Source organism: Megalops cyprinoides, chromosome 20 (genome assembly GCF_013368585.1).
Source record: "Megalops cyprinoides isolate fMegCyp1 chromosome 20, fMegCyp1.pri, whole genome shotgun sequence".
Taxonomy (NCBI): Eukaryota; Metazoa; Chordata; class Actinopteri; order Elopiformes; family Megalopidae; genus Megalops; species Megalops cyprinoides.
Genome location: NC_050602.1, coordinates 15,099,201 through 15,171,289, shown reverse-complemented (window position 1 = coordinate 15,171,289; position 72,089 = coordinate 15,099,201). Strand labels below are relative to the sequence as shown.

The window sequence follows — 72,089 nt, the reverse complement described above, 5'->3', positions numbered from 1 at the left end:
GCAATGTTGAACATTGCTAGATTTTGTCGTGGAGTTCATGGATTCTGTGAAGTCAAGAGACGCCTGTGAAATTTTGAATGCACAAAATGGGAACAGGAGATGTTAAAAATAGGCTTGCTTCTCTCACTGACAAGGCTACCGCTGCCCCCAATTTTACTGACCTTGTCGGCTGAACCAGTGAGACTATTTCTGCTTGTCTAAATTTACTATTAGGGAAATGTATTAGTTCCACTGCTCCCAAAGTAAGTCTACTATCACCACTTCCAGGCAGAGAAATTTTAGCTAAATACTTTATGTTTGATGCTTTATTGATGTTTTGAATCTATGTCTCTGTATATTACAAGTGAAAGTTAAGTTGTAACATACCTGATACATTTTGGAAGTGCACCTTAACATCCTGGACATGCTTTACATAAATGAGCTTGACGCCCAGGTGGGTGTGAAATGATCCAGTGGCTCTGATGACAACCTGTTTGAAAATCCATCCTGAAAATGGCAATAAATTTTCATTCTATATAAATGATTGTGAAAGATTAATCAACCATTTGGAATGTATTTTTAAAGCTTTTTGAGTTTTTCTTCACAACCAGGCTAAACATTGTGACCTTGCATCACTAAATGTCTGATGTTTGAAAGTTGTTGTGGTTCTGAGGAGTTTGGAGTCAGGCTGAGAGATTTTTTATTCTTAAAATCAATGTTTTGATAACATATGTTGCCAGGTTTCTCAGACTATCAGGGAGCTACAGCTATAAGACAAACACTCTACAAAATAGCACTAGCCAAATTTGGGTAAGGTTTATAGTCCGTTTCATATAAAACCATTTTTATTGATGCAATAAGAATTGTGTTAGGTTGTATAATCCATGACTTATTGCATTAAGTGTTGTTTATTTCCGTGATTTATTGCCCATATTGAGCCTGTGACATTTGCTCAACTAATTTCCCTGCTAAATTCCCCTATAATCCTAGCTCTAATTATGACATATGACCTTATTTGTTTAGGAAACAGCTCACTCAAGCAAGGGCACTGTTTGCGCAGTTTGCACAAACATTAAAAAAGCAGGTCTTTCAGGTTGTTTATATGCCAAGCAACAAAAGATTGTGTGATCGCTTGTAAAATAACATCCTCCACACTAGCATGGTGTCTTTACCTTGGTAAGATTTAAATAGCATTAACTGAGAGATGCACAAATTTCACAGATAACTAGCCTCTGTAAAAAGATACTGCTTTCAGAGGAGGAAGCTGGCACAGTGATTGTGCCAAACATCTATATAAAGAATGGAACCCTGCAGAGAGAGAGAGAGAAAAAGACAGAGAGAGAGAAAGAGATTCAACCCATCTCATGTTATTTGTGCATTAATGCTGCTGCATTGGGTAATGCTGAGAGAAGAAGACAAATAACACTTGTGTTAGAAAGTGAGAGAGATTTTTCCCTGGGACAGGTTATAAAATGGGTCCTTTGTGCTCAGTGGGCTTTGATAATGAAGGCTGACAGAGTGGGGAGGTCATCCGATGCCATGCCTCTGCTCCGGCTGGAATCCCTGCGTTTCACGCCAGTAATCCAGCCAAACCTCTCCTCAGGAGTAGCGACATAAAGGGGACGGGAGATTTTGATACACACCTTTTCCATTGTGAGGGGCATGGACAGATGAGGGAATATTAATAATTAACATGCGACCTTCCAAAAATTTTAAATAAAAGGGAAAATCAAGGGCGGTTAATGACAGCTGGAATGGCGAAAACAAGATGGCGAAATCGCCCTGAAAAACGCCATAGCTTATCCAGCACGCGATATGGTGAGTCAGCTAAAAAACGCTGACAGGGGGAGTGAATGGGCCTTTTGTCCGTCTTTTGTCCGTCACTCTGCATTTACCATGGGCTGGGTGGTTTGAAAGAACGGTCATCCGCAACCAAAGCGATTGTTTTATGAGGCTTATCATCTATACTGAGATCCGAGATGGAGTGCTCATGCCCCCGCGGCCTCATTCTCCCCAGGGTTCAGGTGCGCTGTGTTCCTGCGCTTATTTTAAAACAGACTCCTGCAGACGACTGCTCTCTTGCGCACGAAAGGGTGCTATAGGTGACCCGCACAGGGCCGTGCAGGCTAACGGCGATCGATAGACCCAACCCAGAGTGGTCTGCTCATCCTGACGCGAGGTGATTTCAAGGTTAACTCACAGTTTGCATCAGCGTCTTTCCCCACAATCACCTGGAGACACAACTGTATTATTGCTGTAAGTTGCAATGCTCCTCCAAAGCACAGAGATTATTCCCAACAGAGCAGCTTTCCACCAGTCTTATTAAAATGAAGCTGAAAACAGCACATAATCTTTTTTAAACCCTAAAAAATAAAATTGCTTACTCTACTGGCATCGACATACCAACACACACACAAACCTACGCACATGCATACTTATTTAGGTTTCTTTATAGAGATACTTCACACTGTGTCAATACAAAAAGACCGAACATTTCGGAATTAACAATATTATGAGCACTGTCTTAGTATTTCTGTATGATGGGAGCAATTGATCTGGCAGATCAAACCTATGAGAGAATTACTGAAAGTTTAGTTTTTCTCATTCTAGGTGGGAATGAAAATGTGTTTTCAGTTCCTTTCTTTCCTCATTTCTCTGGAGCAGCAGTTCCCTATAAGTCATTCCAATCCCTTTTATTTAAAACATCTGTCAGATTGAAATCTCTGGAGGGGCTGAGCCAATGAAAAATAAAGACTGTTTTCACTTCCCAATTAAAGAGAAATATTTTAGTTTCTGCTAGAGATATGATTATGTAAACTAGAGGTGTGTATCTGCCACCCAAATGTAGGGAAATACGTCTTGCAATAAAATGTGCATCATGAATAAATGTAAATTCTGATTTGTGAGGTTTGGTACAAAAATGTACTATTTTCTTTTTGTGCTGTGGCAAATGAACCAAACTTATTTGTAATTTCCCGTTATTCACCTCATTGGTGAAACTGGTGGTTATTTGATCTTATCATGCCTGCACATAACTGAGATATTTCCATACTGAGTAAGATTAAAGGAAATTTAAAAGCTTCTGTGTGATTTTAAATGTTTATTTTGTTAGACATGGATCTGCTTGAATGCGGATCTTGCTAGTATTGAAATACTACATGCATATTATAGTAGCATAATATGCACCAGATAAACAGATGGATGAGTAACACGTCCAAGTGAATGATTTTCTGACAGAACAAATGTTTTAGCTGCATCTAAAGGACATACATTAAGAATTGTATAATACCAGTTCTTGATTATTGAGACTTAGCCTGTCCCATGTTTCAAGACATCTTTGTCAGGGTCATCCATTTGCACTCCTCCATCAGTACTCCTTGCTTATATTTAGCTGTCTGATAGGCTATTGTCCTGTCAGTCACACACATCTCTCGGCAAGGGCAGGGAAAGGTCGAAACACAAAGACATTTTGTTGTTTATCGTACCACGGCTCAGGGAGATAATCTTATTACAGGTAAGTAATGCCTAGAGGTTGAACAAATATTTCATTTATGGCATTGCATGCCAAAATGCAATAGAGTGACTGTATTAAGAATGTTACACTATGTATCTGTCTGCTGGGAAGGTTAATTGAAACCAAATTTGCTAAAGTAGCTCCACTTGTGATACAGCTGTACTATTCCTGTAATACAAATTTTGTAGATAACATTCTGATAGATTTAATCTCTTTAAATCTTCATAAATATTACCTTTTCTTTATGCTGATCCAAATCTACACTGTTGACAATAGCTCGTGCTGACAAATGACCTAGTTACCATTTGTTTATCTCACGAGCACCTCCAGACAGTTTTTAAATATTAATTTTTTAAGATCACTGCACTTTTAAAGTGCTCTGGTACACAGAGCGTGAAGTATGTTTTAAGTTGTGCTGTTTAAGATAATCCACTCATTATGCGATAAACGTTTGGGCAATTCTTGTTTTTTGCATGCAAGTTAAGACACTGTTAGTCAGTCTGTGCCTCTTTTAGAAACGGTGCCTATTTGGAAAAAAAAAAAAAAAAACTCTAGGGAAAAAACAAAGAACACTGATAGGAACATGCACACTCTTTGGAGCAGTATGCTTAAAAAGAATCAGTGGAACATGCCATATTCCAGGGCAAAAAAAAAAAACTGCATAGAACCTCCTTTGTTTCTTATCCTTGTTTACACAGTTAGATAGAGCGCTAAACAATATCAATGCCAGCTGGCAGACTATCCTTGAATTTCTGTAACTAATTCTTCTGTCTGCCAAGGAAAACGTCTGGAAGACCTTTGGGCATGATTCCCGAAGGACGAGCGGATGTCCTCTCACATCCACGTGGGAGAGCTACTCGGTGGGTGGGTGGGTCGGCGTTGACTTAGGAGAAGGTTCTCCTTTAAGAGGAATTCAAGTGCTCCATGTCATCTGCAATCTGTTACAGAGGCAGCTCTGGGAATCCCATTAGCTACACAGTCTTCCAATCCGTCTGGAGCCAGCAACGATACACTGTATTAAAAATGAATGTGTTTTTATATTATACATATGTAGAGAAAATAAAAGTGTCTGAACGTATTGGATTTAGCAATATGCATACATTTAGTGTGATGCATATTATTACTCATGAACACACAATGAGAATGGAACATGACTCTATACCCTGATAATGCAGTGTAATGACTTCAAAGGTCTTGATTGACTACGGGAGTAGAGCTCTCATGAACAAACAATATGTTTGATGAATTATGCTTCAGTCTCTTTGCTGTCTCAACAAGCGCCCACATTCCAATTTTGTGTCACAACAAGCTGATTATCCTTGCAAATATATGGGTTTCTGTTGCCAGGGTTTTCTGCTTGTTTGGTTCAAGGGCAATCGTGTAGACACACTGAATGTCACTGAATTCCCCAAACTCACACTGCTCTGATGGCATCTTACAATGATCCTGTTCTTTATTCAAAGTACCATTTTAGCATTAGATTCTCCAACTCCAAAGTTTGTCTGGGAGACTGAATATTTTCCTTTCTGTCTCATACATTGAGAAGGTCTGCTTAACCCATTTCACCAAACACAACAGCTTTGATGTACGAATATGACACTGGGCCTCACGAATATGAGGCTATGATACATCATGAAAAATAAATGCAATAAAATTGCTAAAATTTCCTTCAACAGTTAAGATAGGAAAAACAATATGAAACCAATGTAATTGTCCGAGTGACTGCGGAGGAAATGGATATTGGATGACTCACGGCGATCCAGGTATGCTGAGGTCTGCAGTCGGCTGAAACCGCACATCCAAATTCTAAAAAGTCAGCAAGGAGGACAGCAATGAAACTGCAGATGGAATATGGAATTCACACCAGCATCTCATAGGAATGGAGGAATATTTGACAGATCTTATGTTCTTGTGTTGTATCATAACTGGAGAAACAGAGGCTAACACCATAGGTTCTTAACAGTGAAATATTATATTTTGGGGAGAACAGTTATATTATTATATGACTGCAATAGTTTGCCAACAATGCATTACATTACATTACAGTCATTTAGCAGACGTTCTAATCCAGAGTGACTTCCAGCACAATAGAACACAAGTGTATGCATTCAAGTTAAAGCAATGCAAGACTCTCTTTAGTATTGCTTGTAACATACTGTACATCCTGATAAATCACACTATGGCTCTTTTGGGTGCTGAACTTTCTCTGAGAAACAGCTTCATCAGTACAGGGATGTATTCTAGTACAGCCAGTGATATTTAAGTAGAAAGGCAAACAGCATAGCCAGTTCTGCAGGTCTTAGGCTGTCCCTTAGAGCTAGTAGATGGGCAGACAGCTGAAAAGGCAAACAGTGACCTGCCCCCTTGTCATGTTAAGCAAATTACTGCACCCAGAGGACATGAGCGGATGACCTAGTGCCGCTGGTCTTAGTGTTTAGAGCCTACAGGTGTCTTCCACCCCGTGTCACTGGCCCCATACTGCTCCTCCTAATTAAGGTTATCTTGAACACAAATCAGAAAAAAAAACAGTGTGCTGTACTGGCAGCATGGATGTTTCTCTTCTTTATAAAATCTGCATGTATTATATGAACTGTTACATCATGAATTCCAGGTAATATAGGTAATGTTCAAAATTTAATTTGACATGATATTATGTACTGCAAACAGCTATAAGGAAAAATATACTGTATTATTTATACATTACATTGTTTGGACATTTCAAATAACCTATCACAATCTAACAGTCTTCATAACACAGCTCATTAAAAGCTCATTAAAGCTGCTTTTCAAATACTGCACACTTCCTGTAGGGTCCAAGCACATTTATGTATTAAATTATCAATTCAACTCCATCCTAAAAAAGGATGAGTTCAGCATTCAGAGTCACTCCAGTACATGGCCACGGTACAGTGGATCAGTGATTAGTTTGTGCCCTTTGATATTGTCCTTCAGAAGCTTGCAAGAGCATCAGTTTTGCTGAGGGAACATGAAAGAGGGCCAGTGTGCAGCTATCTCTTGGCACAGCATCTGCAGCTTGAAATGAAACCCTGTGAGGAAATTCCTGACCTAGATGCAGGGAATCAAAGCGGAGTTTTCTTAAACCACTGGTTTAGGATTTGTGCTGTTTGTTGTATATTGGCACTGATTTCTAAGGCTGTATCAAGCTAAAGCATGAGATGGGAGAATATCCGACGTGATTCTGCCTGATGTCATTTACTCGTCCACCAGCAAGGAAAATCCACATTCAAAAATGTGAGGCTTTTAGATTGAAATGGATGAAAAAATCAAAATACATGAAAGAAAACAAATACGTGCAACAGTACCTTAAATAGAATTTGTAGCAACAAAGTAGGCCTACTATATGACTCATGTGTATGACACTGATTTAATTCATCAGCCACGGCATACTTTGTCCTTTGAGTAATGAAATTAAACAAGTTTTATTTTTTCCTATCTACAACCTCAGCATGGTCTTGCAGCTCACCAAAGTCATTTGGAAGAAAAATAAGCGCCAAAGAAACATAACAATAACACTAAATTCCTCTCTGGAAGTTAATGTCAAAGTACATTGTGTTAAGCCAATCCAAAACACTCAAAAGGCCAAATTTTGGGCTGCAGTAAGCATACTCTTCCATTTCCCTGCCATTTAAGTCATATCCTTCATCCGTATCCTGTCTTTTCTTCAACGCAGTTTGACCGCATTTCGATGCCAAGCGCTTGTCTGGATGTCGGCGTCCGTGTACTTTTGCTCTTCGTATCGTGGAGAAAGCCGCGCGACCTTGGCTCTGAGGTCATTGCATTTCCAGGCAGCTTTGGCAGCAGGAAGCTGAGAATCAATTTAAAACGTATTAGAGATCCATGATTTCAGGGGAATGCTGGGAAATTGTGAGGAGCTGAGGATTAAGAGAGAGAGAGAGAGAGAGAGAGAGAAAGAGAGAAAAAAATGTTTTCAAACAGATGGATTACAGTATGTTCCACTTCAGGGAACATGCTGTCATAATAGTATTCATGCAGGTATTGATTACTGAGATATGGAGTCCCGAGCCTACAAATAAATATATGTAACATTGCCTGCAGACACCGCAGCAGATCAGCATGCTGTGGTTGTGCTGAGGGCAGAGATGTGTTTACATGTAGAAAACCTCCTGCACTATGACCTCATTGGAACCTGTTATCAGCTAATTACTTCAGCAGCCTTTTGAAGCACTGTGATGCAACATGAATACTCCATTCAAGGAGGTACTGGGCCTTAAGGACATATTCAGGAAAAGCATCATAATGGCACAATGGATTTTTTCATTTATTCATGGACTCATGAATTCATGAATTAATTCATTTGTTCATTTATTTCACACCTTTTAACCAGTTTGTTTATCCAGGTGGAATCACAAAACATGAGACAAAAGGAATACAAGAATGGGCAAAATTTTTAAAAAGTATTTTTATTTAATTATAGCATTGCATTTCATTTGCACAATTAACATTGTAGGATACAACATCCAGATGCATGCATTAGTGTTTCTAGTCCAGGCTAGTTTCCAACAGTAAATAAAACTCCTGTCGATACATTGCAGACATAAGACACGTGTTTGCACAAAAGCACAGTTCATTACCGTTGCGTGGGAAAGGAACCCTGATGACCTCATGTGGAATTCCATTGTTGGTGAAACACGGACGGAACGGTTCTGGCGTTCAGGCTCGCCCCTGGTCAGAATGCTACAGCGGGAGGCACATTCGCGCCTTCGAGGGCGAGGAGATGGAGAGCGCGCGGGACGAAGGCGGACGCCGGTGTCGTGTCACTGTCACCCGGCTCCAGAATCCCATTCTCTTTGCATTAACATCACAGCCCTTTCTGTTTCCAACAGACTGAGCGAGGTTAGGCAGGCCACAGAGGGGGATGGCCGCCGCTGAAAATGCACTCCGCATTCTTAACACAATTTAAGGTCTAGCCGTTCTGGTGAAATATGGAAACCCAGGCTTTCCGTGGGAGGTCGCAGATATTCCAGCAAATTCAGGGTAGAGATGCATGATGAAGTAAAAAATGCAATAATACAGACTAATACAGGCTATACCAGAATAGTCAGGCAGTTGCATTAATTTCAGTTCACTGCCAATAAATGAGACTTTAATCGTGTTTTAAATAAACAAACTTTTCAGAGCACATTTAGGTCATTTATTAACTCTTTTGTTTGCTGGGACAAATATTTTTGCTAAACTGGGAAACAGAATATAAACCTGAGCCAGCATCACTGAAATGAAATAGTGAATGATTACTTCTCGGCATATTTAGCTCTGCCATTCAATCCAATTTTGGTATCAGGACGGCTTAGAAAATAGGTCTCCAAGCATGTGCTATTAGTAAGCACATGCACTTTTTACAGACCACTTAATGTCTGTATCATATATCATATCATTTCACTTGCATCTGTAGCCCTTCTGTTAGATTATACTTTTTTCACAGGCCACATAGCAGAATGATGGAGTAATACAATCTTGCTGGCTCACATGATGTCTTTTGTACTTATATAGGAAAGGATTGCTTTCAACAAGCTGCGGTGTTTTATCACTGGATAATTCTTTTGGATATGGTGAGTTATTTCAGGTTTCTGTTTTTCTCAGTCAGCTGCTTTGACATTCACAATTTTGTCCATTCAAATGAATCCCCTGACATGCATTTTATTACATTACATAGTCAAACATGCATATATAGCTTTTATTTCCCTTTGTACTGAAGTATAAATCAGTCATAGCTTTGTGGTATTCAGCAAAAGAAATATATCTGTTTAAATCCACATTCTGCAGATCTGTAGTACAAAAATATCGAACCCCTAAAGTCCACACGGAAGCCCCAGGTCAGCTGTGCAAGATTTATGCTATCTCATCATTATTTGCTGTATTCATAACAAGGCACCTGGAGCAGAGCTTAACACATTCAGTACAAAGTGGGTAATATTTGGAGGTAGTACACTTACATCATCAATGTCTATTGTCTTTACTCACATTTCATGTGCACCTTAACAAAAGAGAGTGTTCCTTTCTATAAAATTATAAAGGCATCAAGATTCATCTGTATTAATTGTCCTTTCATACGTCTGGCCAGCTCTTGAAACTTGGTCATGCAGGGCTTCTAATACACCTTTTATGACTTTTTGCTTGTGAAGTACCCTGCCTCACTTGTAAGTGGCTTTGGATAAAAGCATCTGCCAAATGAATAAATGCAATGTAATGTAAATGTAATTAGAAATATCAAAATTCATGGCAGTCCTCTAAATATAATACATGTACCCATGTCTGATGATTTGGCTCTGTTCATATACATATTTCATTCTTCTCCCAACATATTTTCTCAGGTTATTGAATCTCCTCACTCCCTGTCAGGTCTGTGTTTAAATTCTTTATGAGTTCAGATACATAAGCACAGCAACCTCCCCCCTGCTCCCTCCAACAAACATGCCGACCTCAACAGAATATCTGTTTATTCATTGCAGGCAACGCCTCCTTCATTTTCAACCATACGTGATAAACGAGTACTCTCGCTCAGAGTGTAATGCAATCATGAAAGCACAAAACATCTCTATCTCATCAATTCCTCAAAGGCACAAGACATCAGCACAACTGTATGTTATAGAACAAAATCATGTCAGTCTCTTAAGACAAAAAATACCTAAATATCTACTGCAGTTTATACTACATGAAAACTATGTGCAATGAGCAGCGGATTTTTAATTTGTGATTAATATGTAGCTCAAGACTTTGATTTAACTTGTCTAATCTAATTAATCTAAGCAAGATAATGTCTCTCCATAACTTTATGCTTGCTGTTGTTTGAAGAGTTTTGAAACAATAAAATCCAAGATTCAAGATTAATTCCATACCATGAGTATGACGATACACAAAAGCAAATATACAGTAAGAAACAAGACTTAGATAAGAAATGTTCATTGCCTTCAGTTCTTCACAACTTCTTTGAAACAGCTATCAGTATCATTTTGTATATATTATTTTATATCAGATATGTCTATTGTGGTGACGAATATCTGTTGGGGTCCCTTCTGAGAAAACCACACAAATATATTAATGAGGCTGAATACTGCAGGTCTCAATATTTGCAAAAGCATGATGGATGTCCGTCACTTGGAGATCTGACTGGTAAAATGTATAGATGGTTATAGACCATTTCAGGGAGAACACAGTGGCAGCACTCTAATGTCAAATGCTTTCAGCTTGCCCACATGGGACCAAATGAAGGAGAACGCGTGTCTCTCAGCACAGACACATTCTTGAGCCGATGCCAATTACACATAATTGAACGAGGTATCAAATGAACAAAGAATCTATTTTCCTTTCAAAGTCATTACCCTGTAACTAAGTACACCTGCAGAGAGCATACTGGGCTCTTTTCCATGCTGTGAGGCAATACTCCACGGTGTTATCCAACCATAAAGTACTGCTAATTTCAAAAGTAGTTTTATTACTTAAGTTTTTGAAGAGGCACGGCAGTATTTCATGATACGTGTATGTATTATATATATTATGTATGTACATTATATGATATATTTTATTATGCATGTACATATATTACACATTGTGGATTGTTTATAGGGCCGCTGAACAGCTCTATAGCTATTCAGGTTGTTGTTCCTAAGCTTCTGATTTATTTGGAATGCAAATGAAGGGCGCTAAATCATCTCAGGAGCATAGAACTATCCTGCTGGTTTCCGAGCTTCTCCTCACAAAGGATCAGCAAGCCTCCTTCCCCCCCTACCCAGGAGGCAAAAAGGGAACGATTTCAGACTTCCGTAACAAGTCTGCATTTTTAACTATCTCAGTATGAGCCCTAAAAGAATGCTGTCTGCCTTAAATCAATTCATGAATTTATTTTTAAGGGGATCTTGCTGTTTTCATTTTAACATTTCATCTGAAATAGCCAGTGATGCCTTCAGCATTACTAGTCTCCCTACAGTTCCCACCAGGTACACAAGGAGTGTAGGACAGTTCTGCCCCTTCCCTCTTTTTGAATGCAGGATGCATTCTGGGATTTGTACTGTACCAGACTTGAATTGCCAGTTAGTCACAAATGAATTTCAAATTAAAATGACCTTGTTTTATTGCTCGGTGCAAAATTCGGGCTATTAGATTTGGATTCCTACCTTATAACAAAGGTGAGGAACAGCACATGCATTTATAAAATTACAGCTGAATAACACTTTAAGTCAATATCCAGCTGTATAAATGAATATATTTTAAGTGTAAACTGAATTAGGCTGAATATGGCTGCGTGCAACGCAGACAAATCTGTAAGCTATGATGTACTGCACAATCCCCCAGTTCCTCCACAGCAGGCTCTCCGGAGAAAGGCTTCAATCACAACAGAATGATGTATTGACATGTTGCTTTTTTGCTTCCTGCACAATGCAGTGCCCCATGTGGCAAGATCTGGCTCATTGCAGATGAGTGTGAAACAGAGGAAAGAGAACAGCAGCACGCTCCCCTGTATGGATAAGAGTAATAAAGGTATGCCACTTCTGTACTCCGCACTTAAAGAAAAATGGCACAGGACTGACAAATAAAAGACCACATCACATGGCATGTTTAATATCACATCACACATCAAAAATGATCTGGCATCCCATGCTATGTGTACTGTAATATGGAAGACTCAGTGTGTCAACAGATCCAGGTAATTTAGTGAGCAAACGCACGCCCATAAAAGGTCATAAATGTATCTATGTTTATCTATTTTATGTCTATATATCTACATACATATCTATTTCTTAATGTATACCTATATTGAGATGTAAATACCCTGAGGCATTAAATATCCTTCTCCCTTGCATATACTGAGCTGACTCATGTCTTTTTATTAAGTTACCAGGTGAATCTCCTTCACGGTTTATTGCTCTTTAGATGTGTTTGATTTGATAGAAGTACCTGGGCCCAGCACTGCGATCAGCCTTTAATTTAATCCCCAGTCAGAAAAGACAAGTGATTCTAATTGCAATTAAGCCTTACAGGAAAAAAAACATGCCTGTTTGTGTTGACGCCGGGGTTTGATCTAATTTTCATTCAGATTTTTCTGTACTTAATTACTGCCGCCTCCTTCTGAAGATGATCAGCAGCTACGGCGAGCCTGGCCCTCTCCTGTTTCTCCTCACATCGATCGGCAGGGAGTCCACCCATTAACCAGAGGACTTTCACACCTGGGCCACCAAGCAACTCATCATGCATCGAATCTACTCTCCCTTGTCACGGAGCCATCGTGCACGCAGATGAAATAGCCGGTCTAATGGCGCTGCTAGCAGGGAGATTTCAGGCGCATCTCCCGGGTGACTGAGTGGATAATCGGGTGAACGGGCACCGCTTTTCAAAATGTTTATCGCATGAAGAGAGGCCTGATCGCCCGCCATCGCCATCGAACACAGCAACTCGCTGACCTGCTCTTTGCCCTTGGTTTAGGAGCACTCCATGGAGGTGCTAAGTCACGGCTGAATGACTGTAACCGGCTAAAAGAGTGTGGTTTGATTGAGTGGGCCGTGTTGTTCCATTTTGCTCTAGAGTAAGGAGCTTCAGCCCTATGAAGACTGGCAAGCAATGTCCTGACAGATGGACTGACATCACAGGGCCGCTATGGATCTAACTGAATGTTTTCAACATTACTTATACTGAAGATGAAGTCAAGAAAATCATACAAAATTGTATTAATTTAATCTTTTCTTTAATATCATGATTTTAATTAATGTCTTAGGTAAGCAACATTAAATGAATACTACAGAAATGACAACACAAATACAAAATAAGCAATGCAGTGCATGAATCAAGATGAAAACAAACCATAATGGAAGCACACAGCAGTCGGTTCATTCTTAAATAAATGAATTTCTCTGATTGGCAGCATCAAAACAACATCACAGGGCCACTGTGGATTTAAATGAATGTTTTCAACGTTACTTGAACTGAAAGTCATGAAAACCATTAAAAACTGTATTTAATTTAATCTTTTTTTTTAAATAAAGGTGGAACTGTAGCTGTGCTGTACTATACAAGCTTAAAGCAGGAGTCTTTCCTCTTGAGCCTGGGGGGCCTCTAGAGTCAGAGCTTACCCTGACTGGAATGGCGTGTAGCACATTTATGGACGAGTGGGTCCGTCACATGGGCATTATCCCTCGGAGAGCATTTTTAAACTTCTGGGTAGGATCTGAGAGAGGGATGAACCTACACCCTTTCAGCGCTAGAACAGACACCCTGACCACAAGATCACTCACAATATCACTTGTAATCAATTACCGCTGTTCATAATTTAGAAAACAAATTAATGACAATAAAATGTAATCTACCTTCCCATACATTTTTCTTTGCTTTCTTTTTTTTTTTTTTTTACTTCCCGATATTCCCACTGACATTCTCACTACCCACTCTTGTCATAAAACATTTTTCGGTAATAATGAATATTAACATCAATCTGAAAAAAACAGAAGGTGGCCCAAAATTCACGATGGTCCTTCTGTGTAAAATTTCATCATCACTGTGAGTCAGTCGGAGGTATCCTCTAAAGAGGAAGATGTGTGGGGGAGAGAGGTGATGGATTACACGCTCTCGTAAATGTCAACACTGACCCTTTGCTCGCTCGCAATCCTCTCCTTTGATTTAATCTGAAGACTGGCTCCCGGTCCGCCCGTGCTATTTTTAAACTCGCCGTGTCACAACAGAGACGTGACCCAAGCCTCAAGTTCCCTTCACCTGACTGAAGCCGGGGGGTGGGGGACAGGGGGAGGGGGGGACGTCACCCGGTGGGGTTACTGGATGTTAGGGCCGTGGCCCATGTGACGCACGGGTTATTTCTGTCATGGGGGGGGGGACATTTTGTCCGCAGACTTTGAAAACAAAAAAATCGAATATGAATAATTTTTGCTGCATAAGAGCACAGGCTGACCCAGATACATGCATTTTCTCAAGTGCTTAGTTCCTGTTATTCGCCTCTGATGGAAGAGTAAAGCGAAGAGCAACATAATCTCTAAGGGAAATTGAAGAACCAGATTTTTAGAGCTTGCCCACAGCATGTGCATGCATTAGATTTTTCATTTCTGATTGTATGATGTCCCCCATCCACATGCTGCACTGCATATCTGTATATAAACAGCATTTTCAAATTTCTTTTGAGATATATATGATATCGATATCTTTCATTTGACTGTGATTTGCATAACCAATTTCAGATTTATGTTAGACTAGAGTGAGCTGGCAATGTGTTACTGGTGGTGTGCCATGGGAGAATAAGTGGAGCAAATGAATATTGTTTCCTGAGTTATTTCTATTTGCAGCCTGTCACAGGAACCCTCTAAAGGAAGCAGCAACCAGAATTATCACAGCCAGGGATTAAGTCTGCAGTTCCAGAGACGTCACCATGAACAGGGGGACAGCCTTGCTTCTGCTGGAAACATTCTACAGCTGAAACACACAAATGCACCTCCCTCATAACCGAGACAGTGATTTCTTTGCGGAGCTGGAAGATTAAAGAGGACATGGTCAGATCTGGTCTCGTCCTGGTGAGCACTCAAATCAAATGAAGAGTCCAGGATCAATACAGCTCACTGCAGGAGCAATTATTCACCGGCACAGTTACTGACGCCCCATTCTTTTACTGCTACTCCAATTATAGAACATGCTTGTGAAATGAATTATGGAATTAATTGTACATGGATGATCGTTCTACTAACGTTAACAGCACATCATTGAGCATTCACACCTTGATGTTACAATGCTTCATTTTTTGACTTGTTGATCTAATCATTGTCTCTTAATAGAAAATCATTTGCTTTCATTTACTTTGCAATCAATCTTAAGCACACACCTATTTCTGTAAGGAGTGTAGGGGCAATGTAATCACAACTTAAGTTTTATTATGCATATGTTTAAGTTGGAGCATAATAAGGGGCTGTTTTCTGAGGATACTTCAGAGTCTAACAGTAAATGTGTATTCAGAGACCAGCAATTTTAAAACCACCAACCAAGTGCTATTCACAGACATTTATAAAGTATAAAGGGGTCAGTAGCGTGGTGTAGTGGTAATAAGTAGGGCTTGTAACCGAAAGGTTGCTGGTTTGATTCTCTGCTGGGGCACTGCCAGTGTACCCTTGGGCAAGGTACCTAACCCAAAATCGCCTCAATAAATTTACAGCTGTATAAGTAGATAACACGTAAAACTGTAACTTGCAGAAGTTGCTCTGGAACAGAGCGTCTGCTAAATGACAATAATGTAATGCAATGTAATGTGATAAACCACACTATTCACAAACAGAACATTCCTAAAATGGAACACAAGTGAGCGCAATGATGCAGGGGCTGGGGCTGACTTATGCAGCATCTGAAGCTCCTGTTTGTTTGTGTGAATGGGAGCAAGAGGCGTCAGCACACCTTGCCCATTGCCCGCAGCCAGCAGGAGAGCCGAAGTGCACAATCAGCAGAGGACTATATATAGGCTGTGGAAAGAGACGAGCCGTGCCTAGGAACGTTGCAGAGATAACAGCGAAAATGCACGGCCACTAATCTCTCATTACAATGTGACTGATGGCCCTGAAAATGGAGATCTCCCTCTCACATTCTCACCCTTTTTCCCGCTCTCTCTTCCTCTCACTGGACTTTCCCTCTGCCTGTCCCTGTCCTTGTCACTTACATTTCTCCTTGTGTTTGATGCTATGTCCTTTAGTTATGCTGATACAGTCAATGCTGTGATTCAGTTGCATTTACACATGTAATACACACACAACGTAGCAAAATATTCGTATCTCAAAATATTTGCGACATTTGCTAGGAGAGCAGTTTCAATATCACTGCGTACAAAAATCTGAATGCTAATGCACACAATATTTCAGGAGACAGAGATCAAGAAGCCTTATTAGGAGAACAAATAATACCCCCCCCCTCCACAAACAACATAATTAAATAAATCAGACATGATTTTTATTGCATATTTTATTGGATTTATTTCCCCCCCTACAAGATGCATTGCACTGTGAGCAATGCAAACCAAAGTCATTATTTATTTGGAGGAGTTATTGCAAAACTAAAATCTGGATTCTGTTCTACTGCATTGTGATATGTCCTTAAAAATTACGTTAAGCAAAAGTTACATTTTTTATTAATTTTTCTTACATGTCATTGAGATCTTGGTAGTTTTAATGATATGTGAGAAAACTAAGATACGTTAGTCATCAAAGTAAAATAGGCCCAAACTTGTTACTCAAAGCGTAAGGAAGAAGCTGCACTGTTGTAGGATTGGATCCATCTCAAAGCCAAGCGCAATTCGGTCATGTCGTTACCTGTGCTTTGGCGAGACGTTCCTGCGTTTACTCCAAGTCATTTTTTAAATCTGGACACCCCCGTGCATTTCATCAGGCGATTTCCGCAAACCACACGGCGAAATTAATCTCTCCCCCCTCGCGGGACAAAAACGTGCTTCTGTTGAGAAAGCAGGTTATCTGGCGACGCTCATAGGATCACGAGTTCATCTACGGAATTGCCAGTTTGACATTAATGCCATTCACACGCGTCACCCCTGCACAGAATCATTTCCATTTATATTGGCAAGTCAGAGTGGGTGCTTCGCAAACAGACATCACAACCTGATGGTACAACAGCATAGCAATGCAAAAAAAAAAAACAGCTTAAAACTGAGCTGTAAATATTTTACAACCTGTGTAGTAAAATTGGTGAGGGAAACCCAAATCTGACCAGGGTCCAACAGTGTGGCCCACTAAAACTCAGGCAGGTTGCCACTTTAGAGCTGAACTGTTGTGGGCAAACTGATGTTGTCTGGGCACAATATATTAACATTATATTAACATTTATAAGTTATTGAACACATTACATAATATCCCGTTATATGATTTAAGTTAATGTCCTCGGTAAGAGACAATAAATGAATGCTACAGAAATGACAACACAAACACAAAATAAGCAATGCAGTGCATGAATCAAGATGAACACAAACAATAATGGAAGCACACAGCAGTGGATTCATTCTTAAATAAATGAATTGCTCAGACTGGCTGTATCAAAACAAAGCAGACTGTCATTCTGGACCACTGAAGTGCACTATTGATTTTACAGTCCACTGCTCCCATGACTCACCAACAAAACTAAAACTAGAGGCCAGACCTAAGTTCAATATCCACCTAAACCCTGTGCCTGTAAAATTATGAGGACATTACAATAACGTAGCATACATTTTCCATTAGCTTAAAATAGAACATTTCTCCAAAAAAAAGTCAGTAGGTCTTTCAAAAACAACCCCAGGGTATGTGTTCAGTTGGATGCACCAAGGGCACGGACAGTTCGAGGCCGATTTATAAATTGCTGCTACATCTAACCAAAAATCTTCCTTGGGTTTCATTGTTGCAGTGAGCCCTCCAAGAGCAGATGTACACCCAAACAGTTAATTCCACAAAAAGTTGCTTTTTGAGGCTTTTGTGTGCATATACACTTTTATATTCATGAACTGAGTTGCCTCTCGGGTCGTTTTCCGTTGCTGTGTTAGCCTGCGTGGTGTAATTAGAATGCAGATGCGTGGTTGCATAATTGCTGTGTATAAGAAGCGCCTCCTACACTGAGGTCATTAAAGGACAGTCAGAAACAGCAGGTGTTTGCAGGGGATTTGCGAGAGGCAGATTTCCTGATTTCATCATGCCCTGATTAATAGAACACAGCCCCAGCCCGACAGAATCTGCATTAGGCCAGGCCCAGTTATGAGTTCAGCTGATGAAATTATCATGCATCATAACTGAACCGAGAAAGAGGAGCGTGATACTAGCCCTTATGGACAGCTATATTTAGCAACAACCGAGAGGGTTATGCAACCGTCGGCTCCAGGCAGTCACATGTTATTTTCTCCACAACGCTAGCCTCCTTCTTGAGTTGCTCTGCAGAGGGCAAGTATGTTAACTGACACAGGCTTTCACTTGTTTGTCTAAGAGCTTTCTTTTAAATTTGTTTAATGGACTGAAGCAAGTGCTACCTTTCTCCTCTTTCATACATGCATACATACACACACACACACACACACACACAAATGTATGTATATGTATATGTATACATGGACTAAAATAAGAAAATGCAAAATGGTGAAGATGGTGAATGCATAATGTGATCCATTTGCATGTGTCCTGGTTGATACTGTCAAAATCAGTATACCCCGGAGCTGCTTACCTTTTTCTGGTTCAAAAATGTGGATGCACTAAAGATACTTCCCACTACATGATGGAGAGCTGTTCAGGAAAACGAAATTGTATTTGTTCCAAATGCCTGCCACTACAGCATCATCACTCTTCATTTGCATTGCTGTTACTTGCTATGCAAAAATAATTTCTCATAAAGATACTCAAGTAAAAGTAAAGAAAAGTAAAAAAGATACAAATTTGTTGTATACATTTTCATATGGTAAGAAAATGCTTTCATACATACATACATACATACACATAATCCCATGTTTGCCTGACACTTGATTTGTCTTCATTTTAAGGCAGCCTTAAAATGAGACACATTTTGAGGGCTGATATTGTTCTCATTTTAAAAAAAAGAAAATAGCGAAAAAGAATTGGATCCAGATGCAAAACTACCTTCCTTTCCTTCCCATTATCATCTCTCCTGCTGACAATTCCTGCCAGGGTTTATCACTGACAAAGCTAGCTGAGTGCGCTGACATTTACTCTGTATGTTTCTGTTCTCTCCTCACTCTGCCAAACACTCGGCGCTGCAAGACAGAACTTCATTGTTATGCTATCTCGTGTTCAATAGTATGCTGCATCATTCCCCATCTTCATAGCGTTTTGTGTCGTGTGGTTACAAGCCTCTGGGAAGAAACGGAAGAAACCACGAGGTGAAAAGGACAAACCCAAGGTGTGCAGTGTGTTTTCCAACCTCACATTTCTGCCCGTGTGCGCTCTTCCCGGCACCTCACTCGGAAACAAAATGGATAATAATAGATTTAAAAATATATCAATAGAACGTCTAGAGCGCGCTTATGTCCCAGCAGCACACAGAAACAGATATCTTTCTTAAGAAGAAAAGACAGGCTGTTAGCAACCTGGGATTTGCAGTGACAGAATGTTTATAGTAACTGTGTCATTCTGGGTTATTATTGTCATGTTCAAATTACAAGTACTAGTATTGGTGGTAGTTGTAACCTTAATTAGTTTTAATAAATTGACTGATTTCTTACTATCATTTTTACCTGCTTTGTTGGCTAAACCTTCATTTCCTATATGACTGACATAAACTAATTGTAGTGCATAGGAATTATGTGGGCTTGTCACAGGTGAACACAATCACATTAGTCAGGATAAAACTGTAAGCTACACCTTTTTCCACTGTAGCATCATCCCACTTACTCCACTGCTGGGGAGGATCTTGTCATAGTGTTGCTGTCAAGGAGCGCTGAGTTAGAACCCCATCCATACCAGCCCGAGTGTGCTTATTGCCCCGGGGCCAAAGTGTCTGACAGAGGCTGCTCGGAATTATTTATATCAATTCAGCAACATCTATAACAACCACCAATCCCCAAGCCCTGCATCCTCACCTGTCTGTCTGGATGAAGACAATGGGCTCGGACGATGACAAAGGTCAAAGTTCAGATGTTTTCCCTGGCAGAGATAATAAGATCCCGGGAGAAATGCTCTCTGCGAGCGAAACTTCCCGCTCTGAACGAGAGGGGCTGAAATGGTGATGGACAGGGCTGTTACTGGACTGCATCTTCAGCTGCGACCGATGCTCTCCCCCTGTGCTTTACTTTGGCTTTGCAGGCCATGTCACTTTCTGAACCTTCCCCATTCTCATTTTTTTCCCCACAGCCCACTCATTTTCCCACCATACATTGTTTGCTGTCACCACTGAATATCCGAGATTTTAAAAAGCTGCACAGTAAAAAAGGAGAAGACACTGTATCATAGTATATTCCACATGAATGATTACAACAGCACCAAAGTGAGTGCTTTAGGCACTGATATTCAGATACGCATAGCTCATAGCATAGCTTAGTATTAAAAGAAGCTATGAACAATATTACTGCACTCTAATACTAAAAGCAATCTCAAGTAATAATAGTAGTTGAATACTGTTGAATACAAACAGTGGTTTGTTTATGATGGTTGTTGGTTTACAGTATGTTAAGGACACCTACCATACAGCAGTATTTCATAATTTAAAATTAATATTTCATAGCTCTCTTTCCCAATTGACGTAACCAGTAATACAGTTCTGATGTAATGCTGCCATAGTAATACACACATTATATATTACATATACACGTTAATATATGGTTTTATCAGCATTCTGATAGAAAACGCTATAAAATGCAGAAATGTAAAAATAGCATGAGGACAAAAATTCTGTGTAGGTTTTGTTATGGCTATAGCACCACAGTTTTCAGTAGGCATGTAAACTTTTATGACTTTGTCCTGCACTTAACTTGACCTGAACCTGTTGCTATTTTTCTTAGATATTGTACATCACAGGTTCAGCAGCCAATGAAATGGACAATGTTGAGCAAGAAAAGTAAAATGTGCAATGCTTCCTTAAATGTGTTACTCAAAGATGGGAACATTGCACCATGGCACTTAGATTGAACACTTCCTCTGAGCCTGATATAACAGAATGTTCTACATTGCCCTAACTGGACTACTTCCAGACAAATAAATCATTGGCCTGGCCAATGTGGAATCTCATGTTAGTCTTTTATTGCAAAAATAATATAAAGTTTATTCCACCTCCAAGACTTGAGTTCAAAGCCCTGATTCTCCTTTAAAAAGAATTCTGCATACCAGTTTCTTTTCATCTGACGTTAATCTTTGTTTTAATTTATTGACTGTATAAAATGGGCAAAGTAATAAAATCCTATATTTCAGCTCTGATTTCCATTTAATTATCCTGTATCACTACATTTTTATTACCATACCTTGTTAAAGTTTTCTCATTTCTCAACACAAACCTCCACGCTGTAAAATGTAAATTATTGAAACTTACACTGTAAATGCTTTTCTTTGCCCCTCATAGTATCCCCCTAAGCTCTTCCCCATCATCCAAGATTAAAGGAAAAAAATCAAAATGGCAGATTCACTTTACAATTGAGTCTGTATGTGTATCTTGTTCTTTTTACTTCAATAACAGCAAAGGAATTTGGTAATGTATGCATACCATGATTCAGCCATTGTCATCATTTATTTATACATGTTTTTAGTAGTATACCGAATGTGAAAAAAATTAATAATGAGCACAGGTATCAATTTAATACCATGAATACCATCATTAATTGTAATTTAGGACATTCGTATTCCATTCTTCGCTGGGGTATCATCAATGGATAAATGTTACTCTTACATACTTAATGAAGTATTACACTGCTAAAATTACGTGTAGAGCAGTGTTAGACCCCAAAAGAATATGGTAGCAAATGTGTTTATTCATGAGAACAGACAGAAAAGCAACACCAACCTGGGACATGTGCACTTGCGCTGTGACTCAGCGTTCTTATTACAGTAGCTGTATCAAAATGCGTACACACTACATGTGCAGCCAGATGCTGTAATAACAATGTCGCATATCATTTACATTAAAAAATGTGAGATAGCAGTGCAATGAAACTAAGTGGGGAATTTTCAGCAATAAATCAGTCTCATTATATCACACAAACATGACCTTGGATAGATCTACACAGCAATAAAAAATGAGAGGTTGGTCAATAAAAATATAACACCAAATAAAATTGAACAGATGCCAAAAACATGTGTTTTAATAATAACTGGACATGCATTGTCATAGGTTGCATAAGAGAGCAAATAAAACGGGCTTATCATGTTGAATGTGGCTTGAACCCCAGGGTAGCCTTCAGACTGCTTTGATTAACAGGTAAGGCCAGTCCATTGATTCCCAGAGATGGCTTTCCAGTTTACGGGATCCCAAAGGTACTGACAGCAGTAAATGAGAATTGAAAATCAATGAGGACAAAGAAGTGCTAAAATGGAAGGAAGCAAATGGCTTTTTTTAAAGCTGTGATAAGCAGGAGCATTAAAACCTAGCTCCAAGGTGAGGACAAGAATATTGGAATATTAAATCAGTAAAATATGATATTCTGGGAAGACTGCCAACTTCTGCAATGAAGACAAATGTAAACTGCTCTTAGTGCTAGAGCATTATGGAACAGAGACCTACTCACCCAAGCCAAACTGAAAAAAAATTCTAACTAGGTCTTATTTGACCTCCTCCTCCCCAACCTCCAACCCCACTGATGTTTTATTGAGGATGTCCTTGGTAAACTCAAAAATTCATCACTAAAGGCTAATCATATACATTACATTTTATATCAGTCTTAGAAGCAAAAAACAATTTACTGACACATTGCAGTTTTCACACTGTTTGGTAATTTTTTTAAATAATATATATATTTTTTATAATAAGTTTATAGTTCTGAGAAGAAAATGGAGAATAATTTAGTAAGGATGGAGTTAACTGTACTTGCCAAACAAAATGGAAAAAGAAGCTGTTCTGAATAGTTTATTGATGAGAGGATAGTTCAAATGATTTGCAAGCTGGGATAACATTCCATAGATGTAGTTACTGCAGCAACCAATACTGCATGATGCCAGCATACCAATCATGTTTTGATAGATTGTCGTTTTTTTCAAAAAATCTCTCAGTGACCTTTGGATCCCTGCCTATTTCTGGTTACAGCCATGAACGAGAACCTGTTCTGATTCTCCTCCAGGCAGGTTTGGAGGTAATGGCTGCCAAACAGATCGGCAAAAGTGAGTCTGTGCCTTACTTTTGACTAATGCGGAAAGGAGGTCATCGAACTTTTTCACTGCACTTTTTTTTTTTAGCTTTAACTGCACCTTTCAACAGGAGGCTCAGTTACATTAAAAAGGCTGGCACATTAAAACCCTATACACTGATGTGGCCAGGTATCAGATTGGCTTTTTGGTGCTTTCCTTCAGCTCTATAAATATATCCTCTCCACAGAATCACGTGGACTTTGCCATTACTCCCAAAGTAATATGATGCAAAGAGGCATATGTTATGACCTGTTCCAGCACTAACTCATGTATTTACTTAAATGAGAAACTCACTTCCATTCATTCAACACATTATAGTCAGATGTAAGGAAAGTACAAAAGGATTGTTTTAAGTGGTGACAGAATAACTTACACAAAACATAAAAGAACATGAAAAGGAGGTGAAAGAGAAAGGGGTTTCAAGTTATTTGATTATTTTGATACTCACAGCTGGTGCGGTGAAATGAACATTGGTGCCTACAGTAGATGAAATGCAAAATTACCTTGACCTAATGACAGCACCTCATCTTGTTTCAGCACATCAGTACCTGAAAATTTATGCTGGTCATCCTCAAATTTTAGATGCTTTCATTACTTCAAAGAAGAGTGATGTGAAAGCATTTTCAGCACACAGCCATGCGAGAGTTGCCATTGAATAAGTAGAGGTTATGATATTGAGATCTTTGGCTGCCGTCCTCCACAAGCTCAGCGGTGCCATGGCTGTGCGCCCTGTATGGGAACATACTGCTCCATCTGTCATTGCCACCTTCCTGGCTCAATGTCCACTGTCCGGTCATCTGACTGCTCATTTGTTTATGCCATTTCAACCACCAACAATAAAGCAACCTCCTCAGCTACACCCCATCCATCCAAAATATTATGGGTTATATGCATACAGTTGCACAGGATGTAGATGGTAAATAATTATTCTCTGCCAGTTTAAAAATGAGCAATGCATCAAAGCAATCCCCCACCCTCAGGGCGAAAGGTAGGAAGAGTGCCACCGCTGACACAAAAAAAGATCTTGGTGTTCCAGCTGATTATATTGAGTATGTAATTGACAAAATCTTGCAATGACCTAACCCGCACAATTAATGCCCAACTAACATTCAGTGTGGCAGCGATGGTCTGCAGTTTATGCAGTGGTACTGTAGCACACTTTGCCATTATTTTGAGAGTCCACAGCAATATGAGCATTGTTTATTTGTGATTTCATTTTCTGTGTTATTTTAAATGAGAAATAATCTAAAAAAAATCTACAAACAAACAGCATGCGAGTCATATTTACATATGGTAGAGCAATTGTTTGTCACATTGTACCTACTGAACACCACACATGTGTAGGTGCTAGATTTTAACAGTTATACCTTATATAACTGTCATATCCTTTCTCGTATGACTTTGATGACCTGTAATTCAGACAGAGGGGTGTTTTTATTGTTGAGTTTCCATTCTTAACGCCCCCCCCCCTTTTCTCCCCAATTTTGGAATCAGATATTGCATTTTAGACTCAGCACAACATCCTCTTCATGCACACATGAAGGAGCTCTGGGAAAAGAAAATGCACTCCTTTTCTTTCTATTTTTCTGTTTTTAAAACTACGAGTCCCACAGTGCAACACATGGCAGCAAAAAATGATTGGAGGACATGTCTGTTTCCTCAGACATCACCCGAGCAGCTCATAGGTACCTGACAAGTCACCAGACAGGTGACAGGAGGAATCCTTGTTGACAAACCCACCCCTACTCCAGTTGTATTCAGCTGCCGTGGACCCCCATTCATTGTTGTCTAATGACATGGCCAAAACTAGCGACTGAAAAATCTCCCATTGTGAACTTTTATACATTGCTTAAAATAAATAAATACATAATAATTAAATAAACGAATAAATAAAACTTTTTTGACCCTAAAAGCCTGACTTTTAAAGACCTTTCTTAAGCCTTTGTAATGGCTTTTAAACATAGTAGGAAAAGTCAGGCCCCATTCACTCGCTATTAAAATAACCCTGCCTTTCCATTCCTTCAGCAAGGGGAACGTTTGAGAGAGATTAAGCCTTAATTAGTCTGGCAGACATTACAGGATGTGAGGTAAGGAGCTGTGTCTGCCGATAAGAAACCCGGCCGTACGTTTTTATCTCCAGAGAGCAGCGTGTGCTCGTGGATCCGCTGACGGCACGGGCGAGTGTGCCAATGAAACCGCAAGTCACGTGCAGGTTTGCGTCCCTCGCCACCGGCCTGTTTTCCCTTTCCAAAGTCTCCCAGCTTACTGGCTGGTTCCACCTCATCTGCCCCTTATGAGTGTTTCCTTATTGAACGGGCGCACTCAGCATATCAGAGGGGATATATCAGCTTACTAGGGAACTCGCTCCGTTTGTCTGAAGCACTCAGTTGTGTACTGAGGTTTTATTCAGCATGGGAGACGTTAATCCTGCAAATAAGTTACGCTGACATTTTATTTTTGTTGAACGCCATTGTTCTGGATATTAGAGCCTGATGCAATCAAAGTACAAAGCTGGAGGTGTGTGAAAGTCAATTTCATTTTTTAATTATGACATGATAGTGGGAAATAAGAAAGAAAATTAAAAACTCGCAAATCATGGGAGCAGGTAATACTGCTTCTTAATTTTTGACCATGGTTTTTCAAGGTTCATATTGCACATTTATCATCTACCCACATCATCAGTTGAATCAGTTGAAAGAAGTTGAAAACTAGTAAGCATCCTCCATTTACCAGTTTAGTACTACACACATTTAGCAATCTGAACCCTCAATTTATCAATCAATGTACCCACAGTTTAGTAATTCCTACTCTCAATTTTTCAGGTCACCGTGAATTTTTCAATTTATACCGATGATTTAGTAAGGTTAAAATAGCTTGCACTGAATCTACCTTACTCAAAGTTTCTGTTAATTTGAGTGTTTCAAAATATTAAATCATAGGTAGCGGTTAATAAATGGAAGATTTTCTGTTAATTTGCTTTATTTATTTTAATTTAATCAATTGAATTTTTTAAAGACAAAATATGATTCTCACTGAATGTTTACACAACACAGACAATCAGAGTTAAAACATTTCAATTTGATTAGGACCTGTTGAAAGATGTGGCATAGCTCAATTTCTACTTAACCGGACATAGAATTGTAACAGGCACTGTTCAATAATGGTCTACTCTTCTGGCCATTTTGCCCTCTAGACGTAAAACATTGTTACTGTTCTTCACTGTAAAGAGAGTCACTCATCCACTAAAAAACATGTGAGGGTCACTAGGGCTGCATCCTCTAGTCACGGCCAAAATTGTCACCACCATTTCTGCCCATTTCAATGTCACCCCTCACTACAAACCAAGCTGTTCAAACCAGCCCATTTGATGCTGAATGTGGCTGTGCATGAACTACAATAGAGCTACTGTTACAAAGTGATTACGCAGAGGCCTGCCTGGTGAAGCCATGACAATAGAACAATGCGAGAGGGTGGCTTGTGTATGCCTACATGCGTGTGTGGAGTGAACGTCGGCTTGATGGTTTGTGACAGATCCAGGCCATTCTCGAGCTTTCATAACTGACCATGTGTTATTGATCCTAGTATTCCTGCAGCTTTTTTCTTCCTTTTATTTCTTCCTTTAGGCAATCAGTAAGCATCACAGAAAAAAAGACAGCAAAGCGTGAGACTGCACATCAGGATAGAGAGTTTACACTATTGTATGGAATGATTATAACTGAAGGCTAGAGATGGCCTCTTCTCTCAGATGGTTCTCACTGTCAATTGCGCTTTGTTGGTCCCATCTTCATAATGTCCATTGCAAAGCCCCTACAGGTGCTATGAGAAGATAAAACCAAAGGAAAGCCGGGTCATGTACATCCCCTAAACCCTTACAATGGGATTCCTTTGGCAAATCCTCTCTGTACTTTTCTAGAATAACCATTTTATGCTTCTGTTAGATAAATGTGTTAAATGATAAACTTCTGATTCTTTAACATTTAACATCTGATACTGTAACTTTTTACATTTTTACTGTCACCCTCATATTACTGACTTTGCTACCTACAATAAGACCACCAGTGTAGATAGCTAGTAAGTTACTTTTGGTCTGTGTCATGTCATAAGCACATATACAAAGCATATATATATATATATATATATATATATATATATATATAAAGTTTGCCAAAGAGAGCTTCAAATGACAATGGTGATAAGGAGCGAGTTTCATTGTTCGAGGTAGTATTAATATTTCAGTGGTATTGTAATGTTAAATATACCCCTTTTTGGTGGATGCATAAAACATTTAGTGTTGACAGGGTTCTGATTGCAAAGTTGAAAAGAAGCAGCCTCCTTAAAAAGGAGTTTTTACTATTCTCTTTGAGCCACTGGCTGATAAACATCGTAACACTTCTTGTTAGATTTTTAAGAAATTTCCACGGCAAGGACTATCAAAAATAAAACAAAACAAAAAAGTTTTAGGAGTATATAAAGTGCAGAACAGTAGTTAAAAAGTGATTTTTCACAGACATGCCTGTTCCAGCTCTGTCAATAAACAGAATCATTACCTTTCTAGGAACGCTGTTTTATAATTCCACGAACACAATTGAATACACTGTACGTGAAGAAAATGAACAAACTAGAAGTCCTGGTTTGGCACACACAATTTAAGCAAATCACAAAACCTTGAGAGCGTTAAATAGTGAAAGTGTTAATTACTGTAAAGTACTGATAGCTTTGATTAGGGTTCTCATTTAAAAATATAGCACTCTTCTTTTCCCAACACTGAAGAGATTTTTTTTGATGTTTACAGTTGTAGATTGGGAGCAATGCTGTCAGTAGGGTGAGCCAAATCTTTAAAACTGTTTTTAGATTACACAACATTTATATGATCAAAATATTTACAATATTTAACAGCAACAATTAACAATATTTCCATTCTATATGACTGGTTTGACAGACCTAAGTGAATAACAAATTCAGTTTTGATGCAACTTGTGCTGAACATTATGACAATTGCTATTGCTATTAAGTGTATGCTGTTGGGTGGGTAGGTGGGGGGGGTTGGGAAATGCAAATGGGACTGTTTAAGTGTCTGTCACTTAGAGATATGACACGCACGCCAAAATAAATCTGGCGGTAATGGACGACACTCCATAAAGTGCTCCCCATATAGCAGTTCCTCTTTCATATTTTCTGCTTAAACGAGAGCCTCCAGCTGCTGTTTTCTTTTTCAGTGCACTCAGTGAAATGGCCACTGAAGCACTTTATACAGTACATTTACCTGACATTCCCATCAGAAGTGTCTTACATTTTACCCTGTGCTTTCGGGAAAAAAACAAAACAAAAAAAAAAAACAAATATACTGTGGAACTCTGGGTAATGCCATTCAGTCCATTAGACATCAGTCATGCTCTCAGTGTGAGTGCCACAGAGTTCCAGCCAATGGTAATTACTACACCAGAATCCTATAAACTGTACAGGAGTTTTTATTTTGCTTTTAGCATTTATTTTGATGTGCCACAAACACTGGGTTTCCAGTGATTAAAAGATACTTAAGTAATTAGGGCAGTAAATCTTAGAGGCAGCATAAGACTGGAGGCCGCAGGGATGGTTTAGGCTGAAAGTACAAAGCTCTGCGATTTTCCGTGGCAGACACCAGGCAAACACACTGTACAAGAAAGTTATCAATCCAATTAGAAGCAACATAAGCCCTTTCCTCATAAGCACTGCTCAGATAGACGTCTCAGAGGACAAATGTGTTTGCAGGTCAAACTGGCCATGTGGGAGACATCATCCTGATTGAAATGGAAACCGACCCAGCAATGAAAATTACAAATAGCTGAGACCAACAGGGGAATCGATCCTTTTGACAAGGGGCAGTAGCCTCCCAGTGTATACCATACCATAGTGCCCACCCTCACCCATACTGTAAGTATGTCTTGTAAGGGACGTTGTTGGCTTTTACAGGTCTAATGTTTTTTTTTTTTTCATGTATGGACGCCACAAGAAACAAATTAGACAAAATGAAACAGAAGCTCTCAGCTGATTGACAGGCAGAAAAGTGCCAGTCGGAGTTCACCATATGTAAATTCCCCTCCTCTGACAAGCATATTGTTCAAACCCATACACTGTGTTTTGCCCATGGTCATCATCAGTTGTCACTGGTAGACATAACTACTTACTTGATCACTCTAGTTACTTGATCACTCTTCCTTTGCTTCTTCCAATAGCTCTATCTCACTATTCTAAGTTTCCCATAATGATGGTGTGATTTAAAATCTCAAACCTTAGTCCATTATGCAGGAGAATAAAAAAGAAGTTTGCCTTGGTGGCCTCTCTGTGTTAGCTGTCACTGGTGTTGAACGTTTCTGGGAGTGGAATTATGGAGGCTTACGGGTGAGGGGTAGGCATGCAATAGTCTGAGAAAGCCAGCATGGCTCACTGGAGCAAGGACCACAGAAGCGGCACAGTTCTGACACGTGCCATTGAGTTGAATATGCATGGATCACAGGTCCTGCTCTTAATGTCAGATAGTCTCTGGTCTCTTCCACATTCTGCTTCATTGGTCTGCACAAGGCAGCACTGGGATGGTGCCAGGATGGGGAGTTTGCCAAGGACCAAGATCTACACTGAAAGGTCACATTGGATTGTTTTTTGTATATCATAAATACCAGCCTCAATGTTCCCAGCCTTTGAGCCCAGCCAGTGTAACGTTGGGTAAGTAACGTTGTATCCTCTGCAGAATGTAAAATTAATTATTTTATATTCTAATTTTTAAAAATCTTTATATATAGATATACGTTACATATAGACTTGCTTAGCAGATTATGTTTTTCCAGAGCAACGTGCATCATGTACAAATCATTGATTGGTGTTTGTGAAAACACCTCCCTGTCAGTTTCAGAGAGGTTTTAGCATAGAGCAGCAGAAGCATCAATCAGTCATAATAAAGACTTAATGAGGTGTGATCAGTGTCACAGAAAAAAAAACAGAGTGGAAAATGTCATGAATCAACAGGATGTGACAGATCACCAAAACAGAGCCATTGAAGACTGAATAGTAAATGCATACTGTGACTTATGAGCAGTGTACTGTTATGTTTGAGATGTATACCATATTGTGACATGTGACCTGTATATTGTTACATGTAACATGTATATATTCTGACATGCATCATGCATATTGCAATATGTGCCCAGGGATCTGAGGTAACCGTGCTCTCTAGGAACTGCAAGGATCAGGAACTCACGCTGTAACATGACAATAAGGCCACAAACAGCATAACATTCACGAAAAAAATCTTTGGCTTCAGCAGGGACATATCTGCAGCCTGTCTCTTTAACATTCAAGCAACGTGAGAATCAAGTAATATCTTGCCAGTTCCATACAATTCAACTTACATCGCCATTAGGCGGGCATCCTCCCACTCAATCTGTCATTTTAAATGTCAGCCTCATGACCGGAATCCCAAATGGCTTTCAGGCATTGTTTGCTTGGCTCAGAAACTGAAACCCGCAAGAATTGATCATACCCACTATTCCCCTTCAGGTCTCTGTTAGCGGCAGCCATACCATGAAAAGGGGGACTAATTCTACTAATGGCTCACTAATGGACTGTGGCTTCAGAAAGCATTTCTTCTGCACAGCCAGCCGACAGTTGGCAGTACATTAGGTGCCTCTGATTTGAAAGAGTTGAGTCTGCAGAAATGATAAACGGCACTCTCTGGATATGAAACTGACATACTGCATGTCTGCAAAACCAGCACTCCAACCCTAGGCGTAGAATCGGCACTGAATCCAAAGAAGGATTTTTGGAGAGATGTGTGCATGGTACTTGGAACTGGGTTGCACAGGGAGCTCTTCCAGGGCCTAAACCCACATTACTGCGCAGCAGATACAAAAGCCGCACACATCAATCACAGTTTACCAACAGCCAAACTTTTGTTTTGTTTTTGCTCATTTTTAGTTTTTTTGCTTGTTATTTTACTTGATTTTCAGAGGCGAATGTATTCCACGGACCATTTTAAAATAATTTTTTCATCAGATCAAAATGTTTATATAATCGTAATGCGCTGAGGTTTACCACATGCTTTTCTGTGGACCAAGAAACTTCTAACGTTTCAAACTCCAAAAAACTCCACATCAGCCAAAACTGCTTCCCCTGTCTGGATTCTTAGATGAGTATCATGAAGGGATTACCTATCATTAACAATCTCACTCGTGTTTTCCGCTCATTAGATATTATGTTGGATTCAGCTATTGTGCGAACAAATACTAGCATTGCTTTTGTCAGTTCCACTGTAAAAGGCACATTTCTCCATATATTCCTTAATATACAGTAGTTATATATCATGTAGTTAGTTATTTTTTTCTGACCTCTCCCTCATTCACACACAAATGCCTATACAAATAATAGTGTGATAACATTTGTAGGCATTTTCTGTTAGACACAGAAGTCCTATCCTGTGCTGACTTCATGTCAGATAGCTCGCTGTTGAGGGAACAGGAAGATTTTGATGACTGGGCTGCAGCTTGACAAAGATAGGAAAGGTGTGTTATCATGTTGACTTGAAATAACAGGAACCTGGAATCTGGAAATTTTTATCCACAAGTCAAAGGCATAAGTGTATAAGTGTGCTGGCAGTGCACAGTTATCACCCTAGCCGCTGCCTTTAACCGCTGTGGTTGATGCAGTTATCACCACATTCACTGTGTGTCTTGCTAAATTGCTCTCTGTGGCAAAGTCAGACTCATAGAGTTATCCTTCATCTGCCAATTGGTTCCAAGGCTTTCCAATGAAAATGCTTGTCAGACACATTCAATGTTTATTCTTGGTTAGATCAGGGATCAAGTATTTAACAATGTTAAAAATGTGAATTTACGCAATTCTCATCTTACTGTGGCTGCCCAGAGTTTATTGTGATTCACTGTATGGTGAACCCATTTAAAACCTGCAACACTGCGTCAAATAATGGCATAGAAGCCTAAATGGCCCTAACCAGAAACAGTCTGACAATATTTGGGTGTTAAGTGTGTAATTAGTGCTGCAGTAATTTTATACAGTGGTGTGCACAGTAATAAATGCATACAGTTACACTGCATCATATATGATGCCCTGTTGTTGGTCAGAAGCACAGCTATATAAGCCACAAACCAAATGACTCACAGTTATGTAACTTCTCAGTCTATTAACGTACAGCACATGATTATAATTACAGAGCTGTCAACAATTTGTATATCAAGACACTCAGACTACATGACATTCTGTTGTGATGAAAATCTGGCCTTCAAACAGCTAGCAAAAAAGGATTTATACTATTTTTTTTAGTATAATTCATTGCTCTTTGACAGTTTTACATAAATAATTTTGAAATCTTGTAGCAGGATCAAAAATAGTCTTAATTGAACATGTTTTGCAAGCAAATTCCCCAGTCACACTGGAAACACCTGTCACCCCTTTCAATGAATCTCCATGTATTCAAGAACACTCGTCGCCTATCCCTGCAGAAATGAAAAGGTCTCACCGAGGAATCTTGTTTATGTGATGAAATGGGCAGAGATTTATTCTAAATTACATTTTGTTCTGATTAAATAAGAAATATGCTGCACATTACAGCTCCGTCATGACCCACTGAGGCAATGAGCTCTAATTAGATTTTCTTCTTCTTTCAAGTAACCTTCCTGCTGCTAATGTAATCACGGTAGCAAAACATCCATTTCTTTGTGCTGGCAAATCGCCCTTTTTATTAGAAATATTTGCATACATTTCTATGTCCCCTATCTTGCAACAACACTTAACTAAACCAAACCAATAATGGATAATCAGATATTCACTTCTGTCTTCCTCAGTGGTTACGTTTCTCAGAAAAGCCATAGTTTATTGTTGGGAAAACAACAACTTTCCTTTTCTGTATACACATATTCACCCACTCTACCAGCCACAAAATCTGAGATTTAAATAGTCTCCATTTTGGGACTTATGCAGCATTGTTACAGGCCCAAGGAAGTATTGTGACACTTCAGTGTTATATTGCATGCATAGATTTGTGAACTGTGAAAGCAGTAAGACAAAACTGGCTGATGCCTAAAAAGGCAATTGCAAATGATACGCCAACAACAGCTGTGAAAACTGTGACCTCAACACCTCTTTAGAACATTTTTGCAATTATGAATTGGGTCATGATTTGCCTTAGATGACAATCACCACAAATCATGCACTGATACAGTACCTATACCTATACTGTGATCTACCCTGTGCGCTGTGTCCTATACCTGTCCACCTTTCACTCTGAACAGTGCATAGTGGATTAGATACATGAAAACAGGGGTATTGTGTCTCATAGATCCCATGGTATCCTCCTCAGTATTACTGTTAAGTATTAATGTTATGACCTTTTACCAGCACTGCGGAATCAAGTAAAACCTGAACTCTGAACTTTGAGCTTCATTCCCCTTGTCTGAAAGTGTAACATGGTTCTACATTAGGACAAATCCAGATCTGTGTCATAAGCAAGTCCTCCTCATAGGCTGACATGTCCATCTTACCTCATGAAACTCCTGATTAGTACATGACACTCTCTATAGGCCCACATTTCAACACCACAGAGTTCACTACATGTGACAGTAAACAGTGTATTCACTTTAATTCTGGTTTTGTAATGGAAGCATCTCGCCAGGTCCAACTGAAATGACCTGGATAACTGATGAAAGTTTCTGGATAATTAATGATGGTGTGACACGTTCTCTTAGGGCTGACACTGTTTCTAGAAATAGAGTGCGAGGAGAGAGGATCTGAGCGCAGCGTTAAAAGGCATTTACTCTCTGCTTCGTTCCAGGAATACCCACTTCACTGACCTGGGTTCACTGCTCCCACTCGCTTTCCTTGATCAGCCTAAATTTGGCCCTCTCACTGGTGAAGGAAGCTAACAAACTGTGACGGCCACTCCTGGGCCAGGAAATTTATGGTCCTGAGGGGTTTACCAAATTCAAAGTTAAGGGTGAAGCACATTATTTATATATTGAATAGAGTCTTGAATTGTGTGGCATAATCGTTAACAAGGAGCTTGTTACAAAGACAGGGACATGATCTTGTCTCCTCCAGTCAACAATTACAATTTCAGCATAAGGGTTCAGGTGGCAATGCCATAGAAGGTCCCTTAACTGGCATTAAAGTAGCTCAACAGTGCAAAGGATCTCAAGCTGAGTCTGGGGAGGCCAAGCTGAGGACATGCGGTGATCATGTTCTGAGGACAGTGCCACCTTGCAGTGAGGACTCACTGAAGAGTGTTGCAGATATCCTGGTGTGACTGCACAGGTAGGCCATTAGCAGAGCCCCGGTGACACAATATAACACATCTTCGTGCCTGGTCACTACCCTGAAGACAGTGCTGCAGATTGTCTCTTTTCACAGCTCAGCTGGGCTACCCTGGTGCAGTCTTACTGTCTAAAACACAGAAGTGCCACAATAACCAGAAAACATTAGCTCCAGTTACAGTTTAAATGTGGTGTTTATAAACATGCCCATGCCCATATGCTGTGTTCTAGAACTGTTGTGGAACAGAAAATGGAAATGAGCTTCATGATGAAAAATTGCCATGATCATGGTTCTTTAGAAACAGCTTTTCTAACAAGCATTGTTTAACATTAATTGGACAGAATGTGGATTTATCTGCATCACCTTATACTACTTTCACTGTTGCTGTGAAGAAGTGATCTCACTTGCTGAGGATGCACTGTCTGAATGTTTGTGTGGACACAACTTCCATGCATTTAGGTGGGCAGAGGACCCAATCAAAACTCTTTAATATATTCATGTCTTTGGCTTTGTGTGCTTTAGGTACCAACAGATCTCACATGTAACACATTTCACACCTACATATAGCATGTAAGTGTATCGTGATATGTGAATCACTTGCTGGTCTGTGTTACATAAGATATGTTGACTAAGGCTTACAAAGATTGTTCAAGGACATACATTTGCAATGTTTACAGTCAGAGATGTCTGTCCATTAATGCTACAACTTTATTACTACTAATACTGAATATTATTATTCATACCTTATTTACATTCTCTGGATATTTGTGATCAGCAGATGTCTGGACTGGGTTCGCTCTTCACTTTCTGTCTTGTTTTGAGACTGCGTTGCTGATCCTAGTTATTTTGTAAATGTAAATAAAGAAATCCAACTGAAAAGTTCTATGGCATGTTTGTGTTTTCCAATGAACATTGTGTGCCTGTGCCTTAATTAATACTGTAAAAATACAAAATCAGAGCAAATTTTGAGGTACGAATGCATAATCTTACATGGAGATGTTTTTTCACATTTTACTGCATATTACTGTTTGAAAAAAAAACACAATAGTATGTTCATTTGGTTTGATTATTAGTTCTCTCAGGATGGAGGAAAAAATACCCCATATTGCTATCACATTCTCTCCTCCCAGGTGGCCAGCCAATTAATAATGCATTTCATTTTCTGTGTCACCTTCAATTCTCTGCTAAACGCACATCTCCGCCACCGCTTTCATGAATTCTCACAGCAACAAGAAAAAAAGAGACACATTGCTGTTCCCTCACCCTGCAAAACTCTACAGCAAAATGTTCTATGCTAAATCAACTCTGAATGTACTCTGTCTCAGTTATTTTAGCCCTGATCATTTTTTCTGTCAGCATTTCTGCAAATAGAAGAATAAAAGAGAAGGGTAAATAAAAAGATTGTGGCTGGAGCTAATCAGAATGACAGTCTTATTAAAAACTCACTTCGGATGTTGTTGCCGTTGGTGCGATGATAATAAAATTACATTAAAATTATATTGTTACGTTGTTAATTGAAATGAGCACTGTGAAATGTCAGGAAATCAGTCTGTTTCACCTCTGTCGACATTGATTCAACCAAGACTAGGGCCTCAATTCACATTAAATGCAATGCATATTCTGCTTAATTTAACTTAATTTGAGTAACAAATTGGTTAATATCAATATTCATTTGTCAAAGTCACAATGCTTAAATGTGTTACTGAAAGCTATAGATAAATGGTTTGTATAAATAGAGGCCAACTTCTGTGGCGTTTGAAGCACTGCTAGAATGCCAGCTTGGCCAATCAGATTGCATGGTTATAAATCTTTATATTTAATTTTACTGGAAATATCAACAAAATCTGAGCATTTTATTTCACATGTCCATAAACGTTATTTCCATGCCAATTACCACAATTTAAATGTTTTCAGCAAAACCAATCTGTGTGCTTTGTCTATAACCTCAAGTAACATTTTTAACCCCTAACAACTACATGAGGCGCGATGGTCTCCGAAGGACACAGAACTGTTAAGAAAAGTAATGGTTGCATTTTAGTCAAGGATGAAAGACAGGTTTGGCAAGTCTAATCACTACATCCAGCATTGAACTAAATAAAAACTACAGTTCTCCATTCATTTACTGGATTCAAGGTTGGCAGTTGACAATAAGCCCATACTTTGAGAGTCTCAAAAGCACCACTAACCCTCTTTGGACTGCATGCAATACTACCTCCAGACATTATATAGCTGTAGAAGGACTATTTGTCATACTTTAAATCATCCTATCATAATAATAGGGTACATTATTTATTTGATAAATTCAGGAACATTCATATAATGCCCATCAACAACTGGGAAATAGTGTATTTGTATGAATAGCGAGCAATGCTGTGCACCGACAAGCAGCCTCATAGTAGCTTCAGTGCTTCTCATTGCCTGAAGCGTGACCTCTGTCCATTTTAGAAATACAGATCGACAGAAAAAAAAATTGTGTGTGTGTGTGTGTGTGAGGAGGCGTATCTGGTTCCATCTGAAAATAATGCAGTTATGTGCTGTCAGCTATCGGTAATGGGCCTGAGTTAAAAAGCTTGTTAGATTATAAGATTATAGTGGGAGAAGGGGGTGGGGGTGGGGGAGAAAGGCCAACCCTGAAATGTAACCTTTCATCTTATAAGTGGCTGTAACCATTAAACCAGCATTATGAAAGTGCAAAGCATTTGGGCGAGCTGGGAATCAGCACCATTCCCATGGCAACCGATCACGTGACTCTTCCAGAAATGGCAGTCTGGAGCTGTGTGTCATTTCACTCTCTGCAGACTGCTCTTCTCAACAGACTCCCCTGGGCTTCTGCCCTGCAATTATCCATCTAGTCATCCTCTGCCAGACCAAAGTCAAACAGCCCTGCAATACTGTATTTATAAAGTAATGCATTACTGAAGTAATTGAGGTGGATCTTCTTTTTCAATTTAATACGCCTGTCTGTGAGGGAAAACGTTTCCTAAGATAAGATAATACTTTTTTTATCTGATATCAGAAATTTGTTTTGCTGCCAAAAATTGCTCTATGCTGTCACTACATGCAGCTCATACAAACACATGTGCTTTATTACCATATATTATCAATCATAAGTTATTTTACTTACCTCAATCATTTGTACAAGATTACATATCCATTGTAAAAGAAGCATACTACCATTATTAATTTGCAGAGGTTGGTTGGTTATAGTTCAAAGCCATTTTTAAGCATTACTGGTGTTTGTAATTTGAACACTAACATGCCAAATCACTTCAGTATCTTTACACACAAGAATGCATTTAAGATTTAAACATTTAAATTAAAATGCTATACTTGAATCTTAATAGCATTACAAAGTACATATTTGGAATGTTCACAAATAATTAATTCACAAATAATCAGAATTCTGAAGGAAGAAATGGTTAAACTTCTCACTCAGAAGTGCCAAAACCTCACAAACACCACAGGAAATGTTATCAGTGTAATCCATGCCAAAAGAGAATTTGCAAAAAACTAATAGCAGAAACGTAAATAAATGTGACCTTCCGTTTTCTGGAATAAAATCCATTACAATGTGGCCTTCCTTTGTGCCGTGCTATTAAGAAGAATAAATTACATTTTAGCAGGAAAGGTCTAATATGTATGTTTTTTTTTCTCTATGGCATTGTATAGCTCCTATTTAGTCAGTGGCATATCCATGCCAAAGCCAAAGGTACTGGGAGTAGTGCAGAGTGAAAGGAAGATGAAGAGTAGAGAAAAAAATTCCAATTCCAAATGACCTCATAATTCGGATATAGATGTGTAATCATGTTCAGCCTCACCGATGACCAATTTTGGTAACTTCCCACACTTTCACCCCCCTCTCCCCTCCTCTGCAGCTCTCCCTGGGCAGCCACACAGTACCAATCACACATAGAGCTTTTATGTACATCTTGCAGTCAAGGGGCTCCTCATAACCAGCTCAAGGAGCTACTAGATTTACACAATTCAAAATACACACGATGAAGAGGATCAGGCTGTTCAATAATAAAGATCAACCATTGTTTCAGGTTTGTATGGATGGTGGGACGTGTGCATTGTTTTACAAATCCCTAGCTACTCAATTAAGGATTGTGGTGCTCATGAGAGCGGCACTACAAGAAGCTCTATTGCCACTAATCTATGTTACCTCTGAAATATGCAATTAAATTTACAACAAACAGTACAGGTGGGCTATAAAATATGTGTGCCGTTTCTTTGTTTTCTCATCATTTATTGTCACTGACAAAATCCAACATTAATTTTAGCCTGGAGACAAAATCGGCTCTTTCAGATATGCTAGATTACACTCAAATAGACTGAATTGTAAATAAATAAAAAAATGTGCGATAGTGTCCCCATAGTGGATCAGTCAGTAAGGCACGCCTCTTAAATGCAGGCTGGGCCCTATAGCCTGAGACTGATCCCAGCCATTACAGAAGAAATTGGCTTTCTTTGGTCAGGATTGGCTTTGTTATGTCAGAGGGGCCTCCTCGTCTCAATGCCCTCAGCACCTTGAGAGTCAACAGGCACCTGCAAGTTGCTCACATGATGTCAGTGGAGTCACACTGACACCTCCAATTGACACTCTGGGACTTGTAATGCAAAAAAATAGCCGCTGGTGGCAGACAAATGTATTGGAGGATTGCATTCGTCTCACTTGGGTTCTCCTGCACTCTTGGTGCGGTGAGACAAGCCTAATGTGCAAAAGGCAATTCCAAATGAGGGCTGCACAAAGGAGAAGACACATAAAAAAGAGAACTGACAAAAACACCCTTCGTTCTCTTTTTAAAAAAATATGTGATCTCTGTGAGCTTGGTGGCTCATGTATCAAGATTCAGGATAAGATCATTTCCCCAGCCACCCTTTCCACCACACATAAATGAACATATGTCTACACACACGTACACATGTACACACACAAATGCATGCACGCACACACATACACACACACGCGCGCACACACACACCCCCGCAAACAAACAAAAGCCGTGGGTTGGAAAACAGCTGCGGGCCATTCCAGGTCATGTTTATAGATTGTGCTGCTTTGCTGCTCCGTGGAGAGCGGGGAGCGCTCTGTCACTGACGCTAAAGGGACGTGAGTGCGCATCACACTACTGTCTCCGCTCGCATCTCCCCTCCCTCCCCTGCAGCGAGGCTGTGTCTCCCGACATGTTTAACAGTTGGGTGGAGGAGCTGATAGCTTGGCGGAATCCATCTTGCTGTCACGGGGCCCACAGCCGGGTAGCGTTCATTAGAGCACACACACAAGGACAGACAGACACACACACATATACACACGCACGCACGCACACACACACGCACACACACACACACACACGCACGCACACACATACACACACAAACAGCCCCAATTGGTTTGTTTTAACAACAGCTAAGCTTGACGTGGTTACCATGTCAATGAGACCAAAAGAGAAACAAAATGTCATCCCTCTTGTAAAATATAACACCTAAAAATGCTTGTAAGGCACTGGAGGTGTTTTTAAGGTGCTATGTTTTGTTGTAATACAGGAGAAAGAACAAATATTAAACCTCAAACTTAAACCAAACCCTCACCCACCCCCCACCTCCCAGCTATTGTTTTGCTATGCTGTTGTTGTGAAGTTGTTCATCAGAGCTGTTTTTCCTTTGCCTTATCGGTATTTAGGTCATCCATTTTGTAAGGAGAGCGCGTCCCCGGCAGTCGGTCTGTTTGAGAGGCAGCTCACAGCATCATTGGTGCCAAGACATTCTCACAGCTCCACTCTGCTCCACTGCACATCAACAACACCCCCCTCACTCACAACAATGTACAGTATAGCAGGGGCCTCTTCATGTGAATTCCCCACTTGGGGGGGTGGGGGTTGGGGGGGGGGGGTTGGGGTTGTTCTAGAAGAAAATAAAAGTGCTTGGACTTTGGACATGCCAGACATTCCATTCATAAGCAATTTGTGACATTTAAGAAGGCAGAAACCTTGGTCCAGACAAATAATGAGTTTGTTCAGGTTTGCTGCTATCGGCAGGCAGAGGTCTAATAATCTAGTCATATCACCTGGGCTCCCTGCCGGTGTTCAAGCTGCAGCATATGATTTTTTTTTTCCCCGGCCCTAAAAGAATTTGCTTTTTGCATGTCTACATGTGTCATAAATCATATTAAAGCACTGAGTTTGACCGGGGCTCCCCTTTAAGGCCGTGGCAGTCAGGACCTCTCCGTGTCTCTGTGTGGATGTTTTGAAGCACTCAGGTTATTTTTATCTCTCTCCTGTTCGCTGCCACGACTTTTGCTCCTGGGGGACTCGTTGGATTTTGCGAGGCCAATGATTGTCAGCCGGTGGTGCAGCATCAATATTAAATACTGTACAGTGCTGCCATTGCCATTCGTTTCATCCTGACACTGGTGTCCAGTGCAGTGCCATTTTATAATATGGATTGTTTGCATTCAGTTTTTATTTTCTATCTATTGTAATAGATAGACCCACAAAAGCGAAGAGCTCACTGACATTTTACATACACACATACACATACACATACACATACACGTGTTCTGGGGGGGAATCTACAGATCATCTATTGTGTGCAATCACTGTAATTACCATAAATTCCTTTTGATATAAAAATACAGGAATAAAAAGAAAACAAACATTGCAGTCATAATTCAGACAAAATCATAAAATCATAGCCTCCTTCATACCTCAATGTGTGGATTCTCTGAAATGGGAGGGTCCATATCACTGCCTTCACATTTCCCTGTCAGGAGACAAAGATGAGTACATGAAACTGGTTTCCCACTGTCACTGCAACACTATGGCAATCCCCACACTGGAGTACAGAAGCAGAAACAGCTTCCTCTGCAAAAATGCCAATGCAGAGAAACACTTCCAAGCCTACCATGCGTATGGTGCTCTTTATCATATATCAATGTGTTTTTTTTCATGCCTGGTTAGCAGGCTTTCTTGTGTTGTCATGTAACATCTATAAATTGTCTGGGCACACCAAGGTGTAGCAGAGGGGCAGCAGAGAACTTAAACCTGATAATCATCTTGATTAACAACCTTGCCAGTCTTAGTAAGTATCACCTATTAGAAGCTTAATTATTTTTCACTTAACGGTACCTAATGTGGTAGCACTACCTTTTGCTATTCACATTACATTTTTATTACATTTAAGGGATTTGGTGACACTATTATTTTTTACTGTAACAAAGAGGGTTTTTGTACTTTGTTACTGCCTGTCTGTGGCTCTGAGGGCCACAGAGTGCCTCATCTACGGAGGTTCTCCGCCCCACACCATCAAAACCCTTTTCTCTTCTTGTTTCCCCAAGTGCCACCGTAAAAAAGTGAAGCAACACTCTTTTTTGCTCCACCACCCTTCTCTTTCTCTCTACATCCTTCCACTCCCTGACTGCACCATTAGATTTGGTCCTGATAGCTCAACCTCCAATGACTCCCAGCAGAATGTGCCATGCATGATTAAGCCATTCAGACCTTCAGGGCCCCCAGGCCACTGCAAAGCCAGACATTTTAGAGGACACACATGTAAGTACCACTCTGGAAAAGGAAGATGTTGGCTGATCCTATATTTTAAGGTCACGTGACTTGGTCTGTTTTTTTTTTTTCTTTAAATATTGGAAATCAACGTGTCCACCAAACGTTAAAATGTCCATTAGTTAAGGTGGATGTGCCATCTAAAGCAATTTCTTATGTCTTAAACTTTAAAAAAATTCAAATCTATGGTTCCATGCACTTGCATATCTACCAGCTAGCTTGTACTGTGTCTGGCCGACTATTGAAACTTGGACATGCAGCGCTTCTAATATTGTTGACTCCTTATATGGCTTTTTTTCTTGTGTTGTACGCTGCCTCACTTGCAGGTCACTTTGGACAAAAGCATCTGCCAAATGAATAAATGTAAATATAATGTATGTATAATGCATTTTTTGATTCCAGAGGTCATATTACCCAAAAAGTCACGACAGAGGACTGTTCAAGTTTTCATCACGATAAACCACCTTGTTACACTGTTAAATCAATTTGAGGTCTTCCTTGATTTCAGGCCACAGTAAAAATGTCAAAGAGGGGAAAAAAAACCTTGACAAAACCAAAATGAACAAAATCTTGAAGTCTTGAAGTTCCACTGACAAACAACTTTGGATATTTGCTTTCAAATGTATATCTCATAGTGTCTAATTTAAATATATTATTGACACATGTATTAAGCAATACATCTAAACACATCAACCAGTACAGTGAAACCCAACAACTTGTTTTCCTGTTCATACTTCAGAACAGATGATTCACATGTTGTTCTCTCTGTCTGAAAACTCATGTTTATGACACCCACAATTCCCTGTCTGTTGCATGATTTCTTTTTTTCTTCAGCAAACAGTATCACTGTTAAATCACATTTAAAATTTCCCTAATAGTAGTGGCATTTCGCATGACCAGTGGTATTAGAGTTTAGTCATATGAAATGACTATGCCTCAGCTATTTACACGGGTTTTTCGAAATATAATTTGACCTGCACTCTGACATCTAAACAACTAGTATCATTTTCATATATTTTCCCAAAAGCGATGAATATTAACAGCCAAATTTCCCAGTATTGGGAACATACCCTGAGATACACTTGAGATATACCCAGAAAGGATGTATCCAAAAGCGTAACTATTTAAATTGTGCAGTTTATGCTAGTCTGTCTTTAAGATGACATCTAGGGAGAAGAACAAATCTTGCCAAGTTTCTTTTTGTCTCGTTTTCCCATAATTCAAATATGGATGTGGAAAACTCTTGAACAACGTGGCAAACAAATGTCTCGATAATGATTATCAAATGTTTTCTGCTAAATAGGAGACATTAAGCTGTAGTAACAGACATGGGATTTTAATGTAGTCATCTTGATTTATTTGTCCAATGGACCAGTCCTTTCAAAGTGACCACAGGAGAACTGTTTCCATGAGTGTTTCCAGTTTTGGAAAGACTTGTTATTATCAAATCTGTGTGGGGGTTTGAATATACAAGGCCAAACCCAAGGGGAAGTGGGGAAAAAAGAAACAAGTGAAGTGGCAAGTGAAAGCTGTTTTTTATGGAAACAGAGACACCAAGTGGTAAAGCATGCAATTGCACCTCCATCCTCAGTTATGCAATAACTTGATCTGTATTTGTGACTCACTGTGACTGCAATGGCATTAACTGTAACATCACACATCCAGATTCATTTGAATGATTTGATGTGAGTCTTTTTTTTCAAGTGAAAAATAAATTGAATTTTAATACATTTCAAAACAAAGTATTTGTAAAGCAATTTATAGAGATATTTCATGGAGACACTTTGAAATTGCATGGTTATGGTTCAAAGACAAGGGACACATGTCAGCTTTATATTTTCTACAATAGATTTCAAGGATGTCATTTCTCACATTTATTTTGAGTCTCTTAGGAAACACTAAAGTTTTGAAAAAGAATGATTTATATTATCCAGTGTTTAAAATATTGCATGCTTTGTTCATGTTATAAAAAACCATTCATCCACAAGCATTCTGTGACTCACCACCTCCACCTAGTGGATTGGTTTTTGTTACTTGTTGGGAAATATCTGCACCACACATTGTGCTTCCTCTAGTGGTGGTAATCAGAAAAACCAAATACGTGTAAATTTAACACATCTTTACAGAATGAATTTCTATGAGCTACACACAACACAGTCTCAACAAGACTAAGACATGACTAAGACATTTGTTATGCAAATCTGATTGAACCTTCCTGTAGCTTTGACATTAATGCAATACAGCAAAAATAGTTCATTTCAAGCTTGACTGATAGGTGAGCTGGCTTTAGACTCCACATCTATTATTGCCATTATCAAACATGTTAGCAAATGCTTAATACGTATGTGTAATACATTGCCACTCTCTGCTTTAAAAGAATTTACACCCATAATTGCTTCCATTTGCTTTGGAAGCATAAAAATTTGACCCGGGCATAAAAAAAAAATGTTCTGGAGACTTTTGTTGGCCTCTTTCCTGTTACCCTCCAACACAAACATAATGTACTTCCTCCAGTCTCTTCCTGCTGGAGAAGAAAAAGCAAACACACCATCACAGAGAGGACAGCCATGTTACGAGACGAAAAGCTGAAAAATCCCAGGAGGAAAGTGCGGTAAAGACTCTTTTCTGCTCCTCTCTATGTATCCATCCTGTTATCGTGGTTTGTTAACATAGCTAAACAATGGGCGTGCAGAGTTTATCTGAATGTCCATCAGACCTGCTACTGTAACTCCCAGAGCAGCTGTTGGTCGGGATTTGGGAACCGCACTCTGGCAACTCAATGCTCTCAGTGAAATTCCTCATTTCACTGTAACATTTTACCCAAGGCCTCATTGTCTAAAGTTAACTATTGGTGACACCAAAAGTAGTTTCAAAAGTGCCAGACTGAAATTATTCACAAAGTTTATTTACGTTCACAGACAGAAAAAATTATATAACTTTAAAATCATTTTAAGGAGGCTTTATAAAAAATAGAACAACATCCTATCTCTATAATTGTCAAATACTTTACTTTGCATTAATAGCAATAAGATTTAAAATTTGTTTTTACAAGTCAGTGATTTTATCCATCGTTTTTGCTTTGCAAGCTGGCAGTAATAAAAATGGGTAATCTACATGTGAAATGTTTGGATACTTCTATTTCTGTTAATTAATTCAGCTAATTAGCAATCAGTTCTGTTTATATTACTTTATGCATTTGCTTACCGCTCTTATCCGCCGTGGCATAGCTTCACACATGCAGGCACGCATTCCCACACGAATAATTACGTTGACAATATTTGACGTGCCTCGCTTAAGGGTTACACAGGAACACCCAAACTGGGAATCAAACCTGCACCTTGGGACACGGGACAAGCTCACTCGACTGAACTAGTATAGCAATATTATTAATAATATTACTATTACAGCCTGTTATCAATGTTGATAGCATTGTGATTGCTATGCATACTATTATTTTCATCTTTAATATTTTTTAAGAGTAAAGATTATATAGTAACCATAGTATTAGCATTTATTAACTATTAATTCATGTACATTAGGTGGAGATGTTTTTGAGATACTGTTTTTACAGATATTAGATAAATGGTGTTAAATATACTATGAATTTGATAAAGTATGATAATGTAAAATTGGTTGATTGCCATTGTGTTGCAATTATGAGCACATAATTAGTGATTATACCACATTATCTTCTAATTAGGTCACACATGTGCCTTTGCATCGCCATGGTGGTGACATTCAGTGGCTGGAACTGCACTGTCAGAAGTATAACATAAAAAAGTTCTGGGTCTGAGTAATATAAATTCTCAAACCACCCACCTCAACAGCTATTCTACAGTTTAATCAGAGCACAGGGAGTCGAGGATTAGGTAGTAAGGACCACGCTAAGCACCACAGTTCTGATCAACTGCACTCCTGATAACCACACAGCTTGTGGATTATACCTTATGTAGTGCACAGTCACCAAAATAAAGTGTCTGTTCATGAAATGATCAAATCTATTGTGGGCCACTGTGGCTACACATTAAAGTCAGTCCCTTTAAAGCACATCACATCACAGGGTGATGAATGAAGCATTTTATTAAATGTGACTGTTGCACAGTGAAACATACTCTTTAATTAACATGATATATCTACAAAACATCTAGTTGCATAATCACAATCTATATACTGAGGGCATGGCTTATTCTAAAGACAGCTGAGGCAACAGCTCACAGTGAGAAGCATAGTCCTCACCAGTTTCTGAATATCAGCACAGAAGCCATGATAAATTTGCCTGCTGAGATACAAAGGGAATAGAGGGTACAACTGCAGAAATATGCTGTGGCTTTTAAGAATCAAACCCAATCACCTCCATATCACTAGCCATAACTGTTAGCCACCGGTACCACAAACCATCTCACAGAAAATGCCCCTTGTTCCAAAACTCTAGTTACACAACTTGTGGAACACTAAGAAAACACCCCTGCAGTGTCACATTCCCTCCACAAGGTGGTGAGTGAAGTCACAGATAGAAACTAAATCACTGCTGCTTTGTACAGGCACAATACAAATGTGCAGTGGGATGTCTTTTACCAGTGGGAGTTATTACTCTGCACAGACAACAGTCAGCTCCCTGCCGACTCCTGTGAAAAGAGCAGGCACCATACAGAATGTAATGAAGATTATTTGTGCCTACATTAGGTACCAGCCTGGGGGGTTCCCAACATGCAGTTATTAGTAATTACAAAGGGGGTGCATCTAACATAGTGGTGAGCCTGCCCACGAAAGGAACAATAATAATCCTAATAGTAATGAATCATGAGAGAGGCAATTGAACTCTCCAGACACACACACACACTCACACACACACACACACACACACACACACACACACACACACACACACACACGCAGCCTGTGCCTGCCTAACTAATTTTAAGCGCGAGGGTCCATTGTGCCTGTCACTCTTATTGTGCTCACAGCTCTGTCAGGCGACTTGAGCATGGGGGCTTAAAGCAGGAGTTAACAGGGCTGTGTCTCTAATGGTCCCCCTCAGGGGCAGATTTAACCATTAAGGGGCTCCAAAAGACCATTAAAACCAGCACTGACCATCGCACTCCTCAACTGGGAATGGGATTCTCAGCCCAATCTAAGGAAAACGTGACCGCTAAAGGTAGGACCCGTGCATGTGTCTCTATGTAGCACTTTTTCTTCTTATCTGACTGTTGTTCAATGTCTCTGTTTTTTAACTAGAACAGCAGTGTCAGCATCAATGAACAGCCATTCATACATACATACATAGATAGCATAACTTGTGCAACGAGTACAAAAATGTGTCTTGTAATACAGTGTAATTACAATTGGGGGGGGGGGGGGTATTTACTTGGGCATATGATCATTGCTGTTACTGTGTGTGCGAGAGAAAGAGAAAGAGAAAAAAGAGAGAAAGGGTATGAGTGCAAGTCTCCATGATTGTATTCATCTACAGTAGCTGGTTGCATGTTCTCTCTCGAGTTTCGCTCATGCAGATCTGAAAGTGCTTTACAGTGCTAGTTATTTGCCAAGTGAGACAGTGTTGTCCATCCCAGTAATGCAAGCAGATACAACATATGAGAAATGTTACCTTGTTCATGCCAAAAACTCTATACTTACAGGCCCAAATGCTTTGTTTACAATCAAAGTATTCAAAGAAGAAGCAGTGCTAATCTTGAACAGTTTCCAGTGGGCAGGAGATTGACGTCACCGCGCGATGCTGGTGGGTCAGTGAATAAACACAGGGGTTGCAGTGCCAGCTGTTGTCTGATAGCACATTCACCATTAAACTGCCCCTGTGGTCCTCCTCTGTGAATCTGGCCATACAGTCTCTACTGACTCCACTGACTCAGAGGAGAGACCCAACCTTCGTGGGCTGCTAAATGCAGACTACATCTAATTAAAGGGTCTCCAAACTGGGGGCTTGTTCCATTATGAACAATGCTACCTGTCAAGGAGACAATAATAATAATATGGATTTCAAGCACACATAAACCATGATTAAAAGAAATGGAACAGAAAGAGAATGTCTGCATATTAACAGCATAATCTATTGTTAAAGCTCAGTGAGTTAAGTAATTTAGGAGTGTTACTTGTTTTGTAAAATTTCCAGTTTATGCTAAAGTCAGATCATTGTATCAGACAGAATGAAATATATTGAAAATTTAAGGACAAAGAAGGACAAACATCATGGCTAGACTGAGCAAAGGTAAAAGTCATTCACTTGAAGAATTATGTGCATTAAACACCGTGCAATGAAAAAATACAAAGAATAAGAGAGGCATTTGGTTGTCTTGCCATACACCTGTGCAGTTATGAACATCAAAATCACTATTTAAAGTACACGATGTCCAAAGGCAGGTTTACAGTAGCCTATCATACCCAAATTGCAGTCAGAGTGAGAACACTGACCCTGGTTTTCATAAATATAGTGACACAGCTGCTGTACACAAGCTGTGCAATGTGGAACTAGTGGTTACATAGTACCTATTTCATTACAGTGTATGCACAGTTGCTGCTTAATGTAATGTAATACTCAAATGTATCTTTTGTGGCACTGCATTATCGGCATCACATGATTTCACACAAAGGCTAAGTTCCATTTACTGGGCGATGTGGGTGGTCATCGTTCCACCTCACGTTGTAATGTCATAACGCCCTGTTCCTGTGACGTGCTTTCTCATTCAAAAGAACAGATGCACATAATTCCCCCTGCACACCTCGTGCAGTTCGGCGTCAGCTGGCCGCTGTACTTCTGTTAGAAGGCTCCTCTGTGTCGGGACGGGAGGTGGGCAGAGAGGCGATCTCTCTGTCATCTGACCCACAGTGCAATAATCACTGCATAGGACAGGGTGGAGAAAGGAGTGGTGCTCTTATTTCAGAGAAATGCTCTTTGAAAAAGATGAGGTGCTAATGAACGTATTGTGTAGGGACTGGTCAGGGAGTGCAGGGCAAAGCTGGCTTGGTCACTGATGTCAGTCTCATAAATGTTAAGTAGGAAAACTAGAAATGCTCAAAACGTACACATTCTTGGTTAATTACCAGTTTACTGCCTGGTTACTGTCAATTTAGTAATAGTATGAGCTTTTTATATAAAGTATAAACTTTAAAATAAAGTAATCCCATTGTCTAATGCAAAAAGAGAAGCATATGTTATTTAGTTATTTTAGTTATATGAGTTATTTGATTTAGCAAGAGCAACAGTACATTTCTGTCAGAATAATATACGAATCCCTCTCAAGAACACATGCAAAGCTACTGTATATATGTGTGTGTGTGTGTGTGTGTTGTGGACAGTTTTACATATATTTCATTCCATGGAAAACACTTTGAGTCAGTACTGTCTGAGATCAAATTGATTTCTGAGGACAGTTGATTGCAGTTGTTAAAGCTGGGGAAAGGGAGAGTCTGAAATACTTGGCTGATATGAGGTATAAATACTTTATTGATTGTAATGAATATGCAAGAGACTACTGCTTTAGTAGTGGTTAGAGCAGTGTCTTTTATACGCTCTTATATAAAAGACAATGGTCACCAGGCAACTTTCACCAGCAAAAGCTACTCTTTTGATCATCACTACATTTCAAAGTTACTGAAGAAGTGACAAGAAAGGGTTTTTGATCTCCTGAGGGAGAACTGAAGTTGTATTTTACACTGCACTTTTGAAATACACTGTAGTTCTAGTGCTAATGTACAGGTGCATGTGTGACTTTGTGTGTGTGTGTGTGTGCCTCTGTGATTTACATCTCTTGTAATATTGGTGCTGTCATTGAGAAAAAAAAAATTGAAGAACTACAAATTGGTTATGTATGTTGGTCAAAGTAAGAAATGACCCACACTGTACAAGAATTGCGGCCTTTGTATCGATAGAAAATTGTGGTACGTGATATCGTTATGCAATAACTATAATTTTTCACCTCAACAGACACACAATGTCTACATTACCCGTGGTAATGTACATGAAAACACCTCAATGCTTAAAGCAGTACTTTAGTGACATTTGTTAAATTTGAGTATTGACACTTCTGATTTAACAGTCAAGCAGGGTTGCTTGACTAATGAAAGCATTAATATAAGGAACTTGTTAGCCAAATGTAACCAGCAAATGAGTAATAACAGTGAGTTCAATTTGATTTACACTAACATTGACATTTGTGTCATAAAATGTTGTGGCAGTGAGTATGGTTACATTGAAATATAAGTGGTATGTGCATGTATGTACAGGAATTTGCACCTGCCTTTGCCAATCATTGCCTTTAGAGAAGGGTGTGTTTATCACAATGGCCAGGGAATTCTGGCAGAATTGTCCTCAAGGGTGCTGCAGTATCCTTAAAGAATAATTTACCTGACTGAAACAAGCCCAAAAAAAAAACCCAAAGAGATGTTTAGATGGGTGTGTGACATTGGAAGGCAATCAAATGAAAGCAGACACCAAATAGCTGAGTAATTGATCAAGCAATTAACCTGAAATAGACGCACAAATGAGCTGCAGAGCTTATCAGGGAGTGAAGATTTGTATCAAACGCAGACTGAACAGCTGCAGCTGATGAGTCATCTTGGAAATCCTGATAACCTACATTTTCGCCTTTTTATTGGCATCACAAGACCCATGACAAAAATACTGATGTGCAGTAGCCTTCTTTCCATTACAGACACAGTGACGACAACGATTCTGAGAACCCACATTAGGTGCAGGAACAATATGTCACGCCGTTAGACAAAACAAATGTGGTAAGAATGGTTTCTTGGGTTTACTTTTGTATATTCTTGACCCTAATGTAGCTATGTGAGTGTTTATACGCTGCAATAGAAGCCTGACGCTTGTTGAGAATGAGAACTCTGTCTGTTGAGATGAAGTCAGTAGCCCAGACCAGTACTGCATTGCAGGTTCCCTCGTGGGTCAGCGCTGTGGCAGTTGTATGTTTTATTTTAACACGTGTAAATCGTTTTGGCTCCCTCTGCAGTGCATGTGCGCTCTGAAGCATGTCCTGTAAAGGAAAATGAAATAGATAAACTGGAACAGTTTGATGAGGGAGTCCATTCTTGCAACGGCCAGCGTTTTCTTAAGGAAAATCCTCCATGCGCTGAGGTGTCAATTTTGTTTTTTTCTTTTCTCACTTTCTCCCTAGATGACCTCCTTTTTTTCAAGCTACCTTTTCTTCTGAAACTGCAGATTCAGCAATCATTACAGCCACAGATAAGGGAGGACATGCAAACTCATAATTATTCTTCCGACATGGCAGTAAGTGGGAAACACACGCAGCAATTAATAATGGTTATCCTTGCCACGTCTCAGTACACTGTGGCACAGCGCCTTGGCTCTCTAATTAAAGTATGGTTCTCCTTGTCCCTGCTCTGTACCCTTTGTGGGGAAAGGACTGCAAGGTCAGTCTTAGACCAGGGCAGATGTACCAGCCGTTTGCTTAAGTGTTGATTAAAGCAAAAAATCACCGGCCACTGCAATCCCGTCCGCTCGCACGCTTCGCAGTCACAAATCTACTGTGGCAACAGGCCTTTTAATAGCTGCCTGAGCCTCTCAGAACCACAGCACTCTCCACACTGCAGAAGGGGAAGCCAAAATTACTGGAGGGACTTGCTGTTTAGAATCCACCCCGGCCTGGACTGGAAGGCAAGTCTACCCAAACAGGTACTGTGCGCTACTGACCTCAACCATTCACACAACGCCTTATAATCGCCTAGGTTGGCCATACATCATTCAGATAAGTGAATGCCTTTGTTTAGATTGTTTATTATATGATTTATGAATATGTACTTGTGTTTTGTGTGATTTCACTTACAGCTGAAAGGTTTGTGTGTGTGTGTGTGCGTGTGTGTGTGTGGGAAGGAGGGTTGTTGTACAGTAGGTTAACTAACAATATGTTACTCCCACATTGGACTTCTGTGAAACATATGTGCCTGCTACATGCTATAGCCTGCAGCCATAAGAATTTGGCTATCCTGTGTAAAAGTACTGTAGCTTTAATGTCATTATCATTCTAAAACTGACTCACAGCAATGCATTTAACTTTCACACAAGAGGCAGGCCAGCTACTGGGTTAACTTTGTCTTTCTGTGTTCTGCCATAAATGTTTAATAAAAAAAAAGCAAACAAAAAAACAGAACACCACCCATAAGACAACCGATGGAATTACATAACTTTGCATTGCTGATAATGAACTCTTAACTACATTCTAGTCTTTGAAGCAGACTGTTAACTACATTCTAGTCTTTGAAGCAGATGTATTTATAAGATGTTACAAGCAGCTTCACTCCATTAGATGCCCTATTATGCTGCCGTAACATAAAGCACATCTATTAGCTGTAAGTGAACTGCTGTGTTGCTTATGCAAAAGAAACACTGGGAACGGACCTGAATGTTCTGACCTTTTGTACATGTCTGCTGACTAGCGCTTTCAATTATTTCAACAGGCACCATTAGACACATATTTGAACAAAACCAGAGGTCCATAGGTGGCTGTCTGCAAGACTGTGATATTACAGTTATTAATAAAAACCAAAACACATATTTTCAGAACATGACATTTTAAGTAACTCTGTACATTCCATCTCTTGTCTAGTTATATGAAGTCTAGTTACTCAGTGCAGATTTATGATATTTTTGCAGAGAAAAAAAAAAAGATTAATATAGTTTGCATGGCGTTACACTGTCGTGACGGACAGTGCTTTTTCCACACAGAGGCAGAACAAACCGTGATTTGCAACTTTCTGACTTGGGGCTGTGCTCTAGGAACACAGCAGCGAATTTTAAACACGGCAATTGATGGGCACTGTCAAGGGCTCTCTGCTCATGAAGGGATATTGACAAATGCACGCGCTGCACTCGAAAAGTGGCATGTAAATCTCTTTGTTCCCAGTTGCCCCGTTAAGAGAGGTCCTGGCAATCTCCAAATTGGAGCTGCATCGACCCTGGTGCACATGGCCCAGCCCTCTAATGACCCACTTGCCATAATTCATAAGGGCTGCCTTAACGTTTATTTGAATATGCACGGCACCGCACACTTCGAACAGGCGAGAGTTGGAGTTTATTGAGCAAACTGCTGGGGCCGACGATTCCCCTTAATTCTGAGCTTATGTAAAGCCTAGCACGGTCTGAGGACAGGACCAGTATTTGCTTCCAAGTATGAGCTTGTGTTGACAGCACTTCTTTGCGGCTCCACCAGCAGGTATGTCTTTCATGACGCCTTTATTAATACCTTCTACCTGTAGTAGTTCATCACGTTTTCTGACCCTGATGTCGCTGTATCGTGTTCGCATTACACTGGATATTTGCTCAGAAGCTGTGACTTTGAACTTGTGGCCACGGCTTTTTGCAGGCATTTGCATGCAGAGCTGTTTGCTTTTAGATTGAAACATATCTATTTTCCATGAGAACAAGCGTGGCTTAGGGCTGAAGTCTCATGATTTTCTATGGTGCAAATTTGCTACACGGTTTAATGGTAACACACTACGTGCTATCACAAGAGGAGGGCGAGAGGGATTTTTTTGACAGAACCCAAGACATGCACCAAAGGTACGCTTTCTGGTTTTTTCTGTGATTACAACCTGTACTCGTTTAAGTCTGTTTATCCACTCTTTGTGTGTGTTGCTGTGTGTGTGTGTGTGTGTGTGTGTGTGTGTGTGTGTGTGTGTCTGTTTACAGGACAGCTGTGCGTGCTGCTGCTTCTTTATGCCATGGTGTCACATACGAATCGGTTGATGTTTGAACTTCTGCTCTGTCTTGTTGCACGGTTGCCTGCAGCTTATATGTACAGTTCTGATAAAGTTGCCTACGAGAGGTTTGTGTGGAGTAATACAGGTGTGAAGTAAGGGTGTCTGTGCATCAGACATTTGGTGTAGTAGAAAAGCACATTTCTCTTGATCCTCTTATAAAAAAGATATTAGACTCAACTTGCTTCACACTAAACATACTACCTATTTATGAATAGAGTCACAACTGCTTATCCTCATAGATTTAACTTTTGTTAATGTTTATATTGTGCCGTTATGTGCACTGTTCCAGCCATCTACCACCGGTCATGTGCAACAGTTGCCTCTATGTAAGTACTACCGTGTAATTGGACATGAAAGACAAAAGGTGTGTATGTTTTCAACTACCATAACAAGAGGTTTCAAAATGAGCTGTGAAGATGAAAGTTTAAAGTTAATGAAAACAGACTGAAATAAGTTTGTAACAAAAGACATTGGATGTGAAATTTCTGCAAAGACATGACTGCAAAGACAGAGAAACCATAGGTCCATGAATCATTCTAAAATACACACATGATAATGGTGGACAGAGTTCAAGCTTTTTACCACTGGAGTGGGAGAAACAAATCTATTTGACCACACACTGTAATGTTTCCAACTGCTTTCAGTTTAATTGGCTTGTCATGTATAACAAACTTGATAAAATATGCCACACTCAAAAGCTGTCTGTAATGCATTTAATCACAGCAGATTGGCTTCCACAAAACGCAGCGAAGAACCCTGATGACCACTTGCATTAACCGGGTATCCCTTCCCTGTAGCTCTGCACTGTAGGTGCATGCTATTGCAATACCAGTACAGCAACAGTGTGATACTGTATGCAGTATCAATAAATATATCAGTAAGAGAATAATAAGTATCAATAAGTTGGGTTGCAGTTTGGCCTGGCCTGGAAACTAATCACCTAGAAAATGTATACAATGCATGTTTCCGTGGCTACGGGGACCTTCTAAGCAAGTAAATAATATAAGAAAAACACCTCAAAAAATCAACTTTTTGAGATAATATTGATATTTCACCTGAATAACACCCATTTGGAAGCAGATCATTCAGGCTATTGCAAAACAGCTGTCAGCTGCATCTCCTGTACATCAAACTGATGGAGAGAGGGCCCAGTTGTTCTTTCAGTGAGGTTGGGATGTTTTAAGGAAGGTATAGTCTCCCCTGCCTGCCATCTTACATCCTGACAGGGCTAGCCGAACAACAACACTTGACAGGTCATAAAGTAACCCTGGTGCTCCAGCATGCTTCAGTGGCAGGGGATTAGTGGCTGTGTGCTGCTGCTACAGGGGCTTTTTTATGACTGTTTCTGCATAGCGCTCCTTTCAATATGGTACATTTAAAATCAAAACAAAGGCAAGGAGACAGGCTGTACTTTCTATCAAGTGGATCGAACACCAGCTTAACTACCTTTCATTTTATAGGATTTGGCAGTATGCACGGTGTTTGTGAAGTTTAAAGAGATGTGTAAATGCACTAATCATATCTAACTGTACCATAATAAATTGGAAATTATTTTTACATATTAGTAACTGTGTAATATTACGTAACTGCATCTAGCTGAAATGTGCTGGCTCAAGCTATGGCTATTAAACTACATATTCATGAGCCTAATCATAGATCCATACATAAACATTTGCAAAAAATAGAGATATCATAACTTTACGTAGAAGACCTAACAAAAACATCTACAGCATACAAACATGCCAAGTTGTTCACAATCACATCAGATGACAAGATTATTTCAGATGTAATTAACTATTACCATAACAACAACAAGTGATTTCCTCCACCAGCTGAAGATAAACTGCTGAAAGGATGTAATGGTTTTCAGCTGTGCAATGCTTAGAATGGGCAGTTCGTAGATGAAGAAAAATTGTACCTACCTATTTAGCTAGTTCAGAAAGAGCTAGAGGGATTTTTAGAGCTTGGTCGATTGTTACAATAACTGGCAATCATCTATTTGTTGTTTAATTTGTGAGACTGTAAGTTTAATTTCCTTGAAGTCATATGGAGTACTCACCGAATATATAGTCCACTAGAGAATGTGTCTTTTTCAGATTCCTTGAACAACATGCTGACTCCACAGCAAAGCTATCGAAAGAATATTTACAGGCTAGAGTCTACAAACAATATACTGACTGTATGGCATGTGATAAACTGGACACAAACATTCGGACCTTAACTTCATGGGGAACAGTAAACACATTGCTATCCATCTCTGCAAGACCATTTGTCATGCCGTCTGGTATGAAGCTGATTTGATTAAACTGAATATATTCCACTGCTCTTGAGGGTGAAAAGAAACCAGAAACAGGGCCAACATAATTCCCAATGGAAGGAAACAAAGAGAGCTCATGTTCTCCTTCAATTTCTTCTCACCATCAAGAGTAGTAAAATATCCAAAAATATCGCACCAAGCCTTAAATTTAGTGTGAGAATGCAGACCCACAATCACATGCAGATGAGAAGGGGTGTTAACGTGGTGCAAATTGAACTGTGAACCACCCACTGCATGAAGGCAATTTTCCCCCTCTTTCTATGAAGGGAAGTGCCACAGTTGTTCACATACCCCACTGAGTTCAAAGACAAGATGGCGACTGAAGTTGACTTGCAATCGAAGCTAACATGCATATGCGAACATGACCTAAATCCAAGTCGTTTTTGGCTGATATTATACAATGCCTTCCTGAGACCACATCTAGAGTACTCAGTTCAGTTTTGGGCACCATACTCTAAGAAGAGTAAAAAGAGGTCCTTGATAAAGTACAGAGAAGGGAAATAAGAGTTCTGTTTCAGGTTCTGGGTATCAAACATATCAGATATAAGGACAGACTTAAGACACTTAATAGACTTGTCAAAATGAGACTGAGCAGGATTTGATTGAGGATTTCATATTTTTAAAAGTACTTAATAAAGTGGGCCATATAAGCTACTGTGCTTCAAACTGAGCTCTGTCATTTGAACAGGAATATTTACATAGTGATGCAGTAAAAAATTTAATTTTACACTGACCAAGGGAATTATTCTTCATGTAGAGAAATGAATGTATCCAGAAGCACGCTAAAATGCTTACTAGAAGCTGAGGCCTAAGAGTATCATGAACAAGGTCTGATGCAGTGCTCCAGACTGTGGATAGAATGGCAAGTCTCAAAGGTCTGAATTACCTGTTCTCTTTAAATGTCTCGTGTTCTCAGTTTGAAGTTTTCCACAGAAGCTGAGTATTTAACACTGAATCTCATGGTAAGTGTTTAGCTTACCATGTAGCAACCACACAAGCTCCATGACTTCTACACAGGATACCTAAAAATGCTTGACATTTCATAATGCGTACACAGTACAGTAACTTAGAAGTGAGAACAACACCTGTGGTGTATCTCCTTCCTTTGTCACCATAAACATAGAGTGGGTTGTAAGTGAGGATTTCTCTAGTGAACTGATGTCTGACCTCAGCCAGTTTCACAGCGCTAAAATAGGCTGACACCTGCTTTTTCAATGTGCCCTGCACAATCGATGCACTGCTCTGCTTCCCCTCCCTGCCCCGGCACACTTCAAACAGGACAGGCCAACAGTAAATCACGGGTTTCAAAATTTGTGGCATTTCGCTTTAACAGCATCCCCTTTCATCACCCACAAACTAAGGCCCCAGGGGTAAAGGCTGGCAAATATCCTCTCCAAGATATGGAAGAAAGCAGGCATCTAGGTCAATCTTCTGCAACGTATTTCTGATTCTGATTTTTTTCTTTTGATATTATACAACTTAAAAAGAATTGTGATGACAAGTCAATGGAGATAAAATAGAAATGACATTTACCACAATTTTAACAAATGTTAGAAGTAAAAATAGATATTTTTTGCAGTTTACTTTGTTGTTTTTGCTATCAGACAGTACAAAATTTACTCTCTTAATTTATTCTGAACTTGATCATGGCATATAACATCTAACAGAAGACATCAATTACATAGCATCAGCTTTTAAAGCATGCACTTCTAGACATTTAAAACACATTGATGTTGGAAAACATCCATTAACATTTGGCTGTGATGAAGGGTTTTTTAATTCCCAACATTTTTTTAGCAGTGTGCACATTTTCCTTTCTAATACTTAAATCATTCAAATGTGAGAACGAAGTAAAAAAAAAAGGAAAAGATTTGCACCATTAAAATGAACTCCATCATGATTTCAATGAGAATGGACAGCTGAAATCCATGCATATAAACCACATCAACATGCTATCTCATATGAGAACATGTTACGGAAGTTCCTGTGAAGTTTTATGGAGAGTTAAAGTTACTAAACTATAAAAGGCCAAACAGAGAGAGCCAATCAGCAAACAGAAATGCATGTAGTTTGCCCCTGGGTAAGGAACAGCCCTGACTAAAAAACATTTAAATATGGTGAGACAGTCTTTAAAAACCATAAAATGGAGTTGCTTTTTTTCTAAAGATACTCTGCTGCCAGGGAATTATTGCTACATTTTGAGCTTTTTTCCACAGACATAGCCAAAACAATCCACCAGATAAGTCCAAATATCTTGAGGGTAGAGATTTGTTTTCATGCTACTTTCTTTCACTTTTGATAAGTTTCAGATTTATGAGTTTTACAAACTGATCGCACTTTTTTTTTAAAACAGGCCTTCTCATTGTACTGTGCCAGCCAAGTGCATTCTTTTCATGACTATACTTAAAGTCCTCTGTTCTGAAGGCCAGGGAACTACTGTTGAATCTTATCCCCATCCAACAGATAATTCTCTCACTGCGGGTTAAATGTAGTGCAGCCAAAATTAAACTGTTTAGAGAGAACATTTGAATTTGTTTCCATTTCAAAAAAAATGTGGTGCCTTAATAGAATTGTGACCTTCTTCAAACTGAGTATATTTAATTTTCAGCAAGCAACCCTGAACATCTCTTCAGCTCTGAACACAGACTGTCATTTGTGCTTCGGTGCTGTTCACATTATTTGTAGATTTTGAGTCACAGTCCCTCATAGATGCCATAGTCCCATAGGAAATTCATGTGGAATGTCTGTTTCAGTCCAACATTCCATTGCTCACAACAGCAGGCATTTTGACATCATGCGCTAAACGGCAGCTGCTGAATGTTTTGATGATTACTGACGGGATGAAAATTCAACCATAGCACCAGCAATTCAGATAGAAGGATCATACCATACAACTACAGTGGCAACACCAAACTATCCCATTAATTTTTACCCTACCGCAACTACACAAGCACATGCAGAAAAAAAAATTACAGATCCTCTTTCATTCACATTCCACTTTTCATATTCATGGGGGCAGTGTACGCACAGTTTTGTCTAATATTAAATGTATCAGAGACTAGACTGTTTTACAGTAATTACACCAGCATTGTTACAATGTGCAGGAAACGAATTTCTTTACATGCAGAGACACCTAGGACATACACAGCTATTACAGTTACCTTGGGTGACATTCATTAAATGGCAAATGTGTCATGTGAAGTCTGGCACTGACACATTTTGAATAGACCTGGAAACAGGAACTGCAATGGATATAGGCAAATTTACTTTATGTTTTATGTACAGACAGGCACTGCAGATGAACCTTTGAAGAAAATATGTGTTTTGGATTCTGTGATGTAGTGACTGATGTATGTTACTATACTTGGCTTCCCTTGTCTAGTCAGGTTGCACAAGTTAACTTGTGCCAGGGCTTGAAAAATATTATGCCCACACTTACTGATATGGGAGTGTTGTTAGCCTGATCTGACACTGTTGCTCATTTAAGTTGAATGGATACACATCTGTTCTTTTGTGCTGGAAGTCGCTCTGGATAAGAGCATCTGATAAATGAATGTAATGTAATGTAATATAAAAGTTTACTATCAGAACTGCTTCAGCTGTACAACTGCATACTAAACCCAAGGTGTTTATTTTGCCCTGGATGAGAACATATGTTAAGCAAATATCATGATCATCATGAGATTCAGACATAAGTTCCTCTTGCGAGTGAAAGGTCTGTTGGCTCTGACAGTAACGGTGTAGCGTAGGGTACATCGCTGTACCACCTCTTTTTTAACCTCATCAAAAATACTGACCTTTTCAGAATATGCCTTCTGTGATGTCATTAGCGGTACAATTTCACGCAAGATTAGGAATGTAATTGTGTGTTAAATAAAAGAGGTGAGCTGGGATCATGGCACTAATGAGGGTCGTGTTGTTAATGATGCTACGTGCAGTACAGTGGTGTGCTCAAGCCTTCTTCAGCATGTTTACTGACAGTCCTCACAGAGGAGCCTTACTGTGACCAATAATAATTATCTAAGATCATCATAACATATGATAATATTGCACCTTCTCCATGATAGGCTTGGTAGGATTCAAATTTTATTGATGTAAAATGTACATTTTGTAAGTGTAAAAAAAATTGATTTGCAATGTTCATGTTACTCAAAATTTCAATTTCGACAGAGACCTTTGTAAAATTGCATCTTCAGGCTGTTGGTGTTCCACTGGTCTTTCTTTTTTGATCGTTAAATAAAGCCTGTTCTGAGCCATTACTAACAAGATAGCTGCAACTCATTGAGGCAGATATTCAGCTATTGTAGCCAAGTGTTGAAAACTCAGGTTTATTCTCCTGTTGTAGCAGCTAACCTTGAACATTGGGGTTACCTTGATGAGCACAGCATACCAATTTCAGGGACTGATCAAAGGAGGGAGCTGAGCCCTCCTGCTGCCATTCATACCGGCCTACATTTTAATGGCAAGTACTTACATAGCATGGGAAATGGGAACACTACTGAAGTTAAACTTTATGACACATAGCTGTCGCATATTTTGTGATTTTCAAGAGTTGATATTTGTGGGAAACAGACTTAGGCCATGTTCTCTGAGTTCCTTCTCTCTTGTCATCTTTCTTTAATAGGAAGCAGGTAGGGGGACAAAGTTATGCCGCAAACTGTACACACACACAGGAGGACAAATGTAGTGTATAATCTGAGAATATGAATATAGGCTTCTCACTTAAAAAGAATGTGTTACTTTAATTTGATTCCTTGAAATTAAGAATCAATTAATCAATGAAAACAGCAGACCTAGAAGAATTACGCTTTTAAAATTACAATGTCTGACAAATGAAGAACAGCAATTTACTGAGAATACATCTGTAGTTTCTTTCAGCTACAGTAATTGGCTGTCACAAGCCTTTGTGAAAAACCAGTGGGAAAAATCATTGATGCCACAGCAAAAATACTGACAGCCCTCTCTAGTATCCCATGCCATCTCCCAGGCACTGCTGATCACAGATGCATCTGACAGGTTTGGGCTGTGGCCAGCAGCCAGTCGTGTGTTGAGTGGTAAATAATCTGATCTCATTTCCACATGTCAGGCCTCCAGAAGGCAGCATTAGCACATCACACTGCTAAAGACACACTGACTAACAGGTAACTCCCCCCGAGTGTACAGTTTCAGGTTGGCCACAGTAATGCCTTATCATTAAAAAACATTAGCAAAATACAGACTTAAGAGCTTCACAGGTGAAACCATCTCTACTGCTTGTAGTGTCTGCTTATTTATTGTCTGTATTAACAGATTTTCATTAATATCATATAAATATTTAATGAGCCATTGGTTTTTGAATATATTATTAGTAAACAAAAAAAAAGCTAAAACATCAGCATATTCAGCCCCGCACAGTTAATGGTTCACTAGATGAGGACTAGTACCGTACTGTGACCATGAACAAAATAAAATCCTTTCAAGGATGCTAAGCCTTAGGTTTTTCCAAAATATTTCATTGATGATGACACTATTTCTGTCAAAATATGTTTGACCACTGCATATATACAGACATGGTATTTCTCATAACTGTGTAGCAGCATAAATTATCTCTGCAACAATAAATTACTTAGATATGTATGATAAATGCATCGATGTGATCTGGATTTGTTTCCAAAAGAAAACATTTCTCAAAAAATATGATGCATTTATGCTGGTTTCCATATTTTTAAAAAGTAAAACACTAAGTGCATCATATAAATAGGTTTTCCATGACTGTTTTTTTTTTTTTTTTGTCAGTTTCAATATGTATAATATTTATCAACATTCATTTTCAGGATGATGTTGGACAACCAAGCCCTGACAAATGGTCTAATAGCCTAATTTTAAAAAGACAAACGTTTTAATATAAAACTTACATAGGATCTATGTAAGTTCATCGCACAAATAAACTGAACATCACTCAATCAGTTTACATTCAAGGAACATTCACTCATTGTAATAATATGTCTACATTCATTAATCACTTTGTTTGGTTGAATGTCTCCGTGAGCAAAGGTAAACATTTAAGCATATAGCTGTCTGTGTTGTATTGTTCTTTATATGATGAGCAATCTAGTCCTAATGACTTTCATTCAAAAAATAAGGTACTGTCGTTAACAGAAGGTAGCCGGTTAAAATGATACAATCAGCATGTTATGTTCAAGCTCGGTCATCAGTTATATCTCATAATTTATAGTTCACAAGCTATCATAGCAATATTTTGTAATATCTGTAAATGACACTTCTTTAGTTAATTCTTGCAGTCGCTCTCCATTTATGCATTTTCAGTAAAAGCATATCTCCAAGTCACCTTTAACTTAAATCTTTGCAGTTTTTACCCCCCGGGGTCTTAGCATTTCTTATGCCTTGGTATGTTTATTTCCTGGTAATATGCCCCTGAGGAGCTGTGGACGTTATTTTACTATAAACTATGTTAGAGAATACACACCAGTGGAAGAAACGTTTGCGGCATACTTTTACAACAGCCAAACTTTCCACTGTAACGAGTGAATTAGTGCGGGGGGGAATGTACCGGTACTCTACAGACGGTAGAATATTAATCAGATCTGTGTTCAGAACTGGCCATAAATGATCGTTGTACATAACAACGGTGTATGTTTTTAGCTCGTTAAGCGTGAGGGAGTGCGACTGGGAATCCATTCACGGATTGAAACAGGTGTTTGAGGGGAAAGCAGAACTGTGTCTTTAAATATAAAAACCTCTAACGGCAATCTGTTGTAGTTGTTGTTGATAGTTTTGTTGTTTTTGATCAACATTTAGCAGCGTTTACGAAGAAAAATCTTATCTGGCTTATCAAAAAGTTCTGATGTACTGGAAATCAGCAAAACGGGAGGATATTGACCAAAGCAAGTCAGCATACGCAGACTAGTTGGCTTGATCAAGGGCACAACTGCAATGCCCCCCGCACCCCAGACTCCCCGAAGACGTGCAAGGAAATAATGAAATCAATAATTCAACTTATCCGTCTGAAATAATTTGTCTCGGGAAGCGAATTTTTTATGCCATTCAGCAGGTATTATCATTCAGCTTAAGGAAACCGAGCATAATATCTTTGAAGATATGCAAGCTGTAGGGTCGAAAAAACACATTTCCTTCACGGCAGCCACTAGAGACAAGGGAATGAAAACTGACGCATTCAGCCAGGGCTCTGCTCTTACCTACTTCCCAGACAGGAACGAACAGAGTTCCGGGCTCCCAAACCAAAGAGTTAATTGACAGATGTAATTGGCTAATGCCTACCGTCTCCTCGTAGGTCTGAAACACCTGTGCGGTCCCGTTGCTATGAGCTCCATCGGGACTAATCAACCGCAGCCTACTGAATGAGACTTGGGAAAACAACTCGCCGCTAACGACTGGGGAATTAGGGAATCAACGTCTCTACGGTCCACCGCCAGCTCCCCGTGATTACTGCTCTATTTTAACACTATGCATAGTGGAAATTAAACGCTCAAGGAAAGTAACGGGAAAGCGCGACTGATAACTGGCAAGACTCGCTTAGTGAAACGCGATGTGATTTTCGTTTAGGTGTACAGTGCACGTCGATTACTTTGAATGTCACCTAAGTAAAACAGACGTGAAGGGATTTTTTTTTACAGCTTTGATGTTGTTCGCTTTCAGTGAACTCATGGGAACCGGATGGGTTTTTTTTTTATATTTTTTTTTTTTTTTTTTTTTTTAGACGAAGAGGACTGTCACCCTCAGTAACTGTAAGATGCCCACTATTGACGCCCTGTCCTCAGTGCCATGGGGCAGAGCGTGAAATTACAAATAATGAGACACGTGGTTACGGTGTGAATGTCCCGTTTGCAGGTCTTTCCGGTACTCCTTTCAGACCGCCTCTGTGAGCAGACGGCGTGGCGGGGCGTCCGGGAGAATGTTCCTTTTGACAGGAAGCAAGGGGCCACAGGGAGGACATGAGCGAAGGTAAGGTGCGGCCTTGACAAAGTGCTAATTTGTGGGAAAATAAGAATAGTACGCTTTCAGTTATATGTCCGCATTCTGCGTTTTAACGAGGTCAAGACTTTGCTAAAAGAGCTTTGCCTCTTGTTTTCGGTCTTTTAACGATGTATGCTTCGTTAGACATAGGTGTATAATATATTTATCATATATATTGTGCAGTATTTTACTGTATTTTGACCTATGCACATTTCCATTTGGTTATATTACACTGTTTTCATGTGCAACAAATGCATCCAGGATGGTGTATCATTCTGTCTCCTCTGATAAACAGAAGTATTTTAAACTTGCGATACAATGAGCAGGTGTTTTGATGTAAAAAAAAAAAAAAAAGATTAAAAACAGAATAATCTTTGTTTCTTCTTTTCTTTTTCCTTTTTTTGTTTGTTTTTATTTATTGATTTCATTTATTTATTTTTGTGCAAGAACTTTTTACCCATTGTGCAGCATATTTCAAAGGCACAGGCATTGCTTTGAAAATCCCCATTCTCTTTATTGCATGTTGCATGCTGTGTTTCAGAACTCTAACTGCACACTGTGAGAGCCTGTTCTCTTCCCGTTTCATAGATGCATAAACAACCCTGCCCTCCAACTACACACTTTGCACAGCAAGTCCACATAATGTAAACTCAAGTGCATTTGAAAGACATTGTGGCTAGACTCTTTCTCTGTAGTTTCAAACATTCTTCATAGTGCTCAATTGCTCAATATGGTGGAGCATTTATCTTTTGCTTCAAAGGGGACATATTCTGGTTCATTCATTATTGTTTCTAGAGTTTTTACTGTTGAATCAATCCCTGAAAAAATCAATCTCAGAATCAATCAATCTTTGTAACACACAGTTATTGACTTCACTGAAGTGTTTCCAACTTCTAGGGTCATATCAGAGACAAGCTGTTTGACAATTGTAGAGGCCGATTCCAATAGCTTCAATATGCCTGACTACTCCAGCTCTAATAATCTCACCTGTTTGCTGTTTGATTTAATCACCTGCTTATCAGTTGTGTTTATGCTTCTTATAATATGCTTTTAAACTAAGATTTACCAACTAAAGTATCTCTTAAATGATACTGCAGTTGTCTGAAGTAATATTTTAAGGAGTGTTTTTGATAATGTGATTGTTATTGTAATAACATTGTCACACATTGTTTGTGGCAGGGATTAGGCCATATGTTCTTTGCCTGAATAATCCTAAAAATAATAATTTTGAATTTTCATGTGGTGGAAGGTTGTACTTACTACTAAAGACTACAGTAAACTGAGAAGCACAGTGTATGTATCACACCTCAGGACAATCTACCAGAAAATCCGTGAGTATGATCTTCTGGAGAAAAAGAAGACGGTGACGGCTCTGAAGCCGGGCGAGGACAGGGCCATTCTCCTGGGCCTGATCATGATCCTCTCCTCCCTCATGATGTACTTCCTCCTGGGCATAACCATGGTGCGCTCCTACTCCGACAGGTACACCACCCCCCCCTTCCCGACTGCTTTGGGAGGGAAACAGCAGTGATCGCGTCTCATTTAAATGGCTTGTTTTGTTGTTGGACAGCCTGTACTGCTGTTGTAGTCTGCTTGTGATGTAGCCATAAGTACACTGGAACCTGGACCTAAGGTTTGACTCTCTGTTTTTGGTCTTTGCCAGATTGTGCCGAAATTCCTCTCTGTAACCAGGTGAAATGATGCCAGCCACTGCAGATTGTACGAGGATAAGCGCTGCCGCACATTTCAGTCAGAGACAATAATAAAGCCAGCTGGAGTTCAGTCAGCGCGAGCGTGCAATGAGTCTGACGTAAAGACCTAGCAAGAGCCATGACAACAGGGAGACCAGACCTACTGCTGCACAGACTGCAAGCTTTCACAGTTCGCAGCTGAGACAGCCCATTAGTACACCATGCATATCACCAATATAAGCATTGCTTTCTAGAGCACACTCTTCACCTTAAACAACCCATGTCTGTCTACAAAGAAGGAAAACATCTTTTAAAAATGAAATCTTCTGTCACCATGGTCCTTGCTATAGTGAATTCTCGCTTGGATACATTGACCTGTGTATTAAAGTATTAAAAGAGCCAGAATTTAGCTCAGCAACACCATAGTCTACCAGAATTGCATGTGAATATCTTATTTTGAATTTTAAGGTGTTAAATATAATTCATATGTATCCTCCATACAGTATTATTTTTCAGAATTAATGTAAATCCAGTTTCACAACTGAATAACGTCGAAAGGTCACATGATTTTCCTACAGCTGAAAAACTTGGAAGGGTACAGTAGTTTGGAGAGATGAGATGATCAAGAGTCTGTTAATATGATTTTTTTTTTTTGGATATTGCCTTTTTCGGGTTATAGGCTGTGAAATGAATATGAAATGAATGTGAAATTACACAGTGTGGAGTCTTCAAGCAACAGAATCTTTGGGGCATCATCTCATTTGTGTTTTCATTAAATATTGAACGCTGCAAATGTGAAGTTAACATAATTTGTACAATAAGTGTAGACGTTATTAGGATAGAATTCTTCCTCAGGTGGTATATCATTGGTTTTGGATCATTTCCAAAATTAGTGCTGATCCAGGCTTGGAATAAAACACATAAAATTGGCCATTGCACTTTATATCTCTATTTCTCATCAGGTCCATACGACCAAGTAACAATGGCAAAATTTGTTTTGAATGTCAGCAGTTAATGATGGTATCTTGCTGCTTCCTCTGCACTATTCAGCGTGTGGACAGAGGAATCCAGCTGCACTGTGCTCAACTCTACCATCACAGCTGAGATGAACTGCACCTACAGCTGTGGCTCCGACTGCTGGAGGGGCTCCAAGTACCCCTGCCTGCAAGTGTTCGTCAGCCTCAACGCTTCCGGGAAGGTCCTCCGCCTCTCCCACAACGAGGAGACACAGGAAATGAATCCGGAGGTGAGTCCGAGGCACGAGGGAGCACCCTCTGTATTTGAATGCGTGATATCATATTTGAAAAGGGTGGATTTTGGGGGTTTCGGACAAATTGACACACTTCATTTCACACGGCAGCATCTGGTCCTCAGTGATCCTGTTTGAAGTGTGATTACAGCAACAAACAAATTTCTCTTGCATGTCCATGGTGTCTGGGGGAGTGTGCATAATTGATGCGCATTCTGGACCTCTCAATATACAGCCATGGCATTCTTTGCTTTTATGAATTTAATAAATTTACCCTTTCCTTTGATCAAATAACTACACCGAATACTAGTAGTGTGGTGCATCTCAGCTTTATCAATGGGACGTGGATGTGAATGTAATGAGCAATTGATTAATAAATATATGAAATGAAACAAGGCTTTTTTAACCAAAAGTTATGAATTACATCGTCTGTTTTTTTTTTTTTTGTCTTTCTAGTGCTTCTACGTACCCAAGTGCAGAAAGGACCATATGGCCATGCACACAATAGTCATGAACATATCCGAGCGTCTAAAGATGCACCAGCAGGTCCCCTGCTACTACGACCCAGACGAGCGGCAGGACAGCGTGATCCTGACGCGGCTATACAGCCGCGGGGAGGTCTTCCACTCCCTCCTGTGGCCCTCGTGCATGCTTCTGGGGGGCACCCTCATCATCCTCATGGTGAAGCTCACGCAGTACCTCTCCATACTTTGCGAACAGATCAGCAAGGTCAAGAGGTGAAAGGGTGCACGGTGGCAGGTGCCCCGGCCCCGCCCACTGGAGACGAGGAGACATCACCAGGGAACCTTAAGGACTACCTTACCTATTCCTTAAGGACTGCTTAACCTTAAGGACTGCTTAACTTTTTCTAAACTCGAATGACCCGGCCCTCATAAAGAGAGGTTTCACTGTGCATTTCCTACCACGTGCCAACATTAAGAAGAGACATTGAATGGGGAAATTGGCAACAAGATTGCTTGCATTTAAAGTAGAAACATAACTGAAGGAAATTCCACTGCTGCATATCACACAGATTCTTCTTGGCTTCCATTTCTTTACACTTGCCAGTGTAATACTCTCACTTGGGTCTTTTTTGAGCTGCAAAACCTTTCAAGGAAAAAACAGGCTGCACGTGTGACCTGCCCTTGACCCTATAGTAGCTTAAGTAATCTAGTATGGTCATATCAGCTTGGCACAGAATTTTCTTCAAACCAGAAGGTCAAACTTTTTGACGCCAACTATTCAACACCTGTTCCTTGCCAACACGTGCTAGGAGTGGATTAAAACACCAGGCTTAGTCATGTAAGTCATACAGTGTGGTGAAAATATTCTCGTACAATATTTTCAAAAATCATTAGCGATATGCTGGAAATGTTGAAGGATTACTTTTAAATGCCACGGGAGAAACACAGAGCTCTTGCACATGTGAATGTACAATACGCAATGCTGTGTAACCACAACGCTAAGTGGGACCATGAACGCAGACAGGTGCAGCATAACGTGTAGCCTAACATTAACTTAAACAAACAAGGAAGGAGAAACTCCATTCCTGAGGACTGAATTACTGCCTCAAGACTAATGTGCTGCAAATGTTTGATGAGGTTTTTGTATTCAAATTTCTTTTTTGTATTGTGGAACCTGTCATTTTCTTTCTCCTTTTTGTTTTTCTCTTCTTTTTTTTTTTTTTTACAAAAGTACAGCCCACCATGTAAAGGTCTTTGGTTATGTTCATAACTTGAAGCACAATTTAATGCTCATTTAACAGCAACTTTTTCTGCATCTGTTTTGACATTTTTTTGGATAGAAATATTCATTTTGTTCATTTACATAAATTTTGGTTGCACAAATGAAATTACATTAAAGCATTGTTAAATGTCCATGTTAAGAACAGAATGTGAGAGAGAGAACTTGAATTTTTCATAATGTGGTGTTAATGATGGAGACAAAAAAAATGTATAAAACTGGTAACATTGCAGATCAGAGCAGCGTTTCTATTCAAACAATTGAATGCAGTGGCAGTAATAGAATTTCATTACATATTCATATTTTCTTTTAGGGTTTCCCCAGTCATGCCACCAGTAGGAAGTGTTTTTGTGGTCATCTTTTGAAGAGGTGCAACTCTTATTCGGAATATTGAAGTATGAACAGGTCCCAGGCAGTTCAGTTTCTCCATAAGTCAGAGACGCACATGTGAAGCACTAATTTTTATTGCTGTGCTCAAGCCAGTTTTTTTTTATTATTGCTAAGTGTATATGCACAAAAATATTTTATCTTAAGGAGCATTGACAGGAGTGTTGGTTGTTTATTAATGTTAACGTAATATTTATTAATGACATTTATCATAATGGTATTCAATTTTTTTTTCTTTTCTGCTTCACTTATATTTGTGTCCATTTGAGTAAATATTCAGTTAAAAATGTCTTTTTTTCTGTTTGCTTCCTTTTAAAATCATGGCACATCTTACACAATGGTGTGTCTTGCTGCAGCAAATATGATCCTCATTTATTTAGGAGTGGCATTTATTCATTGCCTTATTAAGTAATTTCCTTTTTGTATTCCATTTGATACTACACACTGTCAGTCACACGTGACTCATTCAGTGGCCTGTATGATAGCCACTTTAGCTGGCCTGCGATATTCCTGGTGAAAATGTAGATCAAGCTAAATAAATGATCTTTGGGACAAAATGTTGACACTTTTATCACTTAAATTTGTTTTGGAATATGGCATTTCCATGTGGTGTAGACAAACATAAATAGAAGACTAACACAACAGTATAGAACTATTCAGTACTTAAGTTTGTGCTTTTGTTTAATTTACACACTGAACCACCTAACCTTCACCTAGTCATAGTTTTGACAGTCAGATTAACTTGTGATCTGAAGAGATCTGTATGGATTGCTGCCCTCCGGGATCATTGTCAAGCAGCCCTGAATGAAGGTTTCTCTTATTTCTGAAGTCATTGCAGAAGGTAAAGTGATGACAAGTGCCTGGGATATCTCTCTGGAAATACCGTGGCCCGTCGCTCTCACACCTGACACGTTCTGCAAGCACGTGGAACATGCTGCCCTTGGTCCTGTCTCAGTTTTCCTGTTTCCCAGCCTTCCACTGACAAATCTCTCCCCAGGAGTACAGTATGTGTGACCTAGAGGGTGTTTCAAAGCATGCCCGGCATGCAAAATGTAACCACCTGTTGGTAAATTGGCAGGTTTGGATTAACTTTGGATTGAAAATAGATCTTTTATGGCCACATTGCACCTTTCACCACAGCCTTGTTTCCGGACATGTGATGCCTTGTATCTATAAAGCATAGCTGTGGGTGATCCTGTTTACCCATGACCGCCTGGACTGGTGTTGGTATCTCTAGAATTGTTTATGAGCAAGGCATGACATTGAGCGTAAACATTCTTCCCGTTGCACTGCATGTCAAACATTTCACTCAGACTGAGTCTGTACATTTGGAAAGTAAAATTACTGAAATGCGTGTTAGGGTACTGAGAACAAATTACTCACATAAGAGGAATATAATACAAATCTATTTAACACAACACAAATTATTATTTAACAAATGCGAAGATGATAGAGGACAGTTGTTTAGATCCCAAAAATCATTAAAGTTATTTAGACACAGAAAAATACATTATGTATTGAAAGTGTGGACCCAAAATGATGAACAGTTTGTTTCCACTTTCCAAGTTCTAACAATTCCAAGAAACACTGAGCATTTTGTTACTGTGTCCCATGTTGTAGTTTGTTAGCTCCAGGCATTGTGACCTGACTATTATAATAGATCAAAAGGACAATGTTGATGAAATCCAATCAGGAACAAAAACATGACAAAATAGTCCTCACTTTTTCTTTATTTCTATATTTTATAGCATGAAAATGATGCTACATTTAGCATTTTTAGGCTAAATAATTTATACCAACTTTATGGTTACAAATTAATAAAAAATTAACTTAGATGGCAGATCTATAGACATCAATCTCCCCAGGGTTAGCAAGTGCAGGAGAGGAGAGACCTGCAAGCTGAACATACATGAGATATATCAAGACAGCCCTTCATACATCTTCCATCAGCACCTTTGTATTGGTATGTATTTCTGCAATACCAGACTTATTACTTTTCAGGCCAGTATTGCAGGTGCCAGATAAAATCAAGAGTTTATCTTTAGAGGACTTACTCTTGACACGCAAGGGCTGGATACAAAACTACGCAATATCCTTAGAGAGAACAAGGTGAAATTCCAAGCTGTGACAGTTTCAATCTCTGTAGACTTTGTCTCCCCCTACTGGTTAATCAGACTACTACTACTACTTCCACTACTTCTACTATCGCTATTACTTCTACTGTTTCTAGCACTGTTTACAGTCCAAATCTAACAAGTTGTGCCCTGTAGGCACTCTGGATTTCCCTGTGGCTGCCCAGAACAATTTCTATTTCATGGAGCTAAACAGTACAGTGTAGGTGGAGAGTAAGATGAAGATGAGAGTAAGGTCTGATGAAGCAGTGATGGAAAGAACAAGCTATGCCCTTGTAAACATGAGATAGTATGAGGAGACAAGAGGGCACAAGGCATGGGCATACTATTGGAGTTCAAAGAGTGGTTGAGCATCTGGGAGTTAAAAGTGGATTTGAATTTTCTGTGATTTACAAAGTTTCCACTAGGGGGCGTAACTATCTTATAGTAACACTGTGTACTGCCACCACCAAGATGTTCAGATGGTTTTTCTGAGTCTAGAGCACCCATCCCAGAGGTACCACAGTCATCGGCCGCAAACACTCAGATGATTGCTGAACGCACTCGCTATTCACCCACTTTAATTACGTCTTACGTCTTTGTTGTTGTAATGAAGAACACAAACAATTATGAACAATGTTTTCTGTGAATGTTCCGAAAACCCAGTCCTGATTTCCTTTTAATATTTCAATTTGGTTTAATTATTAA

The 72,089-nt window shown here is 39.4% G+C and overlaps 1 protein-coding gene across 2 annotated transcripts; it reads left to right on the top strand.

The window, feature by feature from the left end:
* The first annotated feature begins 44,719 nt into the window (after window positions 1–44,719).
* LOC118795842 (calcium-activated potassium channel subunit beta-2-like) lies at window positions 44,720–68,760 on the top strand. 2 transcript variants are annotated; one of them, XM_036554587.1, is made up of 5 exons: window positions 44,720–44,775; window positions 64,075–64,188; window positions 65,512–65,682; window positions 66,942–67,137; window positions 67,597–68,760. In XM_036554587.1, the coding sequence occupies exons 1-5, from the start codon at window positions 44,732–44,734 to the stop codon at window positions 67,879–67,881; spliced, it is 810 nt and encodes a 269-aa protein (XP_036410480.1). In that variant the 5' UTR covers window positions 44,720–44,731; the 3' UTR covers window positions 67,882–68,760. The 2 variants fall into 2 exon arrangements, with proteins under 2 accessions (XP_036410480.1, XP_036410481.1); XM_036554588.1 differs by lacking the exon at window positions 44,720–44,775 and adding an exon at window positions 47,245–47,319.
* The last annotated feature ends 3,329 nt before the right edge of the window (window positions 68,761–72,089 follow it).

What these genes read in the sequence shown, in the direction of transcription:
- LOC118795842 (XM_036554587.1), top strand. Translation starts at nt 44,732, where the DNA reads ATGTTACGAGACGAAAAGCTGAAAAATCCCAGGAGGAAAGTGCG. An exon ending in GTGCGCTCCTACTCCGACAG is followed by an intron (nt 65,683 to 66,941) that starts GTACACCACCCC and finishes TGCACTATTCAG; the next exon opens with CGTGTGGACAGAGGAATCCA. An exon ending in CACAGGAAATGAATCCGGAG is followed by an intron (nt 67,138 to 67,596) that starts GTGAGTCCGAGG and finishes TTGTCTTTCTAG; the next exon opens with TGCTTCTACGTACCCAAGTG.